Consider the following 72089-nt stretch of genomic DNA (forward strand, 5'->3'; position numbering starts at 1 on the left):
TCGGCGGATCATCACCCTGTGCTGTTGGATTTGTACTTTGGGCAATCGCTTTGCGATAGACCTCTTTAACGGAAGCGTCTGCTACATATTGCTAACGCTTATCTTGCTATGCGACTTTTCGAGATATGATTGTTGGACTTGTTCCTTTGCAGCTTGATCTTGATATTGCATGGTTTTGATTTATTATGCGAGTGCAATGTGCTATTCAGGATTATGGCAAACACTACTTACATTGGACTCGCGGCAATGTTATGGATGCCAAGCAGGATTCCATACCACGTCGTCAAATTAATGACAACTTGGCTAATGTGCTAATTGGCATGGAATATGCAAAGTACACGCAGCAAGATGTACTTGCTATGCGAGTTGATATTGAAAAGGCTTTCGACATTGTGCATAGGACTACATTGAAACCACAATGCGTTGTCTTGGGTTTGGTCCAAAATTAGCTATAATCGTCTATTTCTTAAATGCTCGCAAGTTTGTCTTTGGGGATCCTTGATGGTGAACTGACAGACTCTTGGCCTCTTGGTTGCTCAGTTAGGCAAGGTTGTCCTTTTAGTGCATTGTTGTATGTTATCGCTACACATATTTTGTTGATACATTTGGATCATTTGACTTCTGTTGGTTGTCTTCATGGCATGTAGTTATCATCAAGTCGCAACTTCATTGAGCAAGCCTATGCTGACGACTCGTTGTCCATGCCCCGTAACTGATGGTCGAAGGATTATGGAAGCTTTGGACCTGTATGGGCTTGCGGCGGGTCTTCGCGTCAATTTTTGCAAATCGAAACTTCTGCCATTGAATTCTTGTTATTGGCACGATTTGTTGTGAGTAGGAGAGATTGTTCCTCCGAATGTGATTGTGAGACATTTGGGGTATCCAATTGGATGGATTGTTACTCATGCTCAAAAAGTGGATTGGGTTATTCAGTGTTCCAATGTCAAATTGCATTATTGGAACTTGTCCACATGGCCATTGCATGTTCGGCTACGAATTATCTAGAGTATCAAGATGGCTTATGAACGGTTCTATGTTGTAGCCTCGACATTGTCTCACGTCACTTATGTCATTGATTCTGTCTCATTTGCGGTGCTCGCACTCACTAAAAAGGCCTACGTTTGATGTCTATGCACTCCAAAGCGATATGGTGGTCTCAATATTCCAGACTTGCGTCGGCATGTTCCTCTCCTATCGTGGCCTGCGAGCTGTTGGGGATGTCGATGATGTGGGGTACACTTCTCAGTTTCCCCTTGGTACTCGCCGTTTTGGGTTGGGTATGCATTACCCTCAATTTTGGAGACAACTTCAACACATGATGGTTGACTTCTACTTATTCCACCTTTGTTTACTAGGGATCACATGTCTGATTCGTGTCTTCGAGGCATGCGTTGTGTCTACTATTGAGGTTTATGCTCTTCTTCTGCCTCAATCCTGGATTGCCAATCATTGTAATGCATTGTGGTCAATGCACAAGTCCGATATTAAGTGGAAGAAAGCGCTTTTTGTCCTTCTGAAGAGCCATTTGCCTTTGAAGGAGTGATTGTTTCTTTGGGGATGCTTAGTTGGTGTTTTTCCAATCAATGCTTTTCTTAGTGTACATCATAGCTACGTTATGTCTACTATTGAGGTTTATGCTCTTCTTCTACCTCAATCCTGGATTGCCGATCATTGTAATGCATTGTGGTCAATGCACAAGCCCGATATTAAGTGGAAGAAAGCGCTTTTTGCCCTTTGGAAGAGCCATTTGCCTTTGAAGGAGTGATTGTTTCTTTGGGGATGCCTAGTTGGTGTTTTTCCAATCGATGCTTTTCCCAATGTACATCATAGCTGCTACTCCTGATATGTTCCCTACTCAACTACAGAGGAGACTGTCAATCATCTCCTTTGGGATTGCTGTATCACCTGAGAGTTCCTTCGTAGAACAGCAACTCGCATGCGGCTTCAACTCCCCTATATGGTTTTCCACAAAAGGTTTCGGGCTTTCGGCATTCTCCCGCTTCCTTCACAACAATTTGCAATTTCCTTTATGTGGGTCAAATTTTGGGCCTATTGGACCCTGTGGCGTCAACGCAACAGCTGCATGTTCTCTCGTGCTCATATCCTTATTCAATTTTAAAACCTTTCCCTTGGGCAATCTTTACGTGTTTCCTAGTAAGTAGGTGATATCACTTCAAATATGCAAAAGCTTTCCTAGAATGCTTTTAGCCCTTTTTTGGCAGATGAGCACTTCTGTGTTCACGCTTTTGTATCTGATCATTTCTGTGGGTTTTCCTCGCCTTGAGGTTTTTCCTACTTGTAAATTAATCCCAAAACAAAACAAAAAGTGTGTTGTTGTGGGTTTTCCTTGCCTTGAGGTTTGCCACTTGTAAATTAATCCCAAAAATTTACACAAAAAAATGTGTGTGTGTGTGTGTGTGGAGGCAAGTCATTAATGAAGGAGTCATTATATAATTTAACAGAAGAAAAGACAAGTTGCCACATTTTTCTCTGCAAGGAAATTTTCTCCAATGACTTCATATCCAATTGGCTTGTTTAAAACTCTACAATCATCATATCCATCAAAGAATAACTCTTTCACAACATTACATGACACATCCTCTGAATGACAATCCTTAAGGACTAACATCTAAAGTTATGCATACAAGAGAGGGGGCTAGCCATTAAAAAGAATCGAGAGTGCTGTTTTTGTCACCATCCACTAAGGAATTCTTTTGACCTCGTGTTACATAAAGTAGTGGAAAAGGAAAGCCAGCTTTGCAGGATAGACTCCTTGCTGTCCACAACAAGGATGAATTTTTGCTGTTTCATCCCTCACCAGAAAACTGCTTACAGTCGAGCCAACAATCAGTGCAAATTCGTGATGAAAAGTAATATAACTGTTTAACAGCATCTGAACTATTTCAAGCTGTCAAAATTTTATTCAAAGATCTAGAGACTGTTATAGGAGAATCATAAATCACATCCGGACCATCGTCGTCGGTTCCGAAGTAGCGATCACCAAATTCTCCCATTCCAGGTACGACTCGATATTCTTGATTCAGCGCGGCATCAATCTCAGATGTGACAATTTTCAGCAATGGGAAACGCTTACAGACCAGATGAATACCTTCAGGAGCCTAGCCAGGAGCACAAGACAGAGATCGGTTATTGGAACTATGTAGGGCTGCATGAAGGAGAAGGCAACTCACAGAGATAAGATTCAAGAAAATTATGCGAGCCTCTGGCACACCCTTCTGCAAAAGCAACTCAATAGCCTGCGCAGCAGAATTTCCTGCAGACCGCCACATCATTGTAGCGCCAACATTAATATAATATTGACAAATTAGCCTCAAAATGCCACATGTAGCATAGCATCAATGATAATCCAACAGCAATGTACTCGAACCTGTAGCAAGCACTGGATCAAGAAGTAAAACATGACGATCCGCAATATCCCGAGGTAATTTTTCATAGATCAACTGCAGTCAATGGAAAATGTAAAACAGTAAGACCAAAAATACAGAAAATAGGCTGGACGAATAGAATCAGCAGAAAACTCTTTTCTATCATGGACCTGCTTTCCATTGTCACCATCACGATGAATAAGAATTTTCCCAATTTTGATGCCTTTGCAACAAGCTCTCAAAGCATTCTCCATACTTTCACCACTGTAAGCACAACATACCCTAACTCACCAGTCTTCTGGGGTGATAAAGCACTTGCACATTGTTTTTTGTCTTGACATGTGTGTATTCAATTAATATCTAGACATGTTTTCACAAATTAACAGAGAAATATTCTGCCCAAATTACCTTCGTATGATGGAGACTCCACAAAGTTGCTTGCAAAAATCTACTCCAGTGTAAACAGACCCTGCAGCAAATAAAATGCACATGACAACATGATGAATATGTTACGGATGGGAAAGTCATGGATGCAACAGCCATCTTGATGAAGGCGTAGCTTGACATCCACAAGAAGCAGAAAACAGTCTGAACACACCTACAAGTGGACTTAGGAGTGTTGAAGGTCTAAAAAAATACTCCACTTTCTATTTGCTATCTTTGTGACCAGATATAACACAGAGAATACATATCCAGTTAATCCTCACAATCGAAGAGCACCTATCTGTTTCATGCATTTTAACGAGGACATACAAACACCTCGTCGAAAAATAGAAAACTTCGGAAGCCTAAAAATATCACAGCAAGGCTGTGAGTAGCTCTAAAAGTTCTGCAATCCCTTTCTCATGCATTCAGACTTTAATGACTCACACTAAGAAGTACATTTTCCCCTCATCTCGCTAGACAGAAAAATCATGGATGACAATAAAAAAAACAACAAATGCAAGCGTACTTCTAAATTCAGCAAACACAATCAGAATCAGTCAAACCACCAGCACGATTACCATTCTGTTTACAAAACCAAAAATCTGCTATAAGCTGCAAAGACTCACCAGTGGGGGTAATCACTTGCTTTTCAGTAAAAGGCAGATGACCAAGACCATGCTCCACAACCTAGCAAGGACAAGACAAGCATATACATCTGGCTTCAAAATGAAGGACATCCATCTTGGCAAATTACTCATCATTGGCCTATTTGGAATACCAATCGTATAAGTCGGTCAGCATAAAATACAAAGTCATGTTTTGTTGTCTCTTGGTCACGAATCAAGGTGTGCATTCCCCGAATCTAGCAAAAAGAAAATGCTTACATCTGTCAGCTGTGATTCTGAGATGCAATAGAACACTTTGCCAAGCGTACTTCTTAAGGATTGGTGAAAACGGAACCTGATATGTAGATTGGATCACGTAAACGTTGGAGTATATTTTACATAGATCATGTTGTCCTAGCTTTGTCCTTATGTGCTGTACTATAAGATCAATAGCAACATGATTGTCCCCTCCACGGGGAATGATGACATCTGCGTACTTTTTGGTTGGTAGTACAAAATCATCAAAGGCAGGCTTGACAAACTTTGCATACTGCATTCAACATCAAAGTATAACCCATAAAACCAATGCTCCAGTCCCGAGAAATCAAAAACAGTAGTACAGTCATCAAAAACCAAAATGGAAGGAAATACCATGGTCTGATCAGTTGCAATAGCCGTGAATACATTTGATAATCCTTCATGTTTTTGTGGGTCCCCCTCCCCCCCTCTCTCTTTAAAGGGAAAAAGAACAGGGCTGGCAGATATTATCTATATCTAAGGTCCCACTTGACAGCTACAGACGAGGATGGAATAAGTAAGCCATCAAAAGTAATCCAGTGCAGGACATGTCCTACCAGGTAGGGGAGACAAATCTGGAACACGCCAGGAGTATGACTCATACAAATTCATCCACTGAGACTGGCAGGTCACCTAACAAGGTGGTAAAATAATGCAACAGCACCACGCTGTACGAAATACAGTAAACTGAATTGCAAATAATACTTTAGCCAAGAGACACAAAGTGGCGAGTTCCACTCTCAAGAGTATTGCCCTTGCACTATTTCCTTTTATATTCACGAACTGTCACAATTACAATTGTGTTGTGTGAGCCCATTTTTACGGAAGCGCCCCAGCCTCTTGTTTATAGGAATTGAGCACCCAAAAAAACTTTAAAACGTCTTGTAACAATGTCAGTCTTTGTAAATAATTAATTTATTTACTGGCAAATAATTATTTAATTAGTTGTGTGGACACCAGAATAGAACTAGTAGTTCTAGGGCCTTAGGTGCACCTAAACGTGGGCTAGAGCCTAGAGCACCTCAGGGAGACCCTAGCAAAAATATACCTTGAAGCCGCAATGATTGGGAAATCGGGCCTTCAAAAGGGATAGATAGTAGCCTCAAATTTTAGGCTCATAAAAATTACGCGTGTCAGTGCGGGCACATGAATGAGATGGGATCCTTAGAATAGTGATCCTAAGGCCGGGATTATTCTTAATATGGCCTTAGGACAAGACAATTAAATTAAGGTTAATTATTTATGCCCGGGCCAAGTGGTCGGACAAGTGTAAACAGGTGATACAGGAGCACTTCCGGGGAGCATATGATGTTTTCATAAGTAGCATTCATCTGATCAATTGTGAGTTAAGTGCACATTTCATTAATGGCCTAGTAACTTTCAAAAGTTAAAAGTTGAATGGTTTTTAAGTTTTAAAGTAAGTCTGCCACTTGGCACTCTTACGCATGCAATAACTCTCTCTCTCTCTCTCTCTCTCTCTCTCTCTCTCTCTCTCTCTCTCTCTCTCTCTCTCTCTCTCTCTCTCTCTCTCTCTCTCTCTCTCTCTCTCTCTCTCTCTTTGCTCGCAATATAAGAGCAGCACCTCTCTCACTTGAGAGGTTGGCAGTGCACCTACCCCCCCTAATGTGAGTGCTCTCTCTGTCACAAAGAGATGACGTGTCTGCCCGAGAGCATGCCGGAAACCCTAGCCCTGACTGCTGCTGAAAACCCTAATTCTGCAAACCCTAACCCTAAAACCTGCCAAATACCCTAACCCTAACCCTAAAACCTGTCCTAAACCCTAACCCTAACCCTAGCAGCAGGAGCAATTTCCAAGAAATGCGCTGAGCATGATGACGTGGCAGCATCCGAATTTTGCGGCGTTTTTCCAGCTTTTGAGCGACGGATTTTGACTGCTTTTCTCCACACAAATTGCCAATGAGAGAGAGAGAAGATGATTTGCTTTATTTTACTAAAACTCTCTTGAGAGAGAGAGAGAGGGAATTTTAGCTTTTGATTTGAAGCTTTTGGGGCTCTGCTTTTGGCAACCCTTGTAAACAAATAAATAAGCGGAGAGGGTTCTCACTCGGCAGAGCATCTGGACGCAGAGTCTAAGAGTGAAACCCTAACCGCTCTCTTGTACTTTGACTGATTAATACATAAAGAAATACCGAAAGGGACACCAATCTTTGGGGCCAATATCTCTAGGCACGGAACTCCGCCGGGCCAGTGCAAATCTATTGTGAACTGTGAACTATGACAGCCTTTCGAACGACTTTTGGGTTATTTGAGTTTTTGGTGATGCCTTTTGGCTTAACCAATGCTCCTGCGACATTTAACCGGATGATGGACAGGATTTTTCGAGAGTACAGGCTATTTGTTGGCACTTTCTTTGACGACATCATTGTTTTCTCCAAGAATGAGGCAGAACACAGAGATCATATGCTTCAGGTCTTTCAGGCATTACGAGATCACAAGTTAGTGATTAATGCAAAGAAAAGTGAATTTTTCCTGCCAGAGATACACTTTTTGGGACACATTGTCTCAGCAGCAGGAGTCCAAATGGATCCGGCCAAGATAGAGACTATACGTGATTGGCCCGATTTGAAGAATGTCCATGAAGTTAGAAGCTTCTTGGGACTGTGTTCGTACTACAGACGGTTCATTCGAAAGTTTGCAGAGGTTGCTTCCCCTTTGCATATCTTGACACAGAAAGGAGTCCCTTTCTCGTGGGGATCCACAGAGGTGACTGCCTTTCAATCATTGAAAGAGAAATTGACTACGGGACGAGTTTTGACTTTGCCGGACTTACAGAAGTCATTTGAAGTATATTGTGATGCTTGTGGTCGTAGTCTGGGTGTGGTCTTAATGCAAGAAGGCCATGTCATTGCTTACGAGAGCCGATTGTTCTCAAGGCCGGAGATGACAGCACAGATTTATGAGAAAGAGCTTTTGGCGGTTATCCATGCTCTTACTCAATGGCGGCATTACGTACTCGGAGCGGATTTTACTGTCTTTACAGACCATCAGAGTTTGCGCTACTTCTTGTCACAGAAGCAGCTTTCGGAAAAGCAGATGCGGTGGGCAAACATCTTGTCACAGTTTTACTTCCAGATTGTCCATGTGCATGGATAGAAGAATGTGGTGGCAGATGCTTTGTCTCGGAAGCCGTTGGTTCTGGCTATTTCCGTAATACATCATAGGAGCTTCGAGGATACGGTCGATCAGTATGCCACAGATACAGATTTTGCAAACGTTTTCACACGGATACGGGATGGGGAGATAGTAGCGGGATATTCCATTTGGGATGGCTACTTGATGAGAAAAACCATATTGTGCGTTACACAGCCGTTGAGGGAAAAGGTTATGACTGAATGCCACTGTCCACCTTTCACGGGTCACCGCGGCATTGCTACCACCATGAAAGGGGTAGAGAGATACTTCTTTTGGCCGAGACTCAAAAAGGATGTGGAAGAGTTTGTGCGCAGTTGCTTAGTATGCTAGAAGGTCAAGTTTGACAAGCATAAAGCACAGGAATTGTTACAGCCTTTACCCATACCCACCCACCCCTGGGAAAGTATTGCAATGGATTTCATTTTTGATCTCCCGAGAACACAAAGTGGTCACGATGGTATCTGGACTGTTATTGACAGATTTAGCAAACAGGCTCATTTCATTCTAGTGAAGAAAACAGTCAAGCCGGATCACTTAGCGAGACTGTTTGAGGCCCAGATCTTCAGATTACATGGCAAGCCTGAGACGATTGTCTCCGACAGAGACCCCAGATTTACGAGTTTGTTTTGGAAGGCAATTTGGGAGAACATTGGCACGCGGTTGCAGTTCTCGTCATCATTCCACCCCCTGATTGATGAGCAATCCGAGATTGCAAATTCAATGGTTCTAGATTTATTGAAGTCTTATATCTCAGATAAGAAGACTCAATGGGAAAAGTACTTACCTTTGGTGGAATTTGCCTACAATAACGCGATACACTCTTCGACGCGGAAGGCGCCATTTGAGATTGTTGAAGGTGTTGCGAAGGTTCCACCCGTCCTAAGCACGAAAAATAAGATCTTTGAAGTGGATGAATATACACGAGACTTAGATACGGCTTTTGCCAAGGTTCGCGAGACTTTGCAGAAGTCTCAAGAACGACACAAAAAAGGCAGCGGATCGCCATCGTCGCAACTTGAAATTGAAGGAGGATGATTGGGTGCTCTTACGTTTTGAGAAGGCATGCTTGAGAAAGAAAAAGGGAAAGCAGAGGCTTTTTTCAAAGCTTAGTATGCGATACTACGGACCTTTCCAGATCACTGAAAAGATAAATGATGTCTCCTTCCGACTGAAACTGCCTGATACTTGGAGGATTCACAATGCATTTCATGTGAGTCTCTTGAAACCTTTTAAAGGTGATGTACCTGATGATGGGGAGCTTGATGAGCAACCCAAAGTGGAAGAAAACGAGGAGATCTTTGTTCTTGAACAGATTTTGGCACATAAGGATACAAAGAATAAAGGTAAAGTCCAAAGGCGGTTCTTGGCTTAGTTCAAGACTATCCTACATTAGATGCGAAGTGGATGGAGGAGGAGGACCTGGAAGATACTCCTCACATTGTGAAACTTTACCTCGATGCTTTTGGTTTAGCGTAGTCTACTCCAAATGGAACCCAAAATTCAGCTTGGTCGGAGATCTGGTGCAGTGGGATGCACAAGAGGGGAGTCACTCCGCTCCTTTGTCGACAGATGCCTTGATTTAGATACTAGAGTCACTGATGTCTCTTTGAGCTTCAGGGATACTCAAAGCTGACAGTTTTCTGCTGTATGACTTTATGAAATGGAATTCCTGATTATGGTACTGATTTGTTCTTGACTTCTTTAAGTGCAGGAACTGATAGACGAAATGACTGCAGCATTTCAGCCTGATTGATCTTGAATAGACATGGATGCAATAGGGGTTAGTCATTCGGACATCGATGAGGTCCCGATTGGATCTAGATACGATTGCTAGCTACTGTCACAAGGCGGGCACCACGTGCCAATAGAAAAGAACAGATTGAACAGACTTTTAGCACTTCAATAACAACTGAACTGAAAGAGAGAGACGACACACGACACGGAGTGGCGGAATTCCACCCCAGAGAGTATTGGCCCCAAACCTTGGCACCCCTTTCGGTATTTCTTTATATTGCATCATCAAAGTACAAGCCGGTACTCCAGACTCTGCACCTTCTCCAGGAAGCATGCCAAAGGATGAGCCCTAGCCTCATATTTAAAGGCCCTTGGCCTAAAAAGCAGTTACAGTAAAAAGCTTTTAAAACTCAAAAGCTTCTGGTCCAAAAGCAAATCCAAAAGCTGCCAGTGTAAATCACGGAAATGCGTACAGCCTGCAACGTCATCAACCAACACAAAACACGAAAATCTGCCCTTAGGGTTAGGGTTTCTGCAGTTTTAGGGTTTCTAGCAGCAGAATTAGGGTTTGCAGGTTTTAGGGTTAGGGTTTTCAGAATTAGGGTTTCTGCAGTTTTGAGGGTTTCTGGCAGCAGAATTAGGGTTTGCAGGTTTTAGGGTTAGGGTTTCCAGAATTAGGGTTTCTGCAGTTTTAGGGTTTCTGGCAGCAGAATTAGGGTTTGCAGGTTTTAGAGTTAGGGTTTTCAGAATTAGGGTTTCAGCAATTAGGGTTTTTGGCAAAAATTAGGGTTAGGGTTTCTACTCTCAGGCAACCACGTCATTACTTTGTGACACTTCTTTAGTTACTTGTTCTTCTTAGGGTTTAGGCCCCTCGGCCGGCATCTGTAAGTTGGCTCCATTCGTTAGGCTTTGACACGTAGCAGTTTGTTACAGCTACATTGCCGATAAATCATGGTCTAAGATCCGAATGAATGTTGAATGTCATGTGATGTCTTGTGATGTGACTGTCGATTGGTACATGTGCTAGATGTGTGTTCCTAGTACGTAGGTACTAACAGTCAGTGTCTGCTACGGGTTATGGCTTCTGTCTGTTTTGCAAGCATAATCGAGGGCGATTACAATGCTTTCAAGAGGGGGGTATGTCACAAAGTGATGACGTGTCTGCCCGAGAGCATCCGGAAACCCTAGCCCTAACTGCTGCTGAAAACCCTAATTCTGCAAACCCTAACCCTAAAACCTGTAAACCCTAAAATATGCCAGAAACCCTAACCCTAACCCTAACCCTAGCAACAAGAGCAATTTCCGAGAAATGCGCTGAGCATGATGACGTGGCAGCATCCGGATTTTGCAGCGTTTTTCCAGCTTTTGAGCGACGGATTTTGGCTGCTTTTCTCCACGAAAATTGCCAATGAGGGAGAAAGAAGATGATTTGCTTTATTTTACTAAAACTCGAGAAAAACTCAGCAGCGCTGAGAGGTACTCTCTCTCTCTCTCTCTCTCTCTCTCACACACACACAGGCTTACAGAGAGGGAGAGGAATTTACAGAAAGATGTAAAAGTATATCATACGCTGAAATTTAATGCAAAACAGCAAGTTAAAGGTAAATAAGCTGCTTTTCGTCAAAAACCAATAAATTCATCGAAAATCTTTCAATTTCCAGCACTCCCATCTGTCAATTTGCAGTCGAACTGTATTATTTACCTGCAAACATGCTTCCGAGAAGAAAAGTAAGCAATTTCAGCAATTTAATCACTAAAAACTATGCAAACGCGAGGTTTTCCGACCCAAACCGTTCCGTAGGTGTGCACACGGTCCCTCGTGTAACCAAGCGGGCTCTGATACCATGAAACGAACGAGGAGAAAGGATCTCCCGGCCACACGAACCGCCTACAGATGCTCGTCGGACGAACCACCCGACCATAGCCACCATCCAGCAGCTCCCCCATGATGGGGCCAACGTCAGAGGACGTAAGCGTGCACCTGAAAGACCGAGCGTTCCATACCACCCGGCCTCACCTCCTCGAGGTGACCTCGCGCACTCCTAGCCTCGCGGGCTAACCACCGTCACTCTGCCAGTGGGGTCAATAACTGTAAATGAGACCTTGGCCTCCCTTTTATAATAATGGCCGGGTTCACACTAGGTCCGCCCGGGCACTGGACACCCATCCCGACGGCATCTGGGCTAGGTCCCCTCTCCTGTGAGCAGGACATAACACTCGGCCACCAAGCGCTCTTGCTCACGCTCGCGATCCAAGGATGCCTTTCTTTCCTCGGCTGCCAAGCGCTCTTTGTCACGCTTGCGATCCAAGGATGCCTTTCTTTCCTCGGCCACCAAGCGTGCTTGCTCACGCTCGCGATCCAAGGTGGCACGTTGCACTTCTTGTTGTAGCATCATGTCCATCATCGTCTTGACCAAAGCCTCCATAGGATTTGGTGCAATCCTTAGCGTAGATGGGGAGGAGGGAGGGTCGGAAAAACCTCCTGGTGGGGAAAATTCTTCTTTGCCACTTCCATGCTCATCACCTCCATGCGAAGTATCCATTCCGCTTCCGGGGATGACCATACACTGAAGTCTTGAGTTCTCAAGTTCACGAAAACATGGGTTCTTATGGTTCTTGGCTCTTGGTTCTTGAGGTTCTTGAGGATCTTGAGTCTTGAGATTCTTCTTTCACTTGTAATCTGTGTTAGAGAAGGATCTTCTTTTACCCGAGCTCTTCTCTTTCCCACGGGCGCACCCCATGGCGGCCTTGCGCACAACCAAGGTTGCTTTTTCCCACCTCACGTCGATTGGCCTACCGCGAAGTGCACGGTCCGCTCTCAATTAGTGAAAAGAGAAACAAGGGGAGGCTAGACAAGCCCTTCTTTCTTGGGTTTCTTGTCACTCTTTAAAACACGATTAGGAATCGACACGCCCAAGTGGACTTATGAAACCGGCCTGTTCAATCCAAAAAGGGCGGTAGACTTTACTTCAAACCTTGATTTAGCTTTCACCCATTTAATTTGTCGTCCACTTTACCTGTACTTTCAAGACACAACAAAGGGGAGAGGGATACAGGCTGCTAGATTGCACCTGTATGAGTAGACCGACACCAGATTGGCCCTTAACTTAGGCGCCCCTCTCGGTGTTTCTTTATTGTTCAAAAGAGGGAATAAACGTTGTGGATCCCTACAAGCTGCCCCGCACACACTTGGCTGAATTTCAACTATTCCGGCCCGATTTCGGCAACATAACTGTACTATGACCCTTCACAGTCAGTATTCCCACGCATTGACTGACTTTCCCGACGCAACGGGCACTTTGCCAAACCTGGCGAGAATCTGCAGCACACTGAATTCTCTGTTTTCAGCCCCGAAAATGCGCCAGATCACCTGTACAGCGGTCCCCTTGCGTCCCCAAACCTCCTCGGGGTATTAGGGTCCGTTTAGGGCCAAAACCCTAAACCTGCAAAAATACACAGCAGGCTGTAATTTACTGTTTCGGGCTCCGTTTCGCGTGCCGGTCGCATCCGTAGCAAGTCCTCGAGCTCCCACACCTGTAGGGCTACTTGCCCTTTGAATCGGACGAGATTTCTAGCGTGAAACCTCTCCGGATTCACCTGTACCTGCGGCGGATTAGTCGCTAGCTAATCCAGTACCTGTGCAAAAGGCTCTTGCCTCGGCAATCGCGCATGAACCCACACAACTGTACATTGGTCAAATGAAAATCCCACTAGTGGGGCATAACATATTGCCATAGGGGAGAGAGAGGACAGTGCGTAGCGTGCAGGCCATCACTCCTTGCACCACACTGTACATAGGAGGGAAAGCAAGCACTCCATAGCTCTTAACCTGTGACACACTGAAAATGAGCCCTTCTCCTCTCTAAAATCAGCGCCCCCTTCTCTTGCATGAGGAAAGTGCACCAGAAGGTGCCACTTGGCACATTTATAAGCATTTTCCCGTTTCGGGGTTGCCGCCTAAAAATCTCCCAACCGGTTGCCCAGTTGACTTCACAGCAGAGTAAGAAAATGTTCCCCTTGTCATTCCGGAGGTAATGACGCAAACACATTCTCAGGTCCCAAAATAGCAGTTCCCTAAATTTTAGGAGATGCTGCCATTGTATCTTTCTAGGTCATCCGACCCTCTTTGTACACTGTGGCCACATCCAGAACTGAAATGTACCCTCTGTAGCAAAGGATTCCACTTTGGCTAGTCAATGACCCCACTTCGGCTAACCATAGTCCTTGTCCAACCTTAGTGCTCTCTTGCCCTCAGGCCTGGACTCCCTCTGGATAGTTCCACACTAGCTATGCAATGCAGGGCAGTTAGATTTCCCGAGGGGTGTTTCCAAAAAGTGAAAGTAAATAGATAATAAGAAAGAAATCGACAAAAAGGATAAATAGTAGTCACACGCTGGTGACATACCCCCCTCTTGAAATCTCAAACGTCCTCGTTTGCATCTATGTCATACATGCTCTCAGTCAACACTGATGTATTCAACACCTGTCGACACATGTACGACACATACATGCTCATTGTCAACCCTCGTGTATTTAACACCTTGTCGACACATGTATTGCGTGCGTGTGAACCCTGTCCCAATGACATAGTGGTAGCTTCGCACTCTGCCATTGCTTTGAGTCACTAACTTTCCAATGACAAAATGGTAGCTGCACATTTTGCCACTATCTTATAGTACACGTTGGATCTCGTAACACTTTCGAGCATACCCAAACCGACAGTTTAAGAATGCAGTTACACATGTACTCTTTAATAGAAGCAATTACTGTATTCTTGACAAACTGACAAGAAATACTCACTTCTATAGCACTAACCAAACTTTTGGACATTCCATAAGAGCAATTGCCAAACTGACAATCTGTAAAGCTCTAACATTCATGTAAAAGGTATTTCATTTGAGCTCACTTTAAATACCATGTACATCATTTGTTTCAAAAGCCATTGTCACACTGACAATCCATGTAGCTCTGAAACTCAAGGGGTCAAGGTAGGTTGCAAACCAAAGGCTTCAAGATAAAGTGATAACACAGTTGGTGACTCTGCAAGTTCACCTTCTTCCATCCACTTAGCATCCATTGGTGGATAGTTTCTGAACTTTACCAAGTAACGCCTAGCAACCTTGCCTTTCACTTTCCTTTCTTTGTGTGCCAAAATCTATTCGGGGACGTCAAGTTCCTCGACTTCCGCCTGATCTTCAGCTGGCATATCTTCTGGCACATCACCCACATAGGGTCTGAGAAGACTCACATGAAACGCATTGTGAATCTTCCAACTGTCAGGCAATTTCAGCCTATATGCAACATCACTGATTATGTCGCACACTTGAAAAGGCCCATAGTAACGCATGCTGAGCTTTGGAAACAGTCTTTCCTTGCCCTTCATCTTCTTCAACCTTGCCTTTTCAAAGCGTAAAAGCACCCAATCACCAAGTGAATATAACACTTCACGACGGTGACGATCAGCTGCTTTCTTTTGCTTTGCCTGAGTCTTCTCTAAGGCCACTTTGACCTTCTTGTACATTTCATCCATGTCCTGAACATACTTATCTGCTTCAAATATCTTGTCCTTTGTATGCAATATGGGAGGAACTTCTTGCCACCTTCAACTATCTCAAAGGGTGCCTTGCCAGTTGATGAATGCACTGTATTATTGTATGCATACTCCACCAATGGCAAATACTGCTCCCACTTTCCTTTATGCTCTGACACATAGCACTTCAGCAGATCTAGGACAGTAGAATTTGCCTCTTCTGACTGTCCATCTGTTTGAGGATGAAATGACGAAGAGAATTTGAGCGTTGTGCCCATATTCTCAAACAAGCCTCTCCAGAACAAACTTGTCATGCGTGGATCACGGTCGCTAACAATCAACTGTGGCATGCCATGATACTTGAAAATATTGCTCATAAACAAGCGTGCCATCTGATCTGGCTTTATCTTCTTTCTGACAGGAATGAAATGAGCCTGTTTGCTGAATCTGCAAATAATGGTCCAAATACCATCGTTTCCTATCTGCGTTCTCGGAAGATCAAAGATAAAATCCATAGCAATACTTTCCCATGGTTTATCTGGAATAGGTAGTGGTTGCAATAACCCTGGTGCCTTTTGCCGGTCAAACTTGACCTTCTGGCAAATTAGGCATTCTCGCACAAAGGCATCCACATCTCTTCTCAATGTAGGCCAATAGAAGTATGTCTCAACCGCTTTAACTGTAGCATCGATACCACGATGCCCTGCATACGGTGGGACATGACTCTCTTCTATAACTTTGCGTCGCAATGGCTTTGTGACACACAATCTGCCATGAATCATCATGAACCCGTCTTTAAGAAGATAGTGTTCATGATGTTTTCCATCCATTAGCTGCTCGAAGACCCTTGCAAAATCTTCATCATTTGCATACTCTTCTCTCATATCATCAAGTTCATGATGATAAGGAATTGACACAGCTGAAATTTGTGGCTTCCTTGACAAGGCATCAGCCACAACGTTCTTCTTGCCTTCCACATGCACAATCTGAAAATGGAACATGGACAAAATATTTGCCCATCGCATATGCTTCTCAGATAACTTTGTTTGTGTCAAGAAGTATCGCAAGGTCTGATGGTCCGTTTGGACAACGAAATCTGCACCTAGCAGGTAGTGTTTCCAACTTAAGAGCGCATGAATGACAGCCAGTAACTCTTTCTCATAGACTTGCATGGTCATCTCTTGCCCTTGCAAAATTCTGCTCTCATAGGCTACTACCCTGCCATCTTGCATTAGCACTGCACCAATGCTACTACCGCAGGCATCACACTGGACCACAAATGACTTCCTAAGATCTGGCAACACAATGACTGGATCTGAAGTCATCTTTTCCTTTAAGAGATTAAAAGCTGAAATCTCTTTCTGTGTCCATCTAAAGGTGACTGCCTTCTTTTGAAGAGCATGTAAAGGTGAAGCAATCTCAACGAAATTTCGGATAAACCGTCTGTAATAGGAGCATAGTCCTAAGAAACTTCGAACATCGTGCACCGTCTTCAAATCTGGCCATGACTTGATCGCTTCAACTTTTGCAGGATCCACTCTGACACCATTCTTTGAGACAATGTGTCCCAGAAAATGAATCTCTTCCAGAAAAAATTCACTTTTCTTTGCATTGATGAGCAACCTATGACTGCGTAGCTCTTCGAACACAATGGCCAAGTGATGCCTATGCTCCTCTTCATTCTTTGAGTAGACTATCATGTCATCAAAGAATGTACCAACAAACTGCTGGTGTGGACGGAAAATTCTGTCCATCATCCTATTGAACGTAGCAGGAGCATTTGTGAGACCAAAGGGCATCACTAAAAATTCGTAAAGGCCAAACGTCGTTCTAAAAGCAGTCTTGTGCACATCCTCTTATCTAATGCGGATCTAATGGTACCCACTCTTTAGATCTATCCTGCTAAACATAGCTGCTCCTTCTAATTTGTCCATAATATCATCAATTCTAGGTATAGGGAACCTATTCTTGATTGTATTCTTGTTCAGTGCACGATAGTCTATGCCATGAGCCATCCTTTTTCTGCACCAACAACACTGGAGAACAGAATGGAGATGAACTGGGCTAAATCAGCCCCTTTTGTAACAGCTCCTGTACTTGGCCCATTATCTCTTTCTGTTGAGCCGTACTAACCCTGTACGGAGGCTTATTTGGTGGGCTACTGCCTGGCACCAAATCTATCGGATGGTCCTCGGGTCTCTCTGGCGGTAATTGAGACAGTAATGAATCGGAAAAGCAGTCACTATACTGTTGTAAAAACATTGACCTTTCTTTATCTAACACAGATAAATTTGATTCATCACAATCTGACTTCACGTGCAAAAACCAAGTACGCAGAAAGATGCTTTTTCATTACAGAAGTAATAGCAGAAGCTGATACAGTGGGAATAGACTCCCCTTTAAGCTTTACATCCAGAATGTGAGTCTTTCCCCTGCACTATACAGTGATCTTTTTGTTGTAGGCATCCATAATTCCCTGTACACGAAACAACCAAGGAATACCTAACAACACAGTACATCCGTCCAGTGGCATGATGTAAAATTCTTCAGCATCTACATAGGACTGGATATGTAGGCGCAATTTTCCAATGATGGGTGTCACAGCCTCTGTATGGCCAGGACATGCCAAACCTGCCTCTGCTGTATACCCCATCTCTTCGGGTCTGATTCCCAACTTTGAAGCCAATTCTGGGGAAATGAAGTTGGCTTTGGCACCTGGATCAAAGAAGATAAGTATTGTTTGACCCCTGACCTTTCCCCATGCTCTGCAAAGCTCACTTGCATCTGAATTTGGCTTGTCGCCCACCATATCTGGCACTAGACCAGCCATGGGCTTCTTTCCTTTCCTGTCCTGTCCTCCTTGTCTTCAGAATCAGCTTGCCTTTTCTTTGTAGGACAATTGTAAGCAATGTGGCCAGGCTGCTCACAAATAAAGCATTTGTTCTCTGACCTCAGGACCTTCTTTTGCTCTTCAGACTTGCGAGGAAAACGTCCTTTCCATTTCTTCGCTGGTCTCTTTTCTGATTCAGCTGAAGCTTTGCCTTTCCCTGCGTTGGCTGGCTCCTGAGTCACTTTAGGAACCTCCTTGGAAACATACTTCTTCGCTGAATTTTTCTTGGCTGATCCTTCCTTGACGCCAGTATTGAATTCACAATCTTCTCCCTTGAGCAAACCATTGCCAGTGTTTGCTACCTCAATGAGCTGCGTCAAAGTAGTGACTTTGGTCTTCGTGCAGTATTTTCTCAATCCTTTGGGTAGGCCACAACAGTATTTTTCAATCTGTTCTGTCAATGGCACGAACCTATAGGAAGTTACTGGAAGTAGAGCTTTCCAAAACTTCCGATTGTAGTCATCCAGATTCTTGCAAGTAGCAGCATTAAGCTGGTGCCATTCTGTCATGACATCTGCTTCAAAGTCATCAGATAACCATGCTGCTGCAAAAATCTGCTTGAAGTAAATCCATGTGGACGGAGCTTGCCCTTGAAGCAATAAAGTTGTCCACCATTGTCCCGCTGTCAAGAAAGTGGCTGCCTTGTGGACCTTGGAAGCCTCTATAAAGTTTCCCCTTGCATAGGCCTTGTCAAACTGCTGGAGGAATAAGAGAGCCTTCTTCCAGTCATCAGCCCCTGTAAAGGTCGTGAATGTCACACCTTTGCCACCTTCTTTGTATGGAGTTGGCCTCTCCAGCGGCGTTAAATTGTCATATGGAAGTGACTGAAACATGGGAACACTATTAGGGTTCATCTGTGTTCCTTGGCCGCTATTAAGTTGACCTGGAAACGCCATATTTGGCTGCTGATTTGTAATTCCAGCCATACCAAAATTTGCCTGTGGCATTCCAAATTGGCCCTGAGTGCTCTGAAACCCTGGTAGCATGCCCGTGACACCATACATGGGGTTAGGCATCATCGTTTGAGTACCCCCGAACACTGTTCCTGGCGTGTAAAACTGATTTCCAGGTGCATGACCAGCCATGCTCTGGAATACCGATCCACCTCCAAAATAGCCAGGGTGTACTGAAGGTGATGGGAAGACCTGTTGCATAGCATGTAGGTTGCTTCCCTGCCCATTAGAACCAGCTATAGGCTGCTGAAAGGTGGCGGGCTGAACTGGTACAGCTTGAAAGACTGGCATCTCAGCCACTTGTTCTTGCACCTTAGGCACAGGTTGTGGAGACTGCATGTTCTCCGTCAAGTGTACAGGTGTTTCCATTGACTATACATATGAATCACCTGTGCTCGAGCCTTAACAGGCTTTTGAATATGATCCAATGACCGAACTTGCTGAGACGGAACAGGAGGTTGCAGAAAGGCTAAAAACCTCGGGTTCTGCATTACTTGTGTGAACATAGCCATAGCAGTAGCCAACTGGGTCCTGAATATATCATCATCTGTCTGTGGTGGTCTTGAGGACTCACCCACTTCATGTGTCTGTTGACCCTGTGAAGAGGAAACCTCTTCAGTCACATAATCTGGTCTGTCAGCCATAATTGCTATTTCCTGTGTCTGGTCTATGATCCCCTGTGTCTTCAAGCCCAATCTGACCAAGGCTCACTTCTATGGGAAAAAGTGATTTAGTCCCGTCGATGGAACCATGAAACCGGCCTGTTCAATCCAAAAAGGGCGGTAGACTTTACTTCAAACCTTGATTTAGCTTTCACCCATTTAATTTGTCGTCCACTTTACCTGTAGTTTCAAGACACAACAAAGGGGAGAGGGATACAGGCTGCTAGATTGCACCTGTATGAGTAGACCGACACCAGATTGGCCCCTAACTTAGGCGCCCCTTTCGGTATTTCTTTATTGTTCAAAAGAGAGAATAAACGTTGTGGATCCCTACAAGCTGCCCCGCACACACTTGGCTGAATTTCAACTGTTCCGGCCCGATTTCGGCAACATAACTGTACTAGGACCCTTCACAGTCAATATTCCCACGCATTGACTGACTTTCCCGACGCATACGGGCACTTTGCCAAACCTGGCGAGAATCTGCAGCACGCTGAATTCTCTGTTTTCAGCCCCGAAAATGCGCCAGATCACCTGTACAACGGTCCCCTTGCGTCCCCGAACCTCCTGGGGGTATTAGGGTCCGTTTAGGGCCAAAACCCTAAACCTGCAAAAATACACAGCAGGCTGTAATTTACTGCTTCGGGCTCCGTTTCGCGTGCCGGTCGCATCCGTAGCAAGTCCTCGAGCTCCCGCACCTGTAGGGCTACTTGCCCTTTGAATCGGACGAGATTTTTGGCATGAAACCTCTCCGGATTCACCTGTACCTGCGGGGGATTAACCGCTAGCTAATCCAGTACCTGTGCAAAAGGCTCTTGCCTCGGCAATCGCGCATGAACCCACACAACTGTACATTGGTCAAATGAAAAGCCCACTAGTGGGGCATAACATATTGCCATAGGGGAGAGAGAGGACAGTGCGTAGCGTGCAGGCCATCACTCCTTGCACCACACTGTACATAGGAGGGAAAGCAAGCACTCCATAGCTCTTAACCTGTGACAGACTGAAAATGAACCCTTCTCCTCTCTAAAATCAGCGCCCCCTTCTCTTGCATGAGGAAAGTGCACCAGAAGGTGCCACTTGGCACATTTATAAGCATTTTCCCGTTTCGGGGTTGCCGCCTAAAAATCTCCCAACCGGTTGCCCAGTTGACTTCACGGCAGAGTAAGAAAATGTTCCCCTTGTCATTCCGGAGGTGATGACGCAAACACATTTTCAGGTCCCAAAATAGCAGTTCCCTAAATTTTAGGAGATGCTGCCATTGTATCTTTCTAGGTCATCCGACCCTCTTTGTACACTGTGGCCACATCCAGAACTGAAATGTAGCCTCTGTAGCAAAGGATTCCACTTTGGCTAGTCAATGACCCCACTTCGGCTAACCATAGTCCTTGTCCAACCTTAGTGCTCTCTTGCCCTCAGGCCTGGACTCCCTCTGGACAGTTCCACACTAGCTATGCAATGCAGGGCAGTTAGATTTCCCGAGGGGTGTTTCCAAAAAGTGAAAGTAAATAGATAATAAGAAAGAAATCAACAAAAAGGATAAATAGTAGTCACACGCTGGTGACAACTTAGGTTACGTGCGACCGCAACAAGCAAAAAAAATTCTTGTGGTTCTTTCCTTGAGTGATACAGAACACTGTCAAAGCTCTGATACCAATGTAAGGTGCAGCGGATGTGAATGTTGAACTTTGCTCAAGATGAGTACTCCGAACTGTGCTCAAGGGTTCCTTTTACTTTTGGAAGGGAGAGCGTTCCGTTTCTTTAGTGAGAGAGTGCAAATGATCACAAACAAAGTGGTAAACACTGTGAATGAAGGTATTGAGACTAAGAGATAGAGAGAGAACAATACGACACCAGAAAAGTTGTCAAGCCCTCCTTCAAAGGCCCCACTCTCTATGATGAGAGCGGTCTACTATTGATTGCACAAATCTCTACAATGCAATGGACTTGCCGACGATGAGGACGACGACAAGACGGACTGAAATCTGAAAACGCTAATTGCAATCTTGTATCTGCTGAATTATGTCTCTATGTCGGTGACGACGGCGATGATGACTATGCAACAACGACGCACTGAAAACTCAGATGCTGTCACAAGACGGGCACCACGTGCTAATAGAAAAGAACAGACTGAACAGACTTTTAGCACTTCAATAACAACTGAACTACAAGAGAGAGACGACACACGACACGGAGTGGCGGAATTCCACCCCAGAGAGTATTAGCCAGGTTTGGACAGCTTTGTGAGACATTGATCTACATGTCCGGATCAACTGTTCTTAATTGAATAAAGAAATACCGAAAGGGGCGCCACTCTTAGGAGCCTACAGGATGTCGGTCTTCGTGTGCACAGTGACATTCTAGTCACTGGACGCCTCTGTGTGTCACAAATTGCTAATGTGTCAAGCCACTGAAGAACGGAGCCAACCTGCAGATCCCAGCTCAGAGACCTAAACCCTAATAAGCAGAAGCAGTAGAAGAAGAAGCGGAATAAGTTCCCACCAACTTATGGGACCCCACTAGATGGGGCCTAAGTGACCCAAAGACATTAAAGTAAAGCAAGCCCACACACACTCAATTGCGTGGCGAGTTGAGGATGTGGCAACAGTACGGAGCCCCGGGTTTTGCGTTGACAGCCTGTACGGATTTCCGAATTTTACGCCAACATGCTGACATGGCAGACCTAAATGGATTTTTGCGTTTTACGTTGACTGTTGACGTGGCAGAGTTGTATGGATTTCTGCTTTTGCGCTAGCAGCTTTTGGACATCTGCTTTTGGGCCAGTTGCTTTTGAGTTTGAAGGCTTTTCATGTAATTGTTTTTCATGGCCAAGGGTGGAGTACCCGCATTGTACTGAGTTCAAGCAATATAAAGAAATACCAAAAGAGGAGCCAAGGTTTGGGGCCAGTGCTCTCACGCGTGGAACTCCACCACTCCCCATCTCGTGTGTCGTGCATCTCTTTCAGTTCAGTTGTTATTGAAGTGCTAAAAGTCTGTTCAGTCTGTCCTTTTCCCTTGGCACGTGGTGCCCATCTCGTGACAATGATATCAGAGCTTCAACCAGTATGCTTTTCTGAAAGCACACCGGTCCTACCAAAGAGCAAGCAGAGCAAGATAGCGCTTCCAAAGTTCACTGGAAATTTTATTTAAAGAATCTTGGAGTCCCGACCCTAGCCTCATTAGCGACTCCCACCCTTACTTCATCGTGCATCAAGCACGCTCCCGTCTTCATCGCTCTGTCTTACAGGGCATAAGCCAGAAAGATCACTTGCAAAGAAGGATCAAGGATTCTTTTCAAGCCGCTGTTTTTCTCAAAGGCAGTGCCATGCAGTAGTGGATGTTTATAGATACCTAGCCGTACACTCCAAGGACTTGGCAAGCTTTCAAGAAAATTTTTGCCTAAAGTTATATGCCTTCAGATATCTTTCTTCGCAGTGCAGCTTCTGGCAGAGTGGGGTATCCTCAAATGCTTGCCATAGAAACCCTTGCAGATTAAAACTTGAAATTTCTCGACATGTCTCAACAGGTGTCTCTTCTCGAGCTGATAACCTTGAAGGTCCATTGTGATTGCTATGTCTTGGGACTACCATCACCGCCACAGGAACAATGTCTGTCCAAGAGCTTATGGACCATGTTGAGGTCAACTTATGGAAGAAATCTAACCCTAATTTTTGGTGCAGGTTTCACAATGGAAAGTCAGTCGACTTTTCGAGCTCGGCTGATGTCGAGATTGCTTTTTAAGTTTAAGTACTGTTTGAGAACTTGTTTGGTGATGCTGTTTGGAATTTGTTTAAAATGGATGGTATCTGTTTTAAACATGCCTTTGTGCCGATTTAAATTGTTCGACTCTGGTTTCAATGATTGGTGATTTAACTCCCGGGTAGAGTACTGAGGAATGATGTTTGAGAATGCTTGTTCATACTCGTGGCCCGAGCCCTTGTGGTTTTTTTTTTTTTTTTTTTTTTTTGGGGGGGGGGGGGGGGGGGGGGGGGAGCGGGGGGGGGGGTATATATTAAATGTTTGAAAAGTGTTGTTTTTTCTCATGGCATGAACCCTTGTGGTTATTTACAGGGGGAGTATTAAAAAGTCTGAGCACTGGTTACTCTCAACACCTCCATCGACGCAGGCTACGATCTGGGGGTAGTGCAGATTCAGGGACTGATGGTACCGCGGGTGTTGTGGGTACTGCTGGCGATGCAAACACCTTGTAAGGGTCATTTTCCAGCCTTACTACGATTGCCGAATATCAGCATGAGCTCTATACCAGATAGTGTTGACTCTGCCTGCTTTAGCAGGAGCTGTCTCCCGAAAACTGACTGTGGTGAAAACATTACTGATATTGATGGACTGAGGTTTGGTTCTAGAGTCCTTGCCAAAGGTTCAATGACGAGGGAAATGGATGCATGCTACATGCGAATGCGAATGCGAATGCAGAAGAGGTTAGGTGTAAGATGCAGCAGAAGTGAATGTTGAACTTTGCTCAAGATGAGTGCTCCGAACTGTGCTCAAGGGTTCCTTTTACTTACGGAAGGAAGAACCTTCCATTCCTTTAGTGAGAGAGTGCAAATGATCACAAACAAAGTGGGTAAACACTGTGCATGAGGGTGATGAGACTAAGAGAAAGAGAGAGAAGAATACGACACCAAAATGTTGTCAAACCCTCCTCCAAGGGCCCCACTCTCTATGGCGAGAGCGGTCTACTATTGATTGCATAAATCTCTACAATGGTCTGAATGCAATGGTCTTGCCGAGGATGTCGAGACGATGATGATGACAACGAGACGGGCTGAAAATTGAAAATGCGAAGGGCTGAAATCTGCAAATCTTGTATCTGCTGAATTCTGACTCTATGTCGGTGACGGCGACGCAACGACGATGCGCTGAAAACGCAGATGCTTAAATCTGCGAATAGCGGGCTGAATCTGCAAACGCTGGCTGATCTGACCGTGCGGCGAGGATCTGCTACGGAAAGGTGAGATCTGCGAGGTTTGGGGGCTACGGTACGAAATCTAACTGCTGAAAATGCAAAACGCTAATGCAAGTGAAGGTTCTATCGCCGGGAATCTGCAAACGTTGAGGGTAGTCTGCAAATGCAAAAACGCTAGGCTGATCTGCTGTCTGCTGCAAAAACACTGGGGAATCTGCTGCAAAATGCTAACGCCAGGCTGATCTGCAACTTGCAAAACGCTGGGGCTGATCTGCAAATGCTGAAAACGCTAGACTGTTCTGATGGCTGAAAAATGCTACGAGTTCCTGCCGGGGATCTTGCCGAGAAGGTGCACTGCCAGACACTTGGTACCTGCTGCCTCTTCTGCCAAAAAGTGCTAGCACTAGCTTTTCTTATATATTGCCTTAGTCAATTTGCCCTACCCAGTTTCCCAACAAAGTCACTTAATAATATAAGTGATAAATGGCTAAAATACGGAAAATAAGTTTTGTGCATTGTAAAATTCTCCTGATAAATTTTGATGGTAATGCTGATGATCATGCTGTGTGCAACCAAAGGATATGCATCTACTCTAAGTGCTTGGACATGTACGGCCTGCGAACAGACTCACAAAGGTGCCAGAACACTTCCTAAGCTAACTGAACCCTTGTCATGAAGTAGCTTGTCCACATGCACATAGGGTTAGATGTGCACGTTACACTCCTCCTTTTTAAAGTGAGGTACTGGTACCGAACTGTATGGCGTCAAGGGAGATCGCCAACAGCATCCGGATGAATCTTGGAAAGGACTCTTCGCCGGCCAACTTTAATGTGTGGGTCGTGCGATACTCGAACTTCATAAAGGTCTGTAACGCTTGCTTCTTTGGGCCGCGCCAAAAGCGACACAAAGTCATCTGTAGTTGCGTCAAAGCTCCAACTTCGGCTATAGTCGTGAATCGACCTTCTTCAAGAATCTCCGAGGAGGCAAATTCCTGAAACCACTTCCAACACAAAAACATGAACATACCCATTCCATGTAAAGTGACTGGAAAAATTCTAGTCTTCTATAAAGACTGTGCATGCAATGTAGATGAACAAAGACACGAAGTGTCAAACCGTTCATCAAACACACACAAAAATTGGAATCAAAACTTGTCTTTCTGATCTAAATCTATCAATTATGGCAAATCACAACGAAAATGCTGATGCTTGATGATCAATCTTTCTTGTGCTTTGTCTGAGACTGTGTCATGGCAAGAAAGAGACATGGAATGTGAATTCCTTGAATGCAAACATTTCTTCTTTCCGATAATGATCCGCATACATCCGTGCTCATTCATGTGTGAATCATGTGCATCGTACAATATGACATGCCTGTGGAAAGGGGACACATAAAGACGGTGACGAAAGTACAAGAAACCGTCACGAATGAAACACTCGAACAATGCATGCTGACTAATCATGCGTACACTAAATACTTCCTGAGTGGGTTCTTTGGACCTCAACTCGAGAGCCAAGATCGGTTCTTCGTGATTGATCGAATCTGCAATGAGGTTAGCTTCACTAGAAAAAGCATCAACTAACCCATCAGCCTTGTGAACAATCACATCTTTATCCTGCAAATCATCATCATTGTGAATAATCACATCTTTAACATGCAAATCATGTGTGTCGTGCTTTGGAGAAGACAAGACTGAGAGAGTCTCCTTCTCCTGATTCTTTTCAAGCTTCGCCTGCACATTAGAAATGAGAGATGAAGAATGAACTTGCTCCCCACGAATGACAATGGGAGAGTCATTTTTGGCATTGAAAGTGAAAGTATTTTCCGCCCAATCAATGAGGGGGTTACGCTCACAAAACCATCGAATGCCCAAAAGCATATCACATCCTGAAAGAGGAGATACTACAAATTCTCTGTGGAAGAACGCTTGTTGAACAGTGAACAACACATCAAGGCACTCTCCTGTAATGAGAGAGTCCATACCGGGAGCGAAGCCCGACACCTCAAAAGGAGATGTCTTGCGAACCTCCAAGCGGGCTTTTTTGACAAGAGAGGGACTAATCACATCATGCATAGTACCAGAATCAAACAAGACCACCATGTGTTGACCATTCACATGACCATAACACTTCATGAGAGACTCATCAATGATAGGATCATAAGAAACTTGGGACACACGAATGTTCTCATTTATGGCATTAACAGAGGATGTGGGTTCTGTGGGTGCTTTAGAGTCGTTAGATTCAATCTTAGGACATGTTTTCTTTATATGACCCTTGAGGTGGCAATGATAACATTGACCTTCGTTACAATAAATGCCTTGTTCTTTTGGCGTGATGTATCCTCCTAAAATTCCTTGTGCTGCTTTTTCATCTGGGATGAGCTTAGGTTTAGCAATTGTGTTAGCTTTAGTCTTAGATTCATTGTGAGTGTTCTTTTTCGAAAGACTAGAAGAAGATTGGTTAGAAGAGTTACAGTTCTTACCGTTCTAAGGGTTCTGAGAAATCTGGGAGTTACTTTGAGAAGACTTGTTCTCCTTAGGCTTTCCCTTGTTGTGCTTCATCTCTTGGGAGAGAGCCATTGCTACCGCCTTGTTGAGATCCACGGGGTCGAAGACTTCTACATCAAACTTGATATATTCGTCCAACCCAAAAAGGAAAGCCTCTTTGCCCTCATCATCCGATTTGCGTAATTGGGTGCCGAGCTGCAAAACACAGTTAGAAAAAGACATGATTGGCATATCATTCTGCTTGAGACTACGCCAATATTCTTTCAACCGCGCTAGGTACTGAGGAGACATAAACTGCGCCTTGAGCTTGTCTTGGAAGTCGGCCCAATTGAAGGAAAGGGACGCGTCTCCGTCGGCTTCCTCTAGGTGCGCGGCCTTGAGGAGACATAAACTGCGCCTTGAGCTTGTCTTGGAAGTCGGCCCAATTGAAGGAAAGGGACGCGTCTCCGTCGGCTTCCTCTAGGTGCGCGGCCAACCGTGCTTCTTGCCATGCGTGGTACCAATTAATGGCATCATTAACCAAAAGAGCAAACTGATTGTCCCTCAGAATGACCCTCGGAAATTTTTGAGCTAACTTGAGTTGTTTTGCAGATATGCTGTAATCACGGACGATTACTTTCTTTCAAGAAGGGGGGATGTCACAAACTACTGACGTGTCAAGTCACTGAAGAACAGAGCCAACCTTCAAATCATGGCCGAGGGGCCTAAACCCTAAGAAGAACAAGCAACACAAGAAGAAGAAGAAGTCCTTTCAACTTATGGGGACCCCATCCGATGGGACCCAAGTGACATAAAGGCATATAAATAAAGCAAGACCCACACACACAGCCCGGATTTCCGCAAAACACGTTGACAATGCTGACGTGGTAAATTTTCGCAAAACGCGTTGCCAGTGCTGACGTGGCAGTTGTACGAATTTCCGTGATTTACACTGGCAGCTTTTGGGCATTGCTTTTGGACCAGATGCTTTTGAGTTTAAAGGCTTTTCATGTAAATTGCTTTTGGGCCTAGGGCCTTTAAATATGAGGCCATGGGCTCATTCTCTGGCATGCTTCCTGGAGAAGGTGCAGAGTCTGGAGAACCCGCTTATACTATGTTGATGCAATATAAAGAAATACCAAAAGGGGCGCCAAGGTTTGGGGCCAATACTCTCTGGGGTGAAATTCCGCTTCTCCGTGCACGTGTCGTCTCTCTCTCTCTCTCAGTTCAGTTGTTATTGAAGTGCTAAAAGTCTGTTCACTCTGTTCTTTTCAATTGGCACATGGTGCCCGTCTTGTGACATTAGCTCATGCCTAGCTCAGCATAGGAATCCTCAGTACCCACAGTACCTCGTCGTCGTCGTCGTCGTTGACATAGAACCCATCAATACCTTGTCGTCGTCATCGACACAAAACCCATCAGTACCTTGTCGTCGTTGTCGTCGTCGTCATCGACACAGAACCAATCACTACCTCAGCACCCCTCAGTACCCATCAGTACCTTCAGTACCCAGTACCCTTCAGTATCTCAATAGTACCCAGCATCAATAGCATCAGTACCCATTAGCATAAGCATCTCAGCATTTAGTCATTGTATCAACATTGTGCAAGAATAAAGAAAGTATTGAGGACCCTTGAGGGTTTAAGACCCAACATTCGGTGTCGTCTCTCTCTCTCTCTCTCTCGCTCTCTCTCTCTCTCTCTCTCTCTCTCTCTCTCTCTCTCTCTCTCTCTCTCTCTCTCTCTCTCTCTCAGTTCACTTCTGTTCTTTCAAGTGAATTGAAGTGTCCCTTGTATTTGTGCGGAGTACTATCCAAGCTAAATCCTTCAACACTTCCGCGACACCTGACATTGCTATCAAAGCTCTGCGTGTGCTTCGACTTCGCAGACTCAAGGGAAGAACCACCAAGAACGCAAGACGAACCAAGAAGCCAAGCAAAACCAAGAACCCAAAGAGCCTCTCCCATTTTTTTTCCTCAAAGAAGCTTCACTTTCCTACCCCGGACTTATTAGCCTCTTAGCACCCTCAGTATCAAGCATCCAATACCAGCTCCCGTCTTCATCGCTATGTCTTTGAAGTTTGAAGGAAGATCGACATCGGATACATGAAAACCCAGATCTTGAGTACCAAGATCTACTTGCCTCTTATGTGGATATGGAAGGAGTTGGAGTTAGGATTTATAACCCTCTTCTGCATTTGCATTCGCATGTAGCGTGCATCCACTTCTGTCGACAAGGAACCATTGAAAATAACTCCGAGCACCCTTACCTTTCATCTTCACCCGCAATGTTTTCACGACACGACTATTCGAGTGGTAGTACTTGCCCGCAAGGCAGAGTAAGCACCATGGTTGGTATTCTGCGACAATAGTAAGGCTGCCTAGTAACTCGTATGGTCGGTGTTTACATCGCAGCAGAGCCTACATCCGGATTCCGCCAGTACCCACCCATTTGGAGGAGTTTTCATCGGTTTATGCATCCACAAGCATGTGAAGCAATCAGCATCAGAAGTATAGATAGAAGTGTGGCAGTTGTGCCTCATCTTTAACAAGGGGGGATGTCACGTGCGCACTTCACTTGCGCCACATGGACATGCTTCTGTTAAATTCCAGCACCAATCGTAGTCTAGCTTAGGACCTAGCCTAGCACCTTTGTGAGCCTCTAGCAAGACGTGCATGTCCAAGCCGGTCATAGTTGCATACCCTCTCTTGCACAGGACAGCATTTCAGCATGTAGGTGTTTTGCCGCGTGTGAACCACCTCTTACGTCATTTGATTTATTAAAGTGACCCTTGACATTCCCAAATCGTGGGGTTTCAGCCAGCCCTGCTCGACCTAGCCTTTTTGCATCTATAAAGCAGACTATGCAGCGCTAGAAGAGGCAGAAGACCCAGGGGAGACGATAGCACCAAGCAGTACCCGGATGACCCAGCAGTTCCCTAGTGTTTTCTCATCAAGAACCAGCGTTTTCAGTCCTTGATCATCAGCATTTTCAGCCCAAACAGCCAGCGTTTTCAATACCTCAATACCCCACAGTACCCATCAGTACCTTGTCACAAACTGCTAACGTGTCAAAGCCTTGAAGAAGGGAGCCAACTTGCAGATGTCGGCCGAGGGGCCTAAACCCTAAGAAGAACAAGCAACAAAAGAAGAAGTCCTACCAACTTATGGGACCCCGTGCGATGGGGCCCCAGTGACTTAAAAAGGAAATAAATAAAGCAGAACCCACCCACACACACACGCAGCTGATGATGTGGCAGTTGTACGAACTGTCCAGATTTTCCGTTGGCTGATGATGTGGCAGATTGTACCGATTTTCGCGTTTTGCGTTGACTTCTGACGTGGCAGTTGTACGGATGTCCATGATTTACGCTGGCAAATTTTGGGCATTGCTTTTAAACCAGATGCTTTTGAGTTTGAAGGCTTTTCACTGTAAACTACTTTTGGGGCCTAGGGCCTTTAAATATGAGGCCATGGGCTCATTCTTTGGCATGCTTCTTGGCGAAGGTGCAGAGTTTGGAGTACCGGCTTGCCCGAAAGGGGCGCCAAGGTTTGGGGCCAATACTCTCTGGGGTGGAATTCAGCCACTCCATCTCTCTCTCTCTCTCTCTCTCTCTCTCTCTCTCTCTCTCTCTCTCTCTCTCTCTCTCTCTCTCTCTCTCTCTCTCTTAGTTCAGTTGTTATTGAAGTGCTAAAAGTCTGTTCAGTCTGTTCTTTTCTATTGGCACGTGGCGCCCATCTTGTGACAACCTTCAGTACTCGCAGTACCTCAGCACCTTCAGTACCCCAGTACCCTTCACTATTCAATTAGTACCCATTAGCATCAGCATCTCAGCATTTAGTCATTATATCAGCATTGTGCAAGAATAAAGAAAGTACTTGCTCTGGCAACAGAGCAAGGGGCCCTTGAGGGTTTGGGACCGGACATTCAGTATCCTCTCTTTTCTCTCTCTCTCTCTCTCTCTCTCTCTCTCTCTCTCTCTCTCTCTCTCTCTCTCTCTCTCTCTCTCTCTCTCTCTCTCTCTCATTCAATTCAATTATGTTCTTTCAAGTGAAGTAAAGTGTCCCTTGTGTTTGTGCGGAGTACTAGATCCAAGCTAAATCCTTAAACACTTCCATTGCACCTGACATCTTGAATCTATAAGATCGCTTTGAGTAGATGGACCCGATGCCACAATGTTGTAATGGTTTTTTGTACTCTCGAAGAAGATTCCAGGAGCCGTTGATACAGGCTCGGAAACTCCAAGCGAGAAATCAATAACCACACACAAACACAAATTGCAAAATCACTCAACTTGGAGAGAGAGAGAGAGAGAGAGAGAGAGAGAGAGAGAGAGAGAGGAAAGGAGAGTCAACACGCCACGGCGTAGTTCCGAGCCAAGAAGCGTCGACCCCAAAGATTGGCGCCCCTTTCGGTATTTCTTTATTATTGCTTCGCAAAGGTACAACTCCCCGAGGGTCCAACTCTCTCTGAGACTCTGCATCCACATTCTCTGCAGAAGAGTGGCCCTCAAAACTCCTTTAAACTTATACGAGATGCCCAAAAGCTTTCAATTCTAAAAGCACTAACACCCAAAAGCATTTGCTACCAAAAGCTTAAGAAAAAATTGTCCAACTGCAGCCAGCACAAAACGCAAAAATCTGTACAGCAGCCCCATTAGCACAATCAACGCAATTTATGAAAATCTTGCCCAGAGTTCAAGCTTTTGATATTTAGGTTTTAGGCCCCTCAACCGATGCTCCATAAGTTGCTAGAGGTTAGAATTTTATTCCATAACCTTTTGAGCCCCTCGAACCACCTTCAAGGTTCCGTTACTCGTCCCCTTGGCCAGTTCTTTCCAATTGGACACGCCACATCATCACTTTGTGACACCCGTACCACAAACCTGGCATAATAGTCGGACAAGAGTCCAAGACCCAAGGGTTGGTACACCCGACGCCCGTTACTCAAAACCCAACTTAACAGTTTTTCAGTATGTCAATTTTCATTAAACAGCTGGACAGCTCGGGGCTTGTTCTACTCAAGATGTCGCATTATGTATCCATGAATCATGTCCAAGTGAATGCATCTCTACTCTTAAGTCGTTGTAAATTGTATTGCCTCTATGAAGTAACTCTGGAAAGTTCAAATTATAGTGCATCTAAAGCTTGGATGAGATGACTAGATAAAGTAGGATCTAAATGCTCACTGTGAAATTTGTGTGGAACTTGATTTTGTTTGGATGCTACTTGGAGAATGTACTATCCAGTGGGAATGGTCATTGGCATGTATGCATCACGTGTCTACCTAAGAATTGGAGATTCTTTTTGCGGATGTAATCGAAGCCGACTATTATTCTCAGGGGCCGCGGGGGGGGGGGATATATGACAATTTGGTGTTGTGGCATGACGAGTACCAGACAAGAAGAGAGGAAAAAGAGCCGATTGAAGACTAAAGCTCAATTGGACCAAGACCCGCAAGTAGAGGGCCCAAAATTTGCGACAGCTTTCATCCACCTTGTGACACACCAAAAATGCTCATAACTTGGTCACCTCCTTACTGATGAGCACGGAGCGGATGCCAACGGCATCTCGTATGCTCATGGTGAGGAGAGGGAGTGATAAGAGTTGCAGAGAAGAGAGAGTGAGAGAGGAAGAGAGCTGCACGAACTGAAATGAAAGTAGAAGAGGATTATCATTTAGGTTTTCTCAGCCTTTCTAGGCAATTACATAATGTTCACATGAGGGAGAGTCCGCCCAGGTTGGGCTGACCCAAACAATCGGCCCCTTCAGCCAAACTTGGCATAATCATCATTACATTGTAATCATAGGCACTACTGATACATCTAGGTGTAGTACTTGATACATCATGGTGGTTCTCATAATGGATTCATCACATGGTTCACAAGAGTACTCGCTCTGGGCTCACAAGGTAGTCCTAAAAAAAAACATATCATCATCATGCGCCCCCTTGAACTCATTTCACCACTCTTATGATACTACGAAGTTTTAGGTTTACTCTCAACCACGAGTTTTTGGTGTCTCGTTTACCGTGAGTTTTAGGCTTACAACCTGGCGCTTCTCTCGAGCTACCAATTTACGGGGGTTTTGGTTAACTCCTCAACCCTAGAGTTTCTGGTTTACTCTAGCTAACCTTGGGTATTTGCCATTTGGATGTCCCCATAACCTCACAAGAGTTGGCTTCCAAACAAGGTAGGTTGTCATAAATCGTAGGGAAGGCCTTACCTCCGATGTCATCGCACTCGCCGAGGGAGTGTCTAATAATGCCTTTACAAAACTCATCATGATAATGTACGGGGATTTAATAAGACTCATACATTGTGTCGTGGCATTTACATTCTTCACCAAATGGATCGAACATAGATAAGCAAATAAAATGCCATTATTATTTTGGTGTTAAAAATTTTAATGGAATAAAACTTGAAAAATGTAGACTGCACATGGGTAACTTATGAAATCAGTGATTACGTCAATTTGATGCCGCCCTCACTCGACTCCCTACCGCTCTGTGCGCAACCTTCTGATGATTGTATCCGGCTGCTTTTGCTACTCCTCCTTGGGACTCTGAGCGCCCCTATAAAGCCGTCAAGTGCCCTTGCAAGCTTGTGTAACTACTGCAAGTTATCTCCCACTGCCGCCTCTCCTCCGTCTTCCCTTAGGCCGAATTGTAGCGCTATCCAAAGCTGGCCTTGACCACCTTGTGTATGCACTCCCGGCGGTTACCGTGTGTGATGTCCACTTGCTACCGGCCTCCTCTTTCTTCTTCACCTGAAATCCTCCAAGACCTTGAACTGCTCATGCTCCTTCAGGCTCGAACCAGACCTTCACCGAGACTTTTGCACCAAATGCTCCAAGACTTCCAAGATCTTCGACCGAATGCTCTGATACGACTTGATGAGCACGGAGCGAAAGCCAACGGCGTCTCGTATGCTCATGGTGAGGAGAGGGAGTGATAGAGTTGCACAGAGAGAGAGAGAGAGAGAGTTGCACGAACTGAAATGAAAGTAGAAGAGGATTATCATTAAGGTTTTCTCAGCCTTTATAGGCAATTACATAAAGTTCACATGAGGGTGTGTCCGCCCAAGTTGGGCTGACCCCAACACTTACCAACCTTACTGAACAAATCCTTAGCAATGCTTTGTCACCCATCCTGTGATGCATCATAATTGCCTCTATTGGATGCTCAAATACTCCCTCTCGATGCTCCAAGTCACCCATCCTCTGCAACGTATCAAAAATATCCATTCGCGCTGGCCTATCAAAAATTCCCATTCACATTGCTCTAGTCATTCCATTGGAATGACGCACTAGAAATACATGCTCTAGGATGGCTCAAGAAGTATTCTATCTATGATGCTCTATGTCGTTATGACGCATCTTAAATATTCCCTTCTTGTGGATCCACTACTAACTAACAATTCAAATGTGCATACGTACATTTAAATTCACCATCGATTTTTTCACCTTAAATATTCCCTTCTTGTGGATCCACTACTAATTAACAATTCAAATGTGCTTACATACATTTAAATTCACAATCGATTTTTTCATTAACTAGAACTGTATAAAAACAGATGCTTTGGCAACAAGGAATCATTGACAAAGAAAAACAAGGAAAGCAACCCAAATACATGGGATGGGTTTGTTAGATTTTTGAAGGTCATCTCCTAGGTTTCCTCCTCCTAGATCTTGTGAGTGAGGGCTTCTTTGTGGTTGTGCCCAACCTTGTGAGGTGTTTCCCGATTCTAGGCAAGTGGGGGGATTTTCCAGTTTCGGTCCGAGCAACCACTCGTAGGCCTTTTTGTTGGGCACCCTATTTTTCCCAATTTTCCCCCATTTTATGGGTCGTGGGGTTTTAGGATCTGGGTTGTCCAAGTTTGTTGACCCCCTATCTGAGGAGAGGGGGCCGCCCCCATTTGGGCATTGTGGTTTAGAGCCTTGTACTACTTGTATGCACAGTTCTGCCCTGCAAGGCATTGTGGTTTAGAGCCTTGAACTACTTGTATGCATAGTTATGCCCTGCAAACCAGTCAGAGGGTGACTTGTGGCTGCGTTTTCATCCCAAAAAGGTTCCTTGAACCAGCGTTTTTGTATCAAGAGGGGGCTGATTTGTTCGGCTACGAATTTTTCCCAATGTACCCTTGTGTACCTGCATTCTCAGCCAATAGACGACCGAGGAGCGTTGCTGATTTTCAGCATGGAGTTGGGCTGTAGACTTATATGTGGTAGAGGGGGCTGATTTTGGACCGATTTCAGCTAGTGTACTTGCCCTTATTTTGAGGAGTTTGGAGATCCCTTTTGACGGGAGGTTGCTTGCAGCCTTGAAGCTCGGTTTGCACTTGTCTACAAAGGATTTCTTTGCGACCTTGGAGTGCCTTGAAGATGGAACCAAAGAAGCAGAATATTGCAGAGAGTTGTCATGATGTGGACACCAAAAGAAGAAGTTTGCGTAGATACAATGAATGATGCTTGGAGCATTTGCAAAAGTCTACTCATAGGGAGGAGTTGCATGAGTTACTTGAGAAGAAGGTCATGGTGGAGACGGTATTGGTGACCTACGACCTTATCTTTATGGTGCATTGAGCAGCCAAAGGCTCCTACACACAGGTCTCTTTCTTCCAAGGAGTTGGAGCAGAATACATAGCTTCAACGTTCTTGGGATCAGCTTAATGCGAGGATCTAGTCTTTTATCTTCCTCAATTGTACACGACAGGCAATTGATTATTGGATATGTTCGGAGTATGACTAATGGTTGCTTGGAGAAAACAATAGGATGACGCTTTTGAAGAGACCTCGATTCCTATCACAGGGAAGCTGATCTGTCCAAAAGATATGGCTATAATATTGATAACCCTGACCACTTTGGGACTTTGGGCCGAGGAGCCTAAAACCCAAATAAAGAAAACTTACACAAGCTGCTAATGTGGCATACTATACAAGCAGCACAGAAATCACGGAGGTTGCTGACGTGGCAAGTACAGACACCCACATTTTATGGCCAGCCACAAGAGCGCAAGCTTTTGGGCACGAAAGCTTTTAAGAGCAGAGCTTTTCAGGTAGAAGCTTTTGGGAGCACCTATTTTAGGGGATCATGTAAACCTTTTTAAGTGTGCCAAAACCTCTCTCTTTGGCATAATAGCTTCGGAGCACCGCAAAGAAAGGACTCTCGGACATTGTAGCATCAATAAATATAAAAGAAAGAAGTACCAAAAGGGGCATCAAACTTTGGGGGCAATGTATCTGGGAATGGATCCGCCGTTCCGTGTTGAATCTCTCTCTCTCTCTCTCTCTCTCTCTCTCTCTCTCTCTCTCTCTCTCTCTCTCTCTCTCTCTCTCTCTCTCTCTCTCTCTCTCTCTCTCTCTCTCTCTCCCCCCCCCCCTTTAAAAGACCAGCACATATGCCTCAGCCTCAGCACCAGTGCGTAGGCCTCAACCTCAGCACGAGTACGCAACAGCAGCGCGCGCAGGTCTCAGGGGACCAGGACAGCAGAGCATGGGCTCTTAGGGCAGCGAGCAGTCCCCAGGCAGGAGGCAGTCCCACAGCAGGGGGTTGTGTGCAGATGGCAGTCAGAGCCCTGAACGGCCTGTCGTAACCACAGGCCAACCCAGCAGGGGGCTGCGCGTGTTTTCATTCACCACAGGTACTTGAACGGGGGCAGACCCCGCTGGGGCTGTTTCTCTTATCTTTGGGCGTGGTATGCTCTCTGCACCCTGCAGGGTATCCTACTGTTCGCAGGGTCTCAACCCAGGGGGCTGCGTGGTGTAGGCGGACAGCTTTGGGCAGGTTCGGATTCGGGACAGCAGGCGCAAGGCCCTCCATTATCTTTTGCTTCATGTTTGATGCCCGCAGTGGGCTGTGGTTATGCATTTACCCGCTGTGGGTTATGGATCACTGACTCTCCGCCTGGTCTCAGCTGAGCCAGAGTGTCGAGACATTTTTTGAGGTTTCGGCTGGTCTCTCGAGTGGGACTCGAGCCCACATTTTTGTATGCCAGGAAGGGTGAGCCATGGTGCTCCGAACCCTATTGTACTCCTTTTTGGTAGAGCCGTGTTGACTCCCCGAGTCGAGGTGAGTTACCCCCCACTCGCAGACTACCTATTGAGCTAGATTGACTGGTGATCCCGGCCACTATAGACCCGGCCCTAGTTTGCTCTTGGGCTCTTGTTGAGCCCGTGTTCAGTGTATTGTGTCCCCCTTATGCTATGCATGCACTTGGGGCTATACCCGCATCGCCAATGGAGGCCATGAGCGCTTCGCCAGTGGAGGCCATGATCATTTCGCCAGTATGTAAGCCCCATACGAAGGCAACTTTTGCGCTTACAAACAAGCGGATAACACAAATGGAAAGGGAGATGAAAGAATGGAAAGCAAAGACGGAGGGATGGTGGAAAGAGAAGGCCAACCTTCTTCAAATGTTTCTCAATGAAGGCGCGCAATGGAAGGAGGAGAAAGAGGACTTGCACGCAAAGCTACAAGCATTTAAGGCGGATTCACAAGCACTTAGAGAAGAGGTCACAGCCCTCAAGCGAGAGCTTGCGGATAGAGTAAGCAGTGGACTGGAAGAAGGGAAATTTCAGCCCTCGGTGATAGACAAGATCAAGGTCATCAAGGAGCAGGTACGGATGATCACAGAGGAGGAGAAACAGAAGGTGGTAAAGACGTCTTCGTGGATGGATGTGATCACGAAGACGCAGAAGAAGGGATAGAAGTCGCTCAGAAAGGGAAAGGGAAAGGGAAAGAAACCACATCCGTCCCCACTCCTACAATCATCAACATGACTCTAGAAGAGCAGCGAAGGAAAAATACAGCCTTGCATATAAGAGTAACCGGTCTGAAAGACCGAGATGATGTGGAAGGGGAAGTTGAAGAACTTCTCCGCATGATGGGTAGTGAGGCTACTTATACAAAGGCATGGAGAGTAGGGAAGAAGACACAAGGCACTGGGGAGACTTCAAAAGGGAGAGCTTTAATCATCCGTTTCCCATCCATGGAAGCAAAGAAGGACTTCTTGAAGAAGCGCCCTACACTAAAGAAAACGGGCATATTCCTTGGAGATGACCTCACTCTCACACAGCTTGCGCATATGAGAGAGGTAATGCCAAAGATTCAAGCGGCAAGGGAGAAGGGAAAGACTGCCTTCTACAGAGATGGCCGGGTGGTAATTGTAGAGCGGCGCTCCACATGACGGTGCGAGACCTATGGGACCACACTCAAAGTTTCCACCTAGAATTGTAATGGATCTATGCGCCTTGATGTGGGTGCTTTTGAGGATAGTTTTATGGGAAGAGACATCATCTTCTACTCTGAGACACATCAGGCCCCGGGGCAATCTATGCCTCACATTAGTGGATATAGATGGGAGACGGCCTGTAGACAGGAGACACGATCAGAGCACAGAGGGCGGGGCTCAGGAGGAGTGGCGGTGTTATTCAGGGAGGAGTTGCAGCCATTGATACATATAGCCCGCAGGGATGAGCAAGCTAGGTACATGTGGGTGAGATTGAGAGCAGAGACAGACAGATATCTTTACATTGCTATTTGCTACTTCCCCCCGAGTACGTCAGTTTTTGCACCACCCAGAGGACAGTCCCCCTTCTCTATTCTGGATGATGACATATGGGAGTTCTCTAGAGATGGTGACTACCCATCATCAGACAGTATTTTATGATACTTCAGAGGAGATGCTGAGAGAGTTGGATGTTGCAGAGACAGGCCTATCCAGACTATTACAGGATGGAGAACACACTAAGTATGGACAACACTTGATAGACATGGGGACTGCACATGGATTGGCCATCTTGAATGGCCTATAGAGATTTCCCGCTGCCGGGGGTTTTACATGCTTTCCACATAGACATGGAGCCAGCACAATGGATTATGTCATGGCACCGCCGAGCCTCATCTCTAGTGTCCAGGACCTCATGGTTGGACCTAGACCTGTTGGTGTAGCAGTGAATCATGCTCGTGTCACTGACCATTTCTTTTCAGTTTAGTGTAGCACACAGGCTACGGGAAGCAGCCCCTACTCGCTACACCTTCACGCGGGAGACAGACTCTGTATACCATATGGGATCTACAAACGCTTATGCACAGAGGAGCCAGGGCAACCTCTGGAGGAGCTTACTACTATACTGACATAGACACTACATGATGCAGCAGCAGAGGCATACCCACATACCCAGCCTGAGCACAGACTCCGTTCGAGGAGCATGCCCCAGAACAGCTGGTATGATGAGGAATGCCGGGACACTAGAGCTAGACTTCAGAGGGAGGTGCTTTTGGGGGACATCACTCACAGGCACAGATTGACTTCCGACGCCTAGTGCGGCGGCTGGGCGTCGGAAGAGGGCATTCTTGGCTCACCTAGAGCAGGATCGATACCAGCTATTCTTGAGTCAGGACTCACTTGAGGCATGGAGGCTCTTTCATGAGCACTCCCCCCCCCCCCCCCCCTGCCATCACTTCTACAGAGGCTTGGGGCCAGTATGCATCATCTTTGTACACAGTTCATGAGCAGCCTCCCCTTCCCGGCCCCCCAGATCCATGCCCACACACATGTGCTTTTTTCACCGCTGAGATGGTGAGGAAGGCCATTGACAGGATGAGGACTGGGAGAGCATATGATCATGATGGCTTAGTGGCTGAGCATTTCACGCATGCCAGAGATTTACTAGCAAAGCTTCTGGCGGTTATGTTTAACCGTGCCATGTGTGAGGGCTTGCCTAATACTTGGAGCCTATCTACTATTGTACCTATCTTCAAGTCGGGAGACCCTATGGAGCCTGGGAACTATCGCACTATCATGATTGGACACACATTGGCACGGTTGTACGCATCTATTCTTGAGCAACAGTTGAGTAGATGGGCAGAGAGGGAGGGGATACGCGCAGCCGGGCAGGCAGGTTTCAGGAGGGGTTTTTCTACTCTTGACCATATCTTGACACTCAGAGCCATCATTGAGGAGGGCAGATCGCGTGGGAGACGGATCTATTGTAGCTTTGTGGATTTCCGCAAAGCATTTGACACAGTGCCCAGAGCTAGATTGATGCGCAAATTACAGCAGATGGGAGTACCCAAAGAGCTCATTTGGGGGGTCATGGCATTATACAGGTCAGTAGTGGGGCATGTACGCACCCCAGAGGGTCTATTCACACCGGTTTACTCCACTATTGGGGTGAAGCAGGGCTGCCCACTCTCTCCTACTCTATTTGGTATGTATGTAGATGAGGTTTCTGACTACATTGAGAGAGATGGTGATAGAGGTGCACAACTGGCAGGGACATGGATTCCACTATTGTTATATGCTGATGATATTGTGTTGATCTCCGACTCTCCAAAACCAAGGTCATGGTATTTAATACCACACCACAGTAGATTAGGAGGTCAGCACCCGCCTTCACATACGGCCAAGAGAAGGTGGAGTATACAAATGCTTACACTTACCTTGGAGTGGTTTTTAGTGGGCCAGCATTTTCATTGAGGAGGGCAGCAGAGGCTAGATTGACCAGAGCCCATGCAGCATTGGGTAGATTGGAAAGGATGTGTTCACAGGTTCAGTTTCAGTAGCCTCGGACGAAGCTCTGGCTCTTTGACACTTTGGTGGCTTCTGCATTGCTTTATGGAGCTGAGATTTGGGGACCTTCACCGGATCATCACGGGAGGACAGGCCGCAATGATGGATGGGGGGACATGGAGAAGCCTCTGGTCTCTATGATCTCGCGGCTCATTAGAGCCAAGGCTTCAGTACCACGTAATATTGTACGAGCAGAGCTAGCTGCCCCCCCACTGGTGGTTGAGGCGCTCACCAGATCTCTCCTTCATACACCGCATGTGGGAACGACAGATATGCACACCTTGCACTTGAGTCCTCTCGACAGTTAGCCAAGAGGACATGGATACAACCAGCACAAGAGCTAGGCACAAAGATGGCTTTCTACAGAGAGCATCTCCTCCAGCTTACGGAGGATGGGCCCACTTCCGACAGGAGATCTCGACAGGATGAAGTACCAACGTCAACTTGTGCTACAAGTTGACCCGTGTAACGGATGATCAAGTACTCCAAAGACCCAAAATACGAAAAGCATCTGAAGAACTAACCGTTTAACGAGGTTCAATCCATCCACCTCTCAAGTCGCCAATGAAAAAGAAAGCAAAGGCGAGTGCATAAAAGCAGAACCTGTAATCGCAAGAACAATTCTACGACGCTTTTGAACAGAAATTCAATCAGTTCATGAAGACTACAAAGCAATCTCAAAAAAAGAGCCATTCAGAGGGATATCCCAGCTATCTAGGTCGAAAATCCACTTTCGAGGAGACTAGTAAATCCAAGAAATGTGTTCGTTTTGAGGATGACCCCAGTCCTCCATCCTCATCGTCGTCTTCAGACAGGTCACACGGTTCTTCTTTCTCTGATTCCAACGAGGAGGAAAAGAAGCGAAAGAAGACAACTAAGGATATCTGAACTATTTCCTTTTGACTCAACCAGAGGTACCAAAGTATCAAGCACCATCTTTCCTGGTCAAGATTTGGACATATGAAGTTTAAAAGAGCAAGGTTTTGAAGTCCAACATCAAATTGCTATCAATGCTGCACCACTGATCAAATCCTATAAAGAGATTCATCTGAGAAAAAAAATTGGATTTCTGCCCATACATGCTGGGAGATGAAAGTAACAGAATGTTAAGGAAACTAGCAGGAAACAGAAAATCAATGGCTGAATTCTCAAACTTATCAGACAATATCAAGTTACAGATCACCATGTGGTCACCTGTTCGAGAACATTGTTTAGATCCCTTCCTCTTTCAACCGTGTCACGTCTTATTCTTCTGGCTAGTCTCACATCTGCATCTGCACTGTACACAAAAAACAATAATCACAACCGTTCTACAAAAGAGATAGACATACCATGGTAAAAAAAAAAAGGATGTCTTCATTGGGAAGGAAGACAGTTTTCAGAGAACAAGCAAAAGAGAAAAAGTGGCGTTATTTATTAACAACTATAAGGTGGTGCACATACACAAACCTGTATCCACAAAGATTTTCATGTTCATAAGAACACGGACACGGGGATCATGGAAAATCAGAATACCTTCCAAAATCACAACATCAGCCACATTCACCTGCACAATGCAGCCAGTAGGATATAAGTAATCTGACATAAAATTCCAGATTATCAAAACGAATGCACCTCAAGACTGTTAAAATTTTTATTGTCTTAACCTTACACTCATACCATTACCTTCCGAAAGGTATCTGTGCAACGTTGATGTCGCTTGAAATCATAAGTGGGTATTTGCACTGACTCCCCTCGTCTAAGTGTATTGACGCAATCAAGCAGCTGTTCAGTGTCGAATGCATCTGAAGCAACACATAACATGGCAATAAATACACATTTACATGTAAGTAGACAACACTTGATTTGTTGCTCCACTTTATTAGAGAGCAAATCACTGACATGCATCAAAGCAAATGGCTCCCACATACACTCACCAATACGCATCAAGACACACACAAGGACGTCTTGAAGGACCCCTTAATCTAGCCATATGTACTAAAATTACTTATTAAGCAATCAAACGATAGTATGGCAATATCAATAGAGATAGTTAGAAAGTGTTGCAAGCCCCAATAATTCATCTCCGTCTCAAGCCGAACTCAGAGAAGTCAAACTTGCATGTAGAAGTAAAAGGTTTAAAACACATTTCACAGGCCTCTTTATGCTTTCCACTTTCACAGCAGGTGTCCCTGTAGCAATCATCTCTGATTGTTTAAAAAGCGGTTGCCAGAGTAGCAGAAGAATAGAAAAGTCTTCAATGTTCAGGTGGAAATCCCCTTAGCGCCGTCAATCAGAATACCAACATGCTATTGGCCAATCATTAACGAGGTTTTACATTTGAGTTCTCAGAGCAACTGATTGATGGCGTCAATCTGTTTGGAACACCTAATTGTTTTGGCAGCACTCATCACAGATTTTGGGCTACTGCACAACTCTTCAATGTTTGACGTGCACTGCTGCATTTGTTCTCCTCCTCTTGCCTACAGACCACCCTCATGCATGGACCCAGAGTGTTAATTGACCTCGTGCATTACTTTGATGTCCACCGTATCACCTTCCTACACTACTCAAAAGTGTAGAAGATATGATCGTTCTGAAATCCTGCATGCATTGCATGTTGGTGAAGTTCGTCTGTGAGGAACTAAATCCCTCATCTACCACTGAACTACTCTAAAACTTGAATGTCCCAGGTCGATGTCCGTCAATAACAATTCCCCCCTCTTGTGCAGTGCTTTCATGTCCCTAAGGCCTAGAAAGCAGAATGAACCTGATTTTTCTTTAGCTAGTACTGGTATGCATCTGAATCTTCATCAGCCAGGCTTTATTTGCTCTATTGCCACATGGTAGTCTGTTTAAGTAGATACAGCTGCTGACAATTGCTTGGATGGGAAACTGCAGCAGAACAATTAGCCTGAGCAAGTTTATAAGTCATTCCCAGGGGAGCATCCTGCATGCTGTGTGTACATTTACTACGTGGCTGTTTAATGTATATCAAATAAATGCGGCAGATTTTCTATCAGAATTCAAGCTGACTCCTAAACGATGTTCCCTCTTCTGACCCTACTGTTGTACCTACGAACTGCACAATCTAGTACTAACTTTAAGCTACTGAGCAAGGGAGTGCCGCGTTGGGCTTAAAGTGCAAGTTTTGGACTGGTCTTTAAGTTTTCCTTCCCACTTAGCAGCTAACTCTTGAGAGATTATACACAAGAAACAATAATTTTTTGGCTTGCTAAAACAAGCCTTAGGGGAGAGGTGTGAAAGGTTGTTCATCTCCTAAAATGGAGCTTAAAATTACTGAAGACTAAAAGAAATAATGTCTTCTTTGGGAGGATGGACTCTTGACTTAAAAAGTTATCCCCCAAGGCTTCATTCACTTTTTTGTATTTTCCTTTGGTAAAAGACATACACGTAAATAAACACACTTTCCTTTAGAGCTTATATGTTTTAACATGCCTACTCGACCTTCACCTTGTTTCTTCTAAGGATCCATGAGCTGTTAGTTTTCCACCGCAGTAGACCAGTTTGCACAAACTGATTTTAGCCCCATAAAGGACAACTACACACTCCTTAATAGTGGGGCACAATCAAGTTTACTGTCATACAAACTAGTGAGCCCAGTTTTGGTTTTCTATTTTAATTTGCTTAGTACCTGGATGATCAAAATTATATTCTTGCACATGAGCTAGCTCGTCAGGAGTCAATCCACGGTAAAATGAATCCTGCGAATAGAATCAGGTGGTGACAATACACCGCAGAGGAAAACAAACATGTTATTGTTTGAGCACATGTCACAGTGAATTCAAACAAAAAAAAGTTCCCATCAAATCAGAGTTCCAGAGACTACCTGATTGACGAGAACAACACGGTGATCATGCAGCTGCTGAATAATCATATCACAAACGGTTGTCTTGCCAGATGCAGTACCACCAGCCACACCTAAAAGCAGACATGGTCAGCGACGGTAAATGTCCAACAATGTATGCAAAACTTGCATACTGCTTTGAGAGTATACCAATGAGAAATGGCTGCTTATGAACGGATTCTATGAAAGGAAAATGGCCATTTCCATCAGGACGCACCCCCGAAAAATGGGCATTGGCAGTAGCCTCCATTGTGTTGTCCACTTCTGGCACTGCTGATCAACAAAACAATCATCGCCAAAAGTCTCTCTCTGTCTCTCTCTCTCTCTCTCTCTCTCTCTCCAACATAGATACATACAACAGTGATCTCCAAAGATTAGCTCAAAATGTGAGATTGCGGAAGCGGAAGGTTACCAGTAGAGGGAGGCTTAGGTTAAAAACAGTGCAAGCAAGTGGCGATCGGAAAAAGATGCGGTGGTGGGACGCGAGGTTTAGAATCCTGTGGGCGAGAGAGCGATGAACGGCACCAGCTCCAGCAAGTTGGAGGAGTTGGACAGAGCGCAACTTTATTTTATTTTATTGGCTTGCCCGAAGTCCAAAGCAGACTTATCATTTATGTTAGTTCTTTTTTTTTTCAAAACTCACAATTTGTGAGTGAATTGTATTAAGCACAACATAAAAATTATAAAACAACGTCAATCTCAGGCCGAGCCTTGAGGTGCTGCAGATTACAAATTTAACTTATATCACAGGTTGTAGCCCTAGACCAATCTCCCGAGTCTAGCTTGCTTTCGAGCGTATAGATCATCACTCTACTTTCTTGTATGATCTCTGAGAATCTTGCCACGTCAAGGTCTCCTTCAAACACATGCCGGTTCCTTGCGCGCCATATATGGTGAAAGAAGAAGTACCTAACAGTTTGAGTGCAGATAAGAAGAGCAGGACTTCCCATCTTCTTGCCACCAAGGAACAGGTCAGTCTTGAAGAACCTGATCTGCCATGTCCTTTGGACCCACTTGTAGATTTTCCCTGCCAAGCCTCTGATTGCCTGGCATTCCATGAATAGGTGGGCCAGATCTTACTAGCTATCATACACCCCAAGCAACGATCGGACCCAATTCCTCTTTCCTTCTTCCACAAAAATGTATTCATAAACTACGGACGCTTTGTTACCATATACATGTGGTAGTGATGTGTGAACACACTAGGACAGCCGGGGCATTTCTTCCCTCTTTAGAAGGTTTTTTCCCTCGTGCATTGTATATACGCCAATCACTCTAGGGCTATCGATCTTTCCATTACACACTAAGTAACACACTCTCTATTGTGTGCCTTGAGCTTCCTTCGTCTCCTCCAAGCTATGTGCGTTTCTCTGCAACCCTAATTCCAACAATTGGTATCATAGCAGGTTACGTCCTCCCGGGCTTAGTTGCCAATTGCTCCAGCACACACCTGCTCACTTTCTCCGATTACAGTGAGGTTTGGTGAGCGTTTGCAACTTGACAAATATTTCGGAATAGCTCGTAGAGCATAGTCTACTCAGATTTTTGATTCGGACTCATTTCGGACTCCGTTTCCACTACAGGAGGTCTGCACAAGCAATTTCGTCATTTTTGTGCAGAATTTTTGTCAGTGCCGTTTTCTGCATAACAGGTGTCTTACAGTCTTCTACGGTTTGTGCTATATAGCACGCGTTGTTCCCGCTCCATTTCTCCTATTTTCGGGCAGTTTTCACATCAGGTATAGCATTTACCATCAACACAGATGTCTTCAAGATGTTTGCTGTTGAGGACAGGTTGGATGGGGACAATTACCCTATGTGGGCTTATATGATGCAACACGTTCTTGTGTCAAAGGGCGTCTGGAATATTGTGCAGGGCATTGATGTACGTCCTAGTTCTGAGGATGTAGGCGATGTTGAGGATGTTGCAGGTCTTGCTACAAGGATTGCTGCTATTAGAGTTGTTTTGCCTACAGAAGAACAAGCTCGTTGGGATGTAAAGGATGCGCAGGCTCATGCATTGATTGTGTTGTCTATGAAGCGCACCATTGTTCCTCACATCCGTTCAACAAAATTTACAAAACATGCTTGGGATATTCTAGTAGGTCTTTATGCAAGCCGCAATGAGGCTAAAATTGCTTTGCTGCGTAAAGAGCTGAAGTCAAAGATTATGCATGAGGACACTTTTCTTGCTGGTGTCAAGGATATCAATAAGCAACTTATTTCTGTAGGTGAAGTCATTTCAGACAGTTCCCTTGTGCATACTGTTCTTGATGCCTTACCAGTTTCTTACCAGACTTTTGCTAGTATTTGGAGACTTATGACCCAAGGAAATCCAGAAGTTGACAAGTTTGATGCATTAAGCACATTGCTGTTGCAAGAGTCACTTTCCAGAAAAAACAGGACGTGCAGTTGAACATGCTTTTATTGCTTCTCAAAGAAAGGGTGGCAACAGCAATGCAGCCACTTCTTATGGTTCTGTTGTGAGTGGCAAAACTTCTGTTCCTAATGCTTCTGTTGGTAGCAATTCGTCTGGAAATTATGGTGATAAGGGCAAAAAGAAGATGCGTTGCCATTATTGTAAAGCTAATGATCACTTGATCAAGCAGTGTCCTAAGTTGAAGGCAAAAGAGGCTAAGAAGCAAGGGGTGGTTCCACTGCAAATGCTGGTTCCACTACAAATGCAGCCATTGTTGAGTCTTCTGTGAAAGGAGACTGTGTTGCTGATGTTTATGCAGAATGGGCCTTTAGTGCATAGTGCACTTACAATCTGGCTGTCCATGATGCGTGCTTGTTAGTTGTTGCAGATTCACATGTGTGGTATTTTGACAGTGGTGCTACAAAGCACATTACCTCACATCGTGAATTGTTCACCTCTCTCAAGTCTATCCCTCATGGGAATTCAGTCACTTATGCCAACAATGCCTCTTATCCGGTTCAGGGAGTTGGAAAGATTGTGCTTAATGTTGCTAATGGCAGTTCTTTCACACTTGTTGATGCACTTTATGTACCTGGGATCAAGAAGAATCTTTTGTTTGTATATGCACTTGCTAGACTTGGACTTGTAGTCAAATTTGTGAATGACAGATGTACAGTTCATGATCTCCATTTTGGTGATGAAATCGTTGCATCTGGGCTTTTGTGTCGTGGGCTATATAAGCTCTCTTTGTATGACAAGTGTGGACAAAATTTTACAAATGTAGTTGCAGATTCAAGGGCTATTTCAAATGCAAAACTTTGGCATGCACGTTTTGGTCATCTGAATTTTGCCAAATTGCTGCGTTTGCAGAAATCTGATATGGTTGTTTCTTTGCCGCCTCTTGAAGCACCTGTCAAACATGTTTGTGAAGGCTGTATTTTGGGTAAGATGCAACGTTCTAAGTTTCCAAAGGATGGTTCAGTTCGGGCCACATGCAGGTTGCAGCTTGTGCATACTGATGTTTGTGGGCCCATGCAAACTCCATCCTTGGGAAATTAGCTTTACTTCGTGACTTTCATTGATGATTACTCCAGGCATGCATGGGTATTTCCGCTTAAAGAAAAGTTAGAAGTTTTTATGTGCTTCAAACAATTTCTGGCTATGGCTGAAAATGTCTCGAAATGTACTATGGGCACCCTCCGTTCCGATCAAGGGGGGGAGTATATGTCTCATGAATTCAATGCATTTCTGGCTAGTTGTGGGATAAAACACCAATGTACAGTGCCTTATACACCTCAGTAAAATGGTGTTGCTGAGAAGAAAAACAGGTCACTTACGGAAATGGCACAATGTATGGTCAAAAGTCAAGCTTTGCCCCATTCTTTTTGGCTTGAGGCCATCATGTGTGCCACTTATGTACTAAACAGGTGTCCTACGAAAGCTTTGCAGTCTATTACTCCATATGAAGCATGGCATGATAGAAAGCCTTCTATAGAGTACATGTGTGTTTTTGGCTGTTTGGCATATGCTTTGGTGCCACAAACACAGCGCAAAAAATTGGATGATAAGGCTGTCAAATGTATTTTTGTTGGTTATAGTGCTGAAAGCAAAGGTTACAGGTTGTATCATCCGCAAACAAAACGTATTCTGGTTTCACGGGATATAGTGTTTGTGGAAGATTCTATTCAGCCCTTGCTGTCATGTACTAGAGACAGTAATGTAAGCTCACAGAACATTTATGACACTTTGTTGCCTCTTTTCAGTGGTGGAAATATGAATGTAAGTTCCAATGAAGCAAATGTACAGCCTATGGGGTTTTCTGAAAATGTTACAGATCAGCCTATTACTGATGCAGATGTACATGATGTACTTGATGAGGAAAGGGCTGAAAATGAGCAGGCTAGAGGTATGCCAAAATGGCTGGTGCACACTTTGCGTGACAATAAATTGGATGCACCTTTGTCTAGTTGTACTCGTTCAGGCTCTCGCCATGCATCTTATGCATCAGATTGTTATGCTTTGGCTGTGTCTAGCTTACATGATGTTGAGGAACCTCTATCTTTTGATGAAGCACAGAATTCAAAAAATAGGATGGCTGCCATGCTATCTGAATATGATGCACTTATAGAAAATGACACATGGACTTTATGTGATTTGCCTCCTGGCAAAAAGGCCATTGGTACAAAGTGGGTTTACAAGTTGAAACGCAAGCCGGATGGTGAGATCGATCGCATAAGGCTCGACTTGTTGCAAAGGGTTATGCACAGGAAAAAGGCATAGATTATGAAGAGACCTTTGCTCCCACTTGTCGTATGACTACTGTGCGTTTTCTATGTGCATTGGCAGCTCATTTTGGTTGGGATGTACATCAATCAGACATTGTTACTGCTTTCTTGAATGGTGACATATTTGAGAAAGTTTATGTAACGCAGCCTCGCGGTTTTGTCAAGAATGGACAAGAGGACAAGTTGTGCAAATGTACTTTGTATGGGTTGAAGCAATCTCCTCGTGCTTGGTATGAGAAACCTGACACTCATTTGTTCAAACAAGGCTTTCGTAACAGTCCAACAGAAAGCACATTGTATGTAAAGCGTGAGGGTGATGTACTTCTCGTTGTGGTTCTTTATGTAGATGATTTGCTGATCACTGGACCAAATGAGAGACATATTGCTGAATTTAAGGCTGATTTGAATGCTACTTTCGATGAAAGATTTCGGGTTGTTGCATCATTATTTGGGCATACGATTTAAGCAGTGTGATGGTGGTATTGCCTTGTGTCAGAAAAGTTACATAGAGACATTGCTATGTAAGTTTGGACTTGAGGATTGCAAACCTATTGCCACTCCCATGGAAACAGGTTTGAAGTTGAGTCTACATGATGTTGGCGATCCTGTTGATGTCACTCTTTACCAAACTGCTATCGGCTACCTCATTTAGCTCAAAGTATCTGCGTAAGCCCAATTCCTTGAAGATCTTTTGTACTTCTTTCTGATTGGGTAATGCCTCCATCTCCTTGGGCATGGGGGGAAATCTACTAAGGTGCCTTGGGCATTTCTAAACTTTTCCTTGAAAGACCATAGTGGTGTTCTGCCAAAGATAGTCCTTGTCTAGCCAGCAAGTTGATGCCTGCTTGATTGTGTTCTCATCCAACTTGAAGTTACTTCTCTTTGTTTTAAGAGTCCCTTGGCTAGACATAGCTCCTAAAATTCACCGAGTATCAAATCCAAAACCCCGATTAGACTTTTCCATAGCAGGTAAACTTTGGCAAATTAGAGCAAAAAATATAACTTCATTATGTCATACATGTCTACAGGCATAGGGGAATGCACAAGACTTATGAAAAGTAAAAAAGTGACATAGTAGACCAGTAATATGATATTGGACTATTATACATGACATATATATTTTCCTTCATAAGTTGGGTGTCCACATGCCCTTACTCATATACTTGACATCTTTAGTGATTTGGATCGCTAAGAGTTGGTGTAAAACCTTTGAATAGGAAGTCAAAATTTAAAATTTGCTCTTCATGTGGCCATTGATGATTGTTGAGCCCACATGAGATGAGATTTGGGGTGGGGGTTTAGCATACATTTCCCAATCCATTGGTGATGAAAAATCCATACCCTGTGAACAATTATTTTATACCACAATACTAGACTATTGTTTATTGCATGGCACTTTGACATTAGAAATTGGTTATACATGCTATTACAAGGATTCTTGGCCAATCTTGATGATTTTGAACCTTTGGATGAGGAGTTAGGTCCACATTTGGTTGCAAAGATTTGAAATTGGCCTCCCCTTGGGGTATTTAGTGATTTTGTGATTCAAAGGAGATGAAAATTGCTAGGCATGGTGCGGAGACCCTTGACCCACTGATGACCTCCCCCAAATTTTGATCATTTGTTCCATGCTACGATATTGGACTTCATCAGCCAAATTTGCCAATACTTGTACCACATATCCTTCATTGCTTATAGAACACATATATGCACACAAGCAAATTTAGAAGTCAAAATTTGTCCCTTGGTAGAAGGTTTGCTTTGTAGATTCTGAAATGCCAATAAATGACCATGTATGATGGTCCAATGTCCAATTTCAATAGAAATAACACGAGTGACCTTGCTTTAACTTGTATAAACCTCTAGCTATGAAAAAGTCCTAATTTGACACCTTTGACCAATATCAAGATGTTGTTCTATTTGTTCAGAATTGACATTTTTAACGCTTGGATTGGTTCCTTGTATCATATGGAGTTTGTTGATATGTAGTATGAGTAATTTGGATTTATAGAGGTGCTATAGGAGTCATCATAGTCCAAAGGGCTCTCACTTCCACTTCTTGGCCTTGGATATGGCTTGGGATTCCAATGGTACCATGGAAACTTCTATGGCTTGCTGGTAGCTCGTCGGTGCAACTATTAAGCCAAGAATTCCTAACTTTTACACTTGATTTGCTCCTCATTGCACACTTTTGTTATGTAGTGCGTCTTTTTGTCCATCTAATGGTCTGAAGCCTCCAATGATCTCCATTCCCAAATTTGGCTTGACAAAATCAGTTCCCCATGGTCTAGAGAGCACGTGTCTAAAGTTTGTTCATGTTTGGCCCATTTTTTGTTGCTTTGGTGCAAAATTATGCTTTGTAGGCCTTTCACTGTCTGATGATATGGTGGTCATTTTTTGTCCTGCTTTGTGTTTATGGAAGTGTTATACCAAGTGTCCCATACCATTTGGGCTAGGATACACAAACAAATCTTTTAAGGTTTCTAAGGACAAGGAGAAGGATTTTTGTTGGAGATAGGTTTATAGGTGGGCATGGAAAAGAATTTAGGATGAGATGAAGGTTACACGAGTGTTTTGCCAAATATTTGGAAAGAGGGAGAGTTGTAGAGGTGGCAAAGGCATTGCACTTGTTGTAATTTGCTTATGGCTACACTCAAATTGGGGCGAGTTGAGGGAAAACTTCCATGGGAGAGGGTTTTGATAGATCAAGGGGGAGAGGCTGAAAATAGGTGTGCAAGGAAAAAGGAGTGGAGTATTGAAATAGCAAGGAGAACCAACATTCTTGTTGTATTAGTTGAGAAGGTATTGGATAGGGCAGCCGCCCCCAAAACCATCAAAAGGTTTGGGTCAATTATAGCTACAAATTATCATAGCACTCAAAGCTAATAGTAATCAATATAAAGAGGGTGATCATAGCCAATAGAAACCCCCTATAAAGGGATAAAATATCTTACAAACATAGATCTAATGCCAAGGAAATCCTAGTATTGCAATGGGCAGGATCCTGTATCTCCACCATTGGGAGACTCAACAGTAAGATACAACAATAATCAGAGCAATCTACAAGAATTGAGGGTATTGAGCATTCACAACAAAGGGATTTAGAAAGCCTCATTGGATGGTTTGCACACTAAGTAGTTGTGAAGCATCTTATTGCACCAAGCAGCTTATAAGGTGGTGTCACTTTGCTCATAGTTGCGCTGGTCCTTTGCAAATCTCCTGGTAGAAATACCCGGGTTGGTGGAAATTGTGGTGGATATATAACTCTTCTTTTGGACATGCCAAATAGTTTAACTAGGCCAAAAATAGAAATTAAGGAAAGGGACATGGATGGAGAGGTTATGGCATTGTTGTCCACTAAAATTTGGTAAAGCACGTCAAAGAAATGAACAAGTTATTACATTGCAAGACAAAAGAGAGGGTGAGACTATTTTGGAAGTCGGAAAGTATGGATATTATTGCAAGGCATCACCAATAGGGTCGAATGATGGCACCTATGGCTTTCATAGCACAAAATAACACAATGTACACCAAGATTCAGGTTTTTGTCATGCCGAGAGGGACAAGATAAACTGATCAAAAGCAACAACATTGTTGTATGAACTGCAAGAGGAGGGTAAACAATATTTGATACGTTTGAAGGTAGCAAAACCCTAAATGATGGGGAAGAAGTGGCTCAATTTGGAATGAAGGGTGGATGTTGATTTGCTAGCAGGCACCAGGGTAGCTTGTCTGGGTGTATGGTAGCCCATTAGGAAGAAGTGTGGTCGCCATAGCTACATCTTATGGGTTGTTGCTTTGTATTTGGAGAAGACTAAGCTGAGAGACTAGGGAGAAGCTAGCATAAAGGTGTTGGAACTTGGTAGAGGCCCAAGGAGACAAGTGAACACTTTTTTCCCTCACTATGAGGTTTCCCCCCCACGTGCTTTGTATATATACCCATCACTCGAGGGCTTTCTTATCTTGTATTTGCACACCAAGTAATATATTCTCAATCGTGTGGCTTGAGCTTCCTCTCCATCTCCAAGTCGTGTATGCATTCTTCAACCCTGACTCCCAACAATTGGTATTAGAGCAAGTTGCATCCTCCCAAGTATATCTACCAGCACTCTCCTGCTCACTTTCTCCAATTTTGGTGAGCCTCGATGAGCACCAACAAGTGATATATAGTTTGGGCAAGCTCGTAGAGCTTGATGTGCTCAAATTTTGTTTCGAAATCATTTGACATTCGTTTCCACAAGTACTTGTGTTTCCACTACTACAAGTACTACACATAAAAATTTATCCTTTTACGTAAAATTTATTCTAGTGCAAAGTTTTGCATAACATGTCTTCAACAATCTACTATGGTTTGTGCTATATAGCATGTACAATTTTTCTTCAGTTTCTACTTAGCGTGAGCATTTCTTGCATCAAGTTTTGTCTTTCACTATGTCTAAGAACAATGACATCTTCAAGATGTTGTCACCTGATGACAAGAAAACTATCCGTTGTGGGCTTACATGATGCAGCATGTACTTGTTTCCAAGGGTGTGAAACAATGTGAAAGGTCATGATGTACGCCCCTGTTATATGGAGGATGTTGCAGGTTCTAGAAGTTCTATTTCTATTATAAGTGTTGTTTTACTTACAGGTAAATAGGGTCATTGGGATAGGAGAGATGCACATCCATCACACATTACTCCTCATCATTGTCCATTGGTTGCATTGTCTATCTAGCACACGATTACTCCCCCACCATCATATAACCAAAACATAAAGCATGCATGGAACATTCTAGCTGGCTTGTATGTAGGTCGCAATGAGGCAAAAATATGATTTTTGTGCAAATAGCTAGAATCAAAGTTCATGCATGATGAACATGAAATGAACATTTTTTTGCTAAAACCTAAGATATCAATGAGAAATTTGACCATTCACATTACCAGATTTGTATCATATATTTTATTCTTATTGGAGGCTTGTTGCACATGGCAATATTAATACTATTTAGTTTGATGCATTTGTTGTTACAAGATGCTATGTCAAGAAAAAATAGGGGTAAGCAACATGTTGTTGATCAGCCTTTTGTTGTTTCACAAAGAAGAGGTAGCAATAGCAATGCTGCTACTTCCAATGTTGCTTCTTCAGGTAGCAAACCATTTGTGACAAATGCCTCCCATAATAGCAATGCATTTGGGAGATCTAAAAAAAAGAAGAAAGAAAAAGTTGCATTGCGGTTAAAGAGGCACGTAAGAAAGAAAGTGAATCTTCTTCGAATGCTCCCATTGTAGAATATGAAAATTCTATTGCTGATGCAGAATGGGCTTTTAGTGCATAGTTTCAATACGACCCTTCTCTCCATGATGCATGCACGATCGAGGTTGTAGTTTCACATGTGTGGTATTTTGATAGTGGTGCTACAAATCATGTTACATCTCATAGTGACTTGTTCACTTCTCTTGATGTTGTCCCCCCCGATGGAAATGATGTCACTTGTGCCAACAATGTCTCTTATCTAGTTTAGGGAGTTGGAAAGATTGTACTCGTTGTTGCTGGTGATGGTTGTTCCTTCACACTTATCGATGTATTTTTTGTTCATGAGATCAAGAAGAATATATTTCCTATTTATGCTTTATCAATACTAAGTCTGGTTGTACATTTTGTGGATGGCAAATGTACTGTTCACAATCTTAGTTCAGGTGATACTATTGTGGCATCAAGTATCTTGTTTCATGGGCTATACAAACTCAATTCTTATGACAAGTACGTGGAAAACTTTGCAAATGCAATTATGGATTCTAAAGATATTTCAAATGCTAATGTATGGCATGCACAGTTTGGGCATTTGAATTTTTACCATTTTGATGCGCTTTTAGAAATCTGATATGGTTGCCTTATTGCCCCCTTTGGATGCACCATTGAGCATGTTTGTGAGGTCTATATTTGGTAAAAATGTAGCATTCTATGTTTTCAGAAGATGGTTTGATGCAGGCTACTCTCAAATTGCAGCTTGTTCACAGTGATTTGTGACCCGATGCACACTCCTTCTTTTGGGAATCATTTGTACTTCACGTCTTTCATTGATAATTATGCACAACATACATGGGTATATCTGCTTAAGGGGGCTAAGTCAAAAGTGTTTATATGCTTCAAATTTTTTTATGTATGCATTGTGAATGTGCCAATGTGAAGGTAATTCCAAACGAAATGAAACATCATTGATCACAATAGAAATTTTGAATGGACCATAAAAACAAGGAGCAAGTTTTACAAAAACATTTGTATCAACACTTTTAATTCTTCTCTTTTTAATTCGAAGCATAACATAATCTCCTTCCTTAAATTCATGTGCTTTGTGGTGCTTGTTAGTATGCTTAGTGTACAGTTCTTGTGAATGTTTTATAGCAGAGTATACACTTGCATTTCATGAAAATTTGTAGTAAAAGTATCAGCAACATGCACAATGTCAGATTGTGGATGTTTTATTGAGAAGAAAATGCAGGTGCATGCTTACATAGATGGTGGGACACATGTTTGGGTGATGACAGAGGCTACTATAAAGGACATTGGTATCAAATTTGTGGTCATGTCCAATGTAAGAATGAGGATGGCGAACCATGCCAACACAAGATGTTTGGGAGTGGCTCAAGATGTGAAGGTGAAAGTGATGAAAATTGAGTGCCCTATTTATTTCTTTGTGATGAAAGCAAGTGAGAACGCTTACCTTATCAATTTGGGGAGGCCATGATTTCTTGCAATTGGGGCTAAGTAGGATTGGAAAAGGGGAGTTTTTACTTTGCCAAATCAAGAGAATGGTAGACAGGTGGTGCTTGATTTGAAGACTAGAGAAAGCCATTTTCATCCTGTGGTGGGAGGTGATAAAGGAGATTCAAGCACCAGCTATGAGTATGAGTCAGATTCAACCTATGATGAGGGTTCTACCATCATTGAGGACTAAGAGAGCAATGAGGATCTCCTAAATCTTGATATGGATTTGTTTGGGGTCACTGTAGACTCCATCAATTCTAGTGAATGTATGCAATATTTGATTTGTGGTGTGGATGTTGTAGAAGTAGAGAGCATGTTGGGTGAAGATCTAACCAAGTAGAAGAGATACAGCTATGTGGAGTTGTGTGTGTCATATCCCAATCTATTTTCCACAAAGTATAAAGACTTACGGGAGCTAAAGTTGTGTATCATCGGATTCTACTCAAGGAGGGATACAAGCCAAGGGCACAACGATGCAGAGATTGGATTCAAAAGGAGGCTTTGTGGCAAGAGATTGACAAGCTACTTAAAGCAAGTATCATTTATTTAGTGCAAGAGTCTGAGTGGATTTTACCTATTGTCATTATACCAAAAAAGAATGGGAAGTGGAGATTCTTTGTAGACTATAAAGCATTGAATGTTTCTACAAAGTGGAATCACTATCCCTTGCCATTCCTGGATGAAATCTTGAACTGGGTAGCACGGCATGAGAGATACTCACTTATGGATGCCTTTTTAGGATATTTCAAGATTGGTATTGCTTTGGGGGATCAATTGGATTTTACTTTTACTTTGCCATGGGGGTGCTTTGCCTATTGTAGGATGCCCTTTGGTTTGGTAAATGCCTATGCGATGCTCCAAGATTGGATGAGCAGGGTGTTCAGGCCCATATTTGGGTAAGTTCATCATAGTTTTTATGGGTGAAATTGGGTGTTACAATTCTAGGATCGAGCATTTGTCAAATTAAAAGTTATTCTTTCAAAGGCTGGATGAAGAGGGTAGACAATTGAATTCCAAGAAATGGAATTTGGCTCAACCTTGGCCTCATTTTCTAGGCCATGTGGTCTCATAGAATGGGATAGAGGCCAATTCAAAAAAGGTGAAGGCTTTGGTTAGGTGTTTTTGGACGCTTTCGTATTATGTATAGCCTCTCCAAAAGATGAGCCAGTAGGTTCATGGTTTCCAATGGACTAAGGATGTACAAGTACCTTTGACCGAGTGAAGGAGATTCTTTTCTAGTTGCCGACGATTTGGGCTCCGAATAATGAGGACGAATTTCATGTAGCCATGATGGTAGGTATTGTTGCCATTGGTGTTGTGTTGATGTAGAAAGTGGGTAAATTCTATAAGCTGGTCTACTTTGATAGCCAAGTGATTAGTCCAGGGGAAATGTCATACACAAAAGCTAAGTAGTGGGTGATGACTCTAGTATTTCCAGAGTCCAGCTTCATGCTCACCAATACCAGCATGAGGGACACAATGTAAATATGCTCAACTCTTCCAACTTAAGCAATACCTAGAATAGCTAAGACTCTTAGATCACAAAAAGTATTACTTGAAGCTTTGGGACTCATGGCTCACTCATTTTGTGGCTTAGATGCCTGACTCTGACTCTTATGCCATGTATTTTTAATGGTAACTTGGACATATACCTATTCAAGGCCAAAAACCCAATTTCAAGGCCTTATCTTTGTTCTTCTCTTGATCTTGATTTTGTTGAACATCTGTTGTGGAACTTGGAAACACTACTTCTTCATATTATTTTGGTTATGTATCTTTTGGAGTCGACTTCTTTGAAACAACTATGGTTGTTTCTTTAGGTATGCCAATGATGACATGCTCTTGTGGTTGGTTTTCTTTGTTTTTTTGCACTTTTGCATCATGATCCATGACATAATTGTCTCACATTTTTTACTTTCATACTCACAATTTTCATTAGCTTCCTTCAACACCTCTATCATAAAATAGGGAGCTATGTCATAGCCTTCGTCATCACAAAATTTTGTAGGCATTGTTTTATTTACTCACACATTTACAGTAGATAGTATCTAGTCCCGTTAAAAAAGGCTCAAATAAATCTTCAAGAAATGGTTTTCAAAGGTGGTCCTTATCCTCTACCAATCCCTTTAGGATGAAATCTTCTTTCATCAGGCTCCTACATTTGGATGCTCCACACATACAAATATGTGTTTTGTTGTGCAACCATGTAGATGTTTGCTTTTCATGGACCATAGTTGAATCAAATTATTCTACAAGAATTTGACTAACATCCTTGTAGCTATGATCATTGACAATAATCCTCATGGTAACATCCTTATGTTGTAGGTAGAGATGGTCATAGTCCCAAATCTTGCACCATTATAAGTTGACACATGAATGGTTACTCCAAAATGATGTCAAAATTGTTTCTCTTTCCAAAGTCCACTATGGTAAATGTATGCTCGCACTCAATCCTGCATGAGGATACTATGATTTGTTCTAGTTTACCCATAAGTCTCTCTACAAATCCATCTACAAGTTGTAGTTTCATTTGTGTTTTTCTAAGAGCTAGTCCCCCCAATATTCCTTTTGTTGCTATGGATATTCCAACCCCACTATCAAGTATGGAAATTGTTTTGACTCCTTTGTGCTCCATTGGTAACGCGGAGTTCCCTTCTTCTCCTTCGCATTAATCTCCCACCTTGTTTACAAGTATTGGTTTTGCCTTTGGATTTTTATATGTCATATTACTAGTTTGTCATCTATGGGAATATCTCGAAGAGAAACTTTTAATCTATTGGTTTTGCCTTTGGATTTTTATATGTCATCTATGGGAATATCTTGAAGAGGAACTTTCAATCCCATCTTCTCTAGATTTTTTCCCACTTCTCCCCATTATTGATGCGGTCTGATTTTTAGCAACTTTGAGAGAGTAATGGTGTATTGTGTAGGAGTTGACATTAGTTCATGAAGGCTTTGCGTGTCCATCATCTTTGGTGTGGCTTTCCATTGAGATGGTGGCACTCTAACCTCAAACTTTGTTTTGTGTTCTCCTATGAAAGTTGGCAAAGTTTTCAGCAATTCAAGAATACTCTCCCAGATGCTTCGATTCCTACATCACCGTATACAGATTGTACATCTCTTGGGAAAAATATTTGAATTATGTTGATTTCAGTGATGGGTGCACTACCATCTTTTGCACTTTTAATTGCTTCCCATAAGGCTTGTGGCCATGGATCTTCCACTTCTAGGATAGGTGCCACAAATTGTGATTTTGCATCATCAATAGTGTTGGCCACTACTTTATTGTCCAATCGTGTTTCAATTTTGGGTCATCTTCTATTACCTCTCCATAGGCCTTGAAATTGTCAACAAGATATAGAGCTTCTCTAGTGACTTGCTCAAACATTGTGCATTCTTTCAAATGTAGGTTCTTTTCTAGAGTTGTTAGTGGGTCGTCGCGATCAAATGTCAGTAGCATAGTTGTATGGCACTAATATAATATCAATACTCAGGAAGCGACTTGGATGGGGCACAAAGACGCTTTGAGGGTGTCAAACTCAAGATTTGAACCTATGGAACTAAGGTATCACCAACACAAGCAAATCTATCACTCTCTACTCAGTAAATTTACTTATGTCCTATCACACCGCTCCCGAGCATCATGCCATTTTGTCACTCAAATGAACTCGAAGTGCAACGAAACTTTAGGAGAAAGTATAATAGGCTTAGGAACACTATACTACTAAGTTTGGTCACAATATAACAAGGTACTAAAATCACAATCCATCATGATCAAGGTCCTAAAAATTGCAATAGAACTATCCACCAAAAAGGTTGCCTTATGGTTTAGGAACACTTTCTTATAGTTGGAACGTTAAAAAAAAACCATTTTTTGTAAATGTACCCAAGATTTTTCAATAAAAACTATTTCAATTACTTTACAAAAGTATTTGAGGCTTGTATTTTTGTTAAGTCATAGAGCGTTTCAACCAAACAATCGGTTCAAAAATCGAACTCCTGGACTATTAATTATGGCCCTTATTTACGTGGGAACAATAGGTTTCTATGAAAAACTTAAGTCTTAAGACTATAATTTAATATGATCTCTCTGGTTGTCACATTGCAGTCGTGTTTGTTGCATTGCAACCACAGGTAAGAGCTCTATGCATTGGCGTAAACACATTACAGTATTTTGTAGCTTTTGGTGTTGCCGACCCGTGGCCTAATTTTTTCATAAGTAGGAATTTTCACTTTCAAATAAAAAACTAAGCATAGGCGGGGTATTGGGGCATCATTGCTAAGCATTTAGGTGCATTCTGGGTCGAAAACGACTAGGTCAAAAATCCACTGCTGTTAATAATCGCGATTTTGGCACTTGAACTAAAGTGGGGTTTGATACCATAAGCATGTGTGCTTAGGTCTTATAAACATGTCATAGAAGTTTCGTTACATTTGGATATCATTTGATGCTGTAACGGATGTGATTTGTTGGTCGATGAGCGATTTGCTTTTGGTGATTTCAATCACTTGAGTGTAGCTTGAGTTAGATTCGAGTTGTTTGTTGTTTTCCAAGAGATTGACAACATCTTATAGCCTCTATGTACTAGTCCAGTCAGCTTCGTCCCATGGATTGACAATTTAATCGTGGTTCTCGCTAAAACTGCAATAAGATAGGATAGTGAGGTTAGACACGCGTTCCACATTTGGCGTTGTTGTCGGAGGTCGAAGAGACCTAAACTAGGGAAAAACATGAGCGTCTTGTGAAGTTATCCTTTAACTTCCTTTAGGATCTGGTCAAATTAAGTTTTGACTTGATTCATAGGCTTAAAATAACTCATAAAAGGATTGTCCTTGAAAAAAGTGCAAAAATTGGTTCATTTCAAGCCTGAAGCTAATAATCGCAATTATTAACTTTCAGCTTAGATTTGACCAAGGTTCATACCATTGAATCATTGCATGTGTACAAACAACTTTTGTAAAGGCACAAAGTATTTGGATCACCAAACTGGCAAAAAACTGGGTAAAAACTAAAGTTTGTACTGACCTTCTGAAACTTGAGTGTAAATTGGAAAAAAAATAGTCCAAACTTGATGAAATTTGATTTATAGGCTTGTATTGATGTGATAAACATGTGTACATGCTCATTTGACCAAAAAGATGCAAAACGTTTCCAGTTGTAAATAATCGCGATTATTTACATCTACCCCATTTTTCAACTTTTTTGACCAAGTTAGCATACCACTAGTTTTACCATGTTGTAACAAGCCCACAAACCAAACTTGGTAAGATTTGGATCATTAGATTGAAAACTGTGATCGAATTTACAAAGTTAGTTTGTGGATAGAAAATTGATGACCATTTGACCAAAACTTGTCGAAACTTGATGAACTAGAGACCTTAAGTTGAAGTGCTTAACATATCTGTGTCAAGGTTGGGACAAAAATTTGCAAAACTATAGCTGGAGTAAATAATCGCGATTATTTACATCTGCTTCAAAAATTGACAACTTTGCAAATTTGAGTATACCACAAGGTCAAGCATATCAAGTGACCACACAAATCAATTTTTGGTAAAATTTGGATCACAAAAGTAAGACTTAAGCCAGATTCTTGAAATCAGAGTCTACGGACACGAAACAATTGATAAACTAGAACAGATTTTGTCCAAACTTGTTGAAACTTGTCCAGGGACTTTAACAGGTTGTATACCTGGCAAACCAAGCCAAAAAATACAAAAAATTGACAAAAGTAAATAATCGTGATTATTTACTATTGCTACACAGAGCCACCATTTTTGACTTTTGAACTTGTACAGTGTTAGACCAACATAATACAAAGCCACCGGGCACTTTTGGATTCAATCGGATCCAAATTGATACATGTCCACTCAGTTTCCAGGTTGCAAATTAATCCTTTGATTTTTGCCAAAGTCGAGTTTGAAAATTGCAATGGTTGACTCAATTTGCTCGATTTGCAGTGATACACATAGATCAATCACAACAACTAGCAAAAATTATATTGTCTTTATAGAAGAATAGCTAACTTGATCAAATTTATACAGGAATCAGGTTGCAGACGAGGAATCGATAGCTTGACAGAAAGTGCAATCCAGTCAAGTGGAAGAAATTGACAGCAAGTCAATCCAAAGGTAAGTACTCTATCCAGGGCTTCATAAGTCATTATGAACCTTAGATCTGGTCATGTACTAGGAAATCAGGGCATACTTGGAGAAACCTCTAGTAGAGTATCCATTGAAGAAAGCATGAATCAAGGCAATTTTTTGCACACTATCCTTGAAGAAGTCTCAGACACTTTTTCAGATTCAACATCTGAAATGTCTTTCTATTCTACTCACTCAGAGACCGGAACAATAGTGCGCTACAAGCATATACTCTCTTTTTATATAAGACTAATTGCCATGGAGCTCAGGTTTACCTGGATCCTAAGAAGAATATGCCATTCGCATTGATGACCATGATACTGAGTTCAATGAAGAAATCAGGGTAAACAAACAAGGAAAAATGTACATGGACAGAAATGGAACTCAGTATTTACAAGTCGAAAACCCTGACGTGATAGACAAATGGGGGCTAGAAGTAAACACTATAATTCCAGATATGGCTGCAAAATAAGAACCACCAACTTTAGAATTTGAGGGATACGAGCAAGTAGATTCGAAGCCTTTGAAACCGCTTAGTACGAATAATCCTAGAATCGGAGTCTATTGTTGGGAGGATAGAAATATAAAAGATCTTCTGTGGACTTCGCATGCCAAATCAGGACAAACGACGGCCATGAAGATCATCTATATCTTCAAGATCAAGGATAAGGGATCAAGAGACCTACCAATCTACCTGTTAGGGATTGTTATAACATTGGGACAAGAACCAGAAACAATTCCAAGAGATGAACACCGTGAGAGATCATCTGAGAGTATGTTGAGCCAGCAGAGGATCACACCCACATTTTTGCTCACACCCATCATTTTGTAACCATTGATTGTAATAAATGTCTTTCCGACATTAATTTTGATTTGAGCCATTCATTAAGTAACGGGACTCAATTGAGTTTCCAGCTTGTAATCCCGAAGTAATTTCACCTGTTGATGTAAATAATTAGAGATGTTCTCACCTCCAAGGCTGAGGTATATAAGCCAAAGTTTTGTAACCTAAAAGGGATTCAATTATTAATCAAAGTGAGTTTTTGAGCGCCGTGATTGTGTCTGAGAGAGAGAGAGAGAGTCTTATCTTCTTGCTACGCGGGCTACGGGGCCGCCATTGGAGAAGCAACACCACCATTGTGTTAGCAACGGTGAGAGCTACGCACAGATACCAAGAGTGTGCGCTATCGGCTTCTATATGTGGTAAGTTCCTACGAGCTTCGGTGTGAGTTTTCTTCCAACTCATGTGTCCGAATAGAGCGTGCAACATATCTATAGAACCACAACGAGTAGCGCTACACATTAGTACCATCGGGGTCAAGTTTCGGTCACCTGTATTTTTCGGCCTGTCTTCATACGCGTTTGCCGCACGGAGTGGTTATAGGTTGATTTTGCAGTTCAAGTCTTTAGGGTGTTGTTCTTACCTAGTGTATAGACTTCCCCTTGAGTTTGAGATCGATTCAATGATTCTAGATCCTGTTTCGTATAGCATTCGTTCGTAGTACGGATTTCAGTCACTTGCGTGTTTTAGAACTTAGATTTGATTTCCTTAGTAGTGATTGTCATTAGAAGGTCGAGTAGGTGATTTGACACCCACCTAGTTGTTTCCATGCGCCTGCGGGTCAAGCTCCGTCCTCGTCTGACAAATTCTATTGTTGGTTGAGTTCTCGCTATTTAGCTTCCGCTAGCGGCATAACCGCCTTAACATTTGGCGCCGCTGCCGGGGACGAGAGCCCTAAGTAGGTGACCTTAGACTAATCCTACGAGGTGAGTCGTATAAACTACTTTGTATACTTTAGTTAGAAAAGATCTAGGAGTGGTGGACTCCGAAGGTCTCGAGAGATACTAGGAAGTGGGGTATTCCTGGGTCTTCCGTGTTAACAGTATTTTTAGTTTAGCTTATATTAGATTGTTTTTGATGGTGTTTAAGTGGTTGTTGACATAAAAAGCATTTGCTACTCCTTGTGTGGTAGTAAATCTCTTTATATTTTCAATTGCAAAAAATCCATTTTATGATTAGAAGTAGCTTAGGTAGGGCCTGATTTGATCCTGATCCAGAGCTATCAATTGGTGTTCTATTTGCTTGATGTGTTTGATTGCATGTTAGATCACTGAAAAAGTCGCTTTGGTAGTGAAATATACAATAAACAAAGTTCAGAAAAATTTTCTGTGTAACTGATTGTTACTGAGCACTTAAAAGAGCTATTGGGAGAGTTCTGTGCTGAAAAACTGGAAATCTGCAACTTTAGACATCATACGCGTATGATGTCTTAGGACCTAAACAGAGACTAAAATTGAAAATTTGACATTGCCAGAGTGTTTAGAAGGGGGGTTTTACCCTAAGATCAACTTAAAACAAGAGCATTAACACTCAAAGAAACCCAAAAAGACAAGTCGGAGTCCAAGAAACGCAAAGAATAGGAAATTTTGGATTCAAATCTTGTTTTTACATTCAAACCTGACAAAAACACTTGAAACTCAATTATAAACATTGGAGAAGGCTTAAAACCAAAAATAGTCAAAATCTGGGACAAAAGACATCATACGCGTATAATGTCTTTTGGCACATCCACTGCTTATTTTTGATATCTGACCTGACAAGATTGTTACAGGCACTGTAGGAAGCATAAATATCAAGTTTGGACCCAAATTGATGAAAAAGACATCATACGCGTATGATGTCTTTGACCTAATTTTGAACATATTTTGATACATTGCTAACACAGATCCATTGTAATAGCTGTCTAGAGGTTATATTTCAAGTTTCATCCCATTTGGATAACAATTGACCCAAAAAACAAGTCAAAAGCGGAAAATTGCCAAGAAAAGCCTAAATTAGCCATAACTTGCTCAAACAGAGTTCAAACTGAATTTTGTGAGTGAACAGAGCATAAAGGGGCCACTGAGAGTGAGCATAACCAAAATAGTCAAACTCTGAAAAAAAAGACATCATACGCGTATAATGTCTTTTTCAGCATAACAGTAACAAAATTCTCACTTGATGAAACAGAAGATGTCCAACTGACAAGATTAAACAATTGACCAAGTATCAATCAGCTTGGATCAATTCTGACCACAAAAACTTGGGGAAAACAAATTGTCGAGACGGAAAAGTTACAGTCCTTTAGGGGAATTGATGAATTTGAGATCGGGCAGGAATCTCCGGAATAATCAACCAAAACAAGGGGAACCAGCAAGTGTCATATCAACCGAGGGAAGCGTAAACCAAAGTTGGGTGCAACCATTAGAGCCGATCTTTGAAGGAAGTGTTTCTGATACTTCTTCGGAGAGGTCTTACGAGATTTTCACCGAACACTCGAACAGGAACAACAGAGAAAATATGGCAGCAGGATCATCAAACCCTTCCGCCACCATGAAGCTATTGTTCATAAAATACCAGTACGACAATGAGCAAGGTGCAAAGATCTACAAAGACGGAATGGACCGCTATTGTGTAAAGATAGAAGATAGACCTAGTGAGTTCAAGGACTTAGTGCCTGTGAGCTATAGCGGAGATAGATATCTAGATGACGAGGGTACCATGTACTTGGTAGTCCTAAACCCTAACATTGTGGACAAGTGGGGATTGATGGGCACCAAAGCCAAAATAGATGAAGAACTCGAGGAGAAAGCACCAATAATGAACTTCCCTAATGCGAGGTTAAGAAGAGAGAATGAAACTACAAGGATCAACACTGATAACATCTATGTGGGGCTATACAAATATAATAATGGGGAGCAAGATCTCTATTATAGATGTGAAGAACCCTACACCGGAGAGTTGACAGACAAAAAAAGACTCTATGTCTTTACCTACACAGAGGGATCGGAAGTGAAAATTGCTGCTTACGATAAGTATGGCAAGCAATACTCAACAATGGGCAAGAAAGAATTAGAAGGATATACATACTTTGGGGGACCACTACATCAGTATTATGTTACTTCTAGCTCACATAGACCAGCACCAACAACTGGAGTGCAAAACTCTAGGACAACAGGAGGACAAAGAACTCAGGTTGCTGACTCTTTCAGTCAACCTTGGGACTCGAAGCTCGGACCAATGGGATTATTACATTCTAGAGAGTCAATGGAGACGAATCGAGGTAGTGCAGTTCCAATCCCCACCTATACCACTCCAGGTCCAAGGTTTGAAGCGGAACCATCACATTTACCTCCCAGTAGTAGATTCAGGGCAGAGGAACCGACAAGGGTAACCCATGAAGTCCACGATGCTAGAGAAAGCTTTAGCCGAGACACCGGAGCAATGAGATTGGTAGCAGATCATAGACGTATGAGACCATCTCAAGTAGCCAAGTGTATGCCAAAGAAGTATGGTGGTTCAGGAGATCCGTATGCACATGTGTCACTCTTTAAGGAAGTCTTAAGGGCTGAGCAGATAACAGATTTCCATACACAATATGAGGGATTTGGTCTTACTCTAGAAGGTACTGCATTGACATGGTTTCAACCAATGAACATAGGGGGATTCCATGACATTGACCATTTGCTAAGAGAGTTTGCTGAGGAATTCTCAAAACGAGGGATTAAGCACAATACGGTCTCACAAATATATGCTTTTAAACAGAGAGAACACGAAAAGGTGAAGGAAGCTTCACTTCGCTTCAAACAATACATTGAGAGATGTCCAGTACGTGAACGACCACAAGATGACAGACTATCTGTTCTCTTTATTGAGGGACTGAGGAACGACACTCTCAAGAAGGACTTGCACTTGAAAGCTTGTACAAGTTTCGAGCAAGTAACGAGAGAGGCATTGTACTTAGTGGATAACTGTACGGTTTATGGAGAGGTGTCAGCGGATACAGATTTTGCATCCAATAGCTCCTCCTCCGTAGCGTGCGAGACTACCACTAAAAAGAATGTTCAAACAACAACCATGCCAAATGTAGAGCAAATGATAGAAGATGCTCTAAAAAGGATGGCACCATACCAAAAACCATTGCCAAAACCACTGAAATGGTGTGCTATTGAACAAAAATGGACAAATCATCCAACAGAGGAGTGTTATTACAACAAAGGGTATGTAAGGGAGCGCCAGCATGCACCTCCTGCTCAATTAGCACCACCTCAGATACATCCAGTACCTCGATACCCAACGGGAAATGTACCGGGACCTATGGGGATAGAAAGACCGCAACCGGTATTGGGACAACAACCACCTTTACCAGGAGCAAGACCAGTGGGCATTAGATATGCACCAACCTTAGAGAATCAAGAAGAACAAGCCTTAGTGCCTGTTCAAGCCTATTACGAAGAATCGGGTGCACACATGTCTCCGACAGTGTATTACCCACCAGAAGAACCAAAACAACCAGAACCATGGGGCATGATGGGGAATGTTGGAACACCAGCAGTTACAAGTGCTTCTGATGAAGAGAGATACAATATGGACGCAAGAACCTTGATGTTCATAGCTCATGGAGGGTTAGCAGGATAGAGACCATCCTATCCACAAAGGACGAATCAAATGGGACCAAGACCAGCACTAGGACCCTGTTACAAGTGTGGAGGTGACCATCTGATGAATGTTTGCCCACATACGGAAATCATTAGAATAAACGCTTATTGCACTGAGTGTGGGGTTACTCACTTCATTGAGGATTGTTCAAAGAATCCAAACAAAGTGCAAAAGACGACATTGAATATGTTAGAAACTATTCCTACCAGTAGTGGGTCTGAAAATGAAACTCTGATACCAACGCAAGTTGTTACTAGAGCTCAAGCTAAGAAAACCACTAGAGAACCTGAGAATGGAAAGTTAGCGACTGAAGTGGTTAGTCAAGGACCGCGGAGTCAGAAAAACACATGGAAAGCTAGAAAAGCACGCATGAAGTTGAGAAAAGAACGTGAAGACGCTATTCTAGCTGAGGAACTAAAGCAAACTAAAGCTAGATTAGAAAAACTTGAGAGTCAAAACGGGAAACGAGAGATGAGCCCGGAAAGAACGAAACAAAAGAGTATCAAAGAAACAACGAGCTTAAGCTCAGGGGGATCAGTGCTAGTCGACAAAGTACACGAACCATTGGACGCACTGATGAGAGCTTACGAAGCTAGGTTAAAGAACAACCAAACACAAGAACAGAGGTGGATGACATACCCAAACGCGGAATTGGAAAAGCAGAGACTTGAAATGTGCCAGAGAATGATCGAGACTGCACAAGCCTTATTAGAACCACCAAAAGAAACAATGAATTGTGGGAAGGAAAACCCAATTCAGCAAGAGACTATCGTTTCACGGGTAGCTGAAAAGACTCCCAGTGCACAAAAGCCTGAAAATACACAAAAGGATGACCGCATAGTATTGAACACAACCGATCAGGAGATAGAGAGTTTTCATCCAGTCATACAGAGGATTTACGGAAAAGATGAGGATTACAATGAATTTTGGAAACAAGTGAGAGAGGCAAACTTTGCAAACGAGCTAAGTTGCCAAGCTAATCAGACAAATTGGGAAAAGGACATCAGGAATCCTCCCATAGTGGAATTTGAGGCAGGATCTCAAGTGGACTTGGATCTGCAATCTTACTGGGGAGATGGGGGCTCTGTTAGAACAATGGAGAGCAAACCTCATTCACTGAAAACCTTACCTTCATACTTAGGAGAGTATGAAGCAAAATCCGAGATTAGAGCACTTCCCTCACGAAAAATCTCATCAGAAAAAGTCATGGACTCGCAAGGATTGATAGAGATTTTGTCAACACCAGTGACATGCACTATCACTCTAGCTGAGCTTTTGAGGCTAAGACCACATATGTGGACCACTGTAGGAAAATGCTTGGAGAAATTCGGGATAAAAGATCCAACATCGAGATTGCAAGAGAGCATAGAGGAGCTGAGCAAACCACAAAAGAACGCTAAGCCTGTACCCTTAAACAAGGTCGGAGAGTATTGCGAAGGTGAAGAGGGGAATACAACCTTACCAGTTGAATTCCAAGGAGTGAAGACGATGGCAATACTAGACAGCGGAGCAGGGGTAGCCATTGCTACAAAAGAAATCTGGAAAAAATGGGGGAAACCAGCAATAAGGAAGACTAGGTTGAAACTCCAATTAGCAGATGGACACATGGAGAAACCTATGGGGTTATTAGAGAAAGTTGTAGTGACTTCTTGCGGCATTGAATACGAACATACTTTTGCTATTGTCGATTTTGCCAAGGAGAATAACTATGATATCATATTGGGAAGACCATTCATGAGACAGTTGAAAATGGTCCAAGATTGGGGCTACGATCACATATACTTGAGAAATATGGAAACCACTACACGTGTGAACCTGAAAGACCATAGCTACAAAGATGTGAACCGAACACCGGTAGAGGAGTTTGATTCAGCTACTTTGGCGGGATCCGAACTTCCAGCTTGGTTAGGTAAACCCAAGGAGTTATGGATGTATGGAGCTTCGAAATGTGGAAGTCTGAAACGAGAAGAATGTGTTTTAGAAAGGGCTATCGAAGACGAAACTTATGTAGGAGAACCCTTTCCAGAGGACACGTTTGAACCATTAGAATGGACACACATTCTAGCAACCCTAGATGTTTGTGCAATTCCAGATGGTCCCACAATGCAATTTTGCGATAAGGACGGGTACGACGTGGTTCCGTATTTCATGTTGAGAACTATACTCGAAAAAGAAACTGAAAAGAACGATACACTGGAAAAAGAAGATGAAGAAGAGGTGTTTCACGACATTCCCAATCATCCAGAGTGGGGAAATGAAGCAGACAACGAGTCAACGGACAATTCAAGCGGAAACGAAGAAACTATAACGGATGTCCGATTTTATGATTTTCCGAACCAAACTAAACAACGCCAGAGACACTATAGAGCAAAGAAAAAAACAAAAGGGGTTAGAACCAATCCGATGCCTAGAATAAGAGGAAAAAATCAATTCCTAATGCTAGTAAAGGCTGAAGATTGTGTTAAGGATAAGATTTCTGGAAGAATGAGAGGCAGTGATCAAAAGAGCTTACGAAAAGACAAAAGAGGCTCAAGAAATCAAGTTCAAAAGAATGGAACGAAAACTGAAACAGAAAAATCAGAAAAGAACAAGCGCAACAGAGAATACACGGAGTCCAAGTTAGAACGTAGAAACAAGTACAGAGAGCTCAAGAAAACTCTGAAGGAAGTTTGGACGACAGAAATTGAGAGTGGAGAGGACGAAAACGTCAAAATCAAGGAAAACATGGATGTTCCCTCTCACTATAGGAAATTCACAATAGAGGATAGGAAGGTGATATTAACCCCACCTATTCGAGAGAGGAAGGAGAACGAATCTTATGACGGACCGGAGGATGCAAAAAAGTTGATTTAGCAGCTCCAGGTGAGACGCCTAGACCGGTGTACATAGCCACAGATTTGTCTCCAAGCGAGGAAGAGAGACTTTTGAGTCTTCTCAGAGAGTACAGGGATGTGTTTGCATGGTCTTATAAGGACTTAAAGGGAGTTGACCCATCGATATGCCAACACTCAATCCCACTGAAACAAGACGCAAAGCCTAGCAGACAGAGACCATACACATATAATGATACTTTTGCTAAGCGAATCAAGGAGGAGATAGATAAGCTAATGGAAGCTGAATTCATATACGAGATTGAACACACTGATTGGGTATCTCCGATTGTGGTAGTACCTAAGAAAAACGGAAAACTTCGAGTGTGTGTCAACTTAAAGAAAGTGAATGCTGCAACAATCAGGGACAATTATCCCCTGCCGATAACTGATCATGTTCTAGAGCGTGTATCAGGGAAAACAGCATACTCCTTTCTTGATGGTTTTTTAGGATATAACCAGCTAGCCATAGCACTGGAAGATCAACATAAAACAGCTTTTGCAACGGAGTGGGGAATTTATGCTTATCGGGTTATGCCTTTTGGTCTAACCAATGCTCCCGCAACCTTCCAGAGGCTGATGACGCATGCTTTCAAAGAATACTTAAGGCTGTTTCTCGAAATATACATGGATGACTTATGTGTACATTCTCTACTGAGAGATGAGCATCTAGAACACCTAAGAAAAGTATTTGAGAAATGTAGGACATATCGCATTTGTCTCAATCCTGAGAAATGTGTGTTTATGGTCCGACAGGGCAGAATTCTGGGACATATTGTCTCACAAAACGGAATATCCACGGATTTAGAGAAGATAAAAGTTATAGTGGATATGCCTAGACCAACCAATGCGAAACAAGTACAGAGCTTTATGGGACATTGTGGATATTATAGACGATTCATTTACATGTACGCTATAATAGGCCAACCACTTTACAGGCTAATAGTGAACTTTGAATGGACAGAGGAGTGTGAGGAATCGTTCAAGAAATTGAAAGAGGCACTCATTACTGCTCCAGTCTTGAAATCACCAGATTGGGAGAAGATATTCCATGTGCACATAGATGCTTCGGCATATGCAATAGGATGCATTCTGGCTCAGCCAGAAGAAGGAAACATGGATTTTCCTATCTGTTACGCCAGTCGACAGCTCAACCATGCAGAGAAGAATTACACCACAACAGAGCGAGAAGGATTAGGAATGATCTATGCTGTGAAGAAATTTCGGCATTATCTTCTAGCCAACAAGTTTGTGTTTTTTACGGATCACCAAGCCTTGCTCTACCTAGTGAATAAACCATGCAATACCGGGAGAATAGTGAGATGGTTCATTATCTTACTGGAATTCGACTTCACGGTAGTAGTAAAGAAAGGAAAAACACATCTTAGAGCTGATCATCTTTCGCGATTGACGAATGGAGAAGACCCTATAGGAGTAGATGACGACATGCCAGACGCGTACTTGTTCAACATAGAAATGATACCTAAGTGGTCTCAAAATGTCGTTAACCTATTAACCTATGGAGGAGAGTTCGATAGAAGAGAATACAACCTGAAACATATTGCTATTCAGCAATCCAAGAATCTTCAATTGGTTGCAGGAAGGTTGTATCAATTGGGAAATGATCATGTTTTACGACTATGCATCAATCCTGAGGAATATAATATATATCTGCG

General features: G+C 43.2%; 1 protein-coding gene across 6 annotated transcripts; it reads right to left on the reverse strand.

Annotated features, from left to right (window-relative positions):
• Nucleotides 1-2483: 2483 nt before the first annotated feature.
• Nucleotides 2484-45042, reverse strand: LOC147440186 (uridine/cytidine kinase UKL1, chloroplastic-like). 6 transcript variants are annotated; one of them, XM_086529956.1, is made up of 16 exons: nt 44883-45042; nt 44621-44740; nt 44453-44544; nt 44258-44327; nt 42289-42407; nt 42073-42169; nt 41818-41897; nt 4773-4967; nt 4591-4674; nt 4439-4499; nt 3795-3855; nt 3557-3650; nt 3389-3461; nt 3192-3274; nt 2972-3119; nt 2484-2825 (listed from the first exon to the last, which is right to left on the reverse strand). In XM_086529956.1, the coding sequence occupies exons 2-16, from the start codon at nt 44718-44720 to the stop codon at nt 2815-2817; spliced, it is 1368 nt and encodes a 455-aa protein (XP_086386082.1). In that variant the 5' UTR covers nt 44721-44740; nt 44883-45042; the 3' UTR covers nt 2484-2814. The 6 variants fall into 6 exon arrangements, with proteins under 6 accessions (XP_086386082.1, XP_086386083.1, XP_086386078.1 ...); XM_086529957.1 differs by having other exon boundaries at nt 2484-3119; nt 42139-42169; XM_086529952.1 differs by having other exon boundaries at nt 2484-3119.
• Between the last annotated feature and the right edge of the window lie 27047 nt (nt 45043-72089).

The sequence above is a fragment of the Adiantum capillus-veneris genome, chromosome 15 (genome assembly GCF_014529385.1).
Source record: "Adiantum capillus-veneris isolate H3 chromosome 15, ASM1452938v2, whole genome shotgun sequence".
In the NCBI taxonomy this organism is placed as follows: domain Eukaryota; kingdom Viridiplantae; phylum Streptophyta; class Polypodiopsida; order Polypodiales; family Pteridaceae; genus Adiantum; species Adiantum capillus-veneris.

Bases quoted from the DNA above. Each gene is read 5' to 3' on its own strand.
- LOC147440186 (XM_086529952.1), bottom strand. From the start codon at position 44,720: ATGGAGGCTACTGCCAATGCCCATTTTTCGGGGGTGCGTCCTGATGGA. The intron at 42,408-44,257 runs GTACTAAGCAAA...GTGTTGCTTCAG, and splicing joins ATATAATTTTGATCATCCAG to ATGCATTCGACACTGAACAG. The intron at 3,120-3,191 runs GTGAGTTGCCTT...GCTCCTGGCTAG, and splicing joins TTTTCTTGAATCTTATCTCT to GCTCCTGAAGGTATTCATCT.